A 68722-nucleotide genomic window follows, 5' to 3' on the forward strand; every position below is an offset into this window, starting at 1 on the left:
TAAAGTATACATTAGAAAGATAGCTCCAAAGAAAAATAAAATAACTACATATATAAAAAGTAGTATTGTGAGTTTAATTTATAAAGATTTTTCAATAAATAGGTTAACTAAATTTAAAGTTTATTTTTTCACACATTTTTAAATTGGATTTACACTACAGCATAAGTGTTTATCAGTTTAAATGTTGGATCACCAGTATATGGAGATGTCCACTTCAAGATATGTATTAGATTAGAGTGTCGCAATCGGACGGTCGCAACAGTACGACGAAAAATGTTTTTAAAAAATATCAGAGGAGTCGCCACTAAAGTTTATTTTAAGAAAAATTTTAGAATTTTTTTTAAAAATAATATAGTCTTTGAAACTAAAAGCGAGTTTGGGAGTCATTTACGTTTAGGCAAGGTATTAGTACCCTACAACGTCCGTTTAAAAAGCAGTTACCTAAAAATAATTGTGTAAATTCATTCTAATTTCAAAAAAATAATTGTGCAAATTCATTCTAATTTCAAAAAATATTTATTTAACCCTTAAACATTAATTATTTTATTTTAGAAGAAAAAATATTATTTATTGAGATTTTGTTTGAGTTATTTTGAAAATTATTTTGACTTGACGGATCCGATTCCCGCTCGTACGTATCTCCAGGTGCAATGAGGAACTCAAAGCCACGTAATTCTATCTAAAAATTATGAAATTAGTTGATTATAATTAAGTTTAGTAAGAGAAAATTTACTTTCAAATTAAAATTATTTTTGTAAAATTATAATGTTTAGGATACAAGATAATGCAGTTATACATGTATCCTACAGAAAGTGAAGGAAAATCACATAACTATACTGTAAATCGTAAAAAAATATTTTATTCGTAAATGAAGTATTTGAATTTTAATTTTGATTATGATTAATGTTGAAAGAGAATTTAAGATAGCATAAGTTATACATAAATCTCTTATAATTTATTGAACAATCGAAGACAATGTAAATTACATCGATACTATAGAAATTTGTCTAATAAAATGAAGAAATAATTGGTTATTTTAATTTTTAAAAATTAGAAATGCGACTTAAGAAAATTTAAAATATGATATTAATTCTATTTAATGAAAATGAATAAATGTATTTGAATTGATTAAAAAAAATTAAAACTTTGTTTGATAAATTTATGTTATATAGAACCTAAGGTAACGTTGGTACATATAGGTTCTAATAATTTATAACACGTAAAGGTAGAGTTGCTACACATTAGCATTATAAATTATTATGTTAATAAAATAATTTAAATTTAAATTGATTGATTGATTAATAAAATAGTAATTAAAAGATAATAAAATGTATAATATGAATAGAAAATTAAATTATACCAACATATAAGATTATACAATACAATTTAAAAAAACTAATGTAACAAAAATTATAAAAAAAAATATAGAACACAAACTAAGAAATTAAATAAAAAAAAGTGAGACTAAATATATTATGAAAATTTGTAGATCACATAAACCAAATTTGATCATTTATTATTATTATTGTTATTATTATTTAATTGATAAATAAAATTAAAACAGCTAAATTTTTAAAAAAAGATAAAAGGTGAACTACTTTTATTTTTATTGAATTAAATTAGAATACTCTAAAATGAAAAGAAAACTTAAAAATAAAAAAATTAATAAAAAGATCCACAAATCTGTCAACCGTGGATAAAGCAACTTAGATCAAATCACAATCCAAAAGAGTGTAGCAATTAGTGTACTATATCTAATAAAAGAATAAAAAAGAAAAGAAAAAGCATGAAGCAATACAGCGAAAGTCAAAAACTGGATTTAATTCCTATTCATCAAGCCTTGCGTATGACCGTGAGATAAGATTACCTTTCATTTCACAACATTAAAAAAAAAAAAAAAACAATGTACTATTACTTGATAAAAAAAATAAAGTAAAATGCCAAAAGAAATCGAGAGTCATTTTTTATCACTTGGTTATTTCGTATCTTTTAACATATAACTCCTTTGTTCATACATTTTGTATTACAGATACATTAATGAGAGCAAGGGATATGTGAAGTAAGACTTACCTTGGCGAGGTGCAGCAAATGTGGTGACTAAGGCTAATGGAAGCTCTTGTGGTGGTCAAATAGCACTGATTTTTCTTTTTTTTTTAATATTCTTCCTTTCTAAAAATATTTGTTTCTCATTTTTTTATTTCTTGAAAACTTTCCTTCTTATCTTCCGTCGCCCTTTTTGATCCCAGATCACCTTCTTTAAAAAAAATTGCTCTACTCTTTTGCAAAACTAGCTGTTGTCTCCCTCTCTTTATTTTCAAAAAAAAAAAAAAACCTTCCTTTCTCTGAATTTTACTCCTGTATTTATATGGGTTATTTAAGATTTATACAAAATGATAAAAATCTGAGTTTTTTTCTTTTTATGTTTAAATCAGTTTTTGATGTTTCTATTTTTGTGAGCCAAACTTATTTTTTTCAAAAATTTTTATTTTTCTATAAAATAATTTTTTTTATTTTATTTTTTAATTTTGGAGATAATCCCTGTGAGGTAAAAAATAATAATAATAATAAATAAATAAATTGGTATTCACATAGAGCTTTGTTTATGATTAAAAAAGATCAAGCTCTAGATATTAAAAAATCAATGCTTGTACAAGTTATCCATGTATAAGGTAGCTCCATCTATGATTCGTGGTTGAAGTACTTCTATCATCAACACTTTCTGATTCACAGAAATATATGATATCCAACTGGAATTGATCCTACAAAGGGTTAAAAACTTTAAATTATGATATATTTTTTTGTTACATTAAAATTTTTACAACTTGATAGTAAACACTGATAATCAGGAATTAAAAAAATTCTTGACAATTTGCTAATGAATGCATTTAATATTGTGGTAAGAGTAAAACTTTATCCATTTTTATGAGTCGTAGGCAAGAATGTCAAAACCATGTATGGGTACAAATAAAGTTGCTTTAACAGTGTGAACAAATTCGGCGTTTTGTACAAGGCCATAAGGCTAGGTTTTCAAATATAGATGAATGAACTAAAGAGAAAGATACACAAATCTTTTCCTCCAAATTGTTGTTGTGATACGAAAGATTCCACAAACCAAAATGTTAACCTCTTAATTTCTCACATGCTAGTGAACATCTGGAAAATTTGAAAGGTTTAACTTTCTTTAAATTAATCATATTGTTTTCTTCTAACATTGATCAATGATCATTTGTTGAACTAAATTTACAATTTTTTATATCTTTCAGTAGATAATTTCAAGCCTGCGTCAAAATCCTATTTTTTCACAGCGCAGTATATTGAAAATGAAAAGAATTTTCTTAATCCTTTTTCTCAGGTACTTCTAATGTCTATGTAAGCAGTTTGTAGTTTTGCACTTGCCCGTTTCCTTTATAATTTTGCATTTATAAGCATGAGTGCGGCGTTAAATCACTAAACTGAATTTGGAGTTCTCAAACTATCAATATGGGAAAATTTAAGTTTCCATTTATCATATTTACAGCAATCACAACAGAAATCTCACGAGGCCATAATTGTCTTTGTGGCCTAGCTTGAAAGAACAAAATTTGTAGATCTATTGGGATTGTTCTCTAGTTGGGACCCCAACAACTTAAGTACATAACAGTTCTTAAGGACTCTTCTGATTGCTTCCCCTTCAATCTGGTAGAACTAGAAACCATGGCAGAAGAGGAAAGCTTCTTTGCCTGTGACAAAGATCCAACATGGTTTTTGAGATGTTGTTGAGCTGATTTCAAAGCGTGATTCCACCTGCATACGCCCTGGTCCTTCAAGGCCTCCACAACTCCAACACTAGCTGCCACAATCCATGCTTTGCTTGTTGAACTCATCTTTGCTTATTTCTGAATAACAGAATGCAACCAAAGTTGATGATGGGTGAGAAGAAAACTGGGAGATTTAATTGAAGGGTTTGATGAAAGAAATTGAGAGAAGGGGTTACATATAAAAAGGGTCCAAACTTCTGAAATGAAAGCCGAATATTTGGAGAAAACAGTGGGAAGTGAAGGCAGTGGTTTTTGTATTGGTGGGACCACATGGTAGTGTCACTTGGCTGAAGTGTCCATCATTTGGATTTGGATTTGGATAGCCTCAAATTACAACTGCAAACTCTGGCTTCACTTGTAGACAATTCCAGCACATAGTTTGCATCCCAGGATATAAATTAAAATCAAGAATACACATTTTTTTTATTAAAATAAATTTGTTTAAGGGAAATAATTTTTAGATTTTATAAAATTTAATATCTTTCATTTATTTATTGAAAATTTTTAAACTATACACACACAACGAGACTTTTTTACCATAAAATGACAAAAAATAAAATAAAATTCCTCGTATAAATCTATCGCTAATTTTATTACACAAATATATCTATTTTTGTTACAATTCAGAATTCGGTCCCTAGCTCTAAATTACAACAAAAATAGATCCATTCGTGTAATAAAATTAACAATGGGTCTATATAAATTTTATTTATTTATTTTTAGTTATTTTACGGTAAAAAACTCCACACAACGAAGGTTATAAATTGTTTTTATAATTTATAAATTTTTAATAAATCGTTCCTTATTTTCTATTTCAAACTCATTTGGTAACGTGAGTGACATACGAGGAAATGAGTGAGAATAATAATGCCGATGGACTTGTGGTAATTTACAATCAATATTTTGACAATCTTTAAAAGTGCGTTCAGCGTGAATTAATTTTTTAAATCAGTTAAAAAAAAGTTCTTAAAGATACCATTTAATATTATTTGGTATTAGCCAATTAACGTATAACTTTAATTGCATTTATAAAATAAATAGCTTATTGAAGAGAAATTTTTATTAAAATAATATAAATTTAAAATTATTTATTAAAATAGTATTATTTTAAAATTAATTATGAAAATATATAAATTCAATATCATCAACATGCGAAAACTAGAAGAGAATTATTTCAATTGAAGAAATTTTTTATTATAGTAATATAAATTTAAAATTATTTATTAAAATAATATTATTTAAAAATTAATTATTAAAATATATGAATTCAATACTACTGAACAAGTGGACCATCTGAAAATAGTTGTTTTAATTTAAGAGAATTTTTTATTATAATAATATAAATTTAAAAATATTTATTAAAATAATATTATTTAAAAATTAATTATCAAAATATATAAATTTAATATCACCAAACATGTGGACTAACTAGGAAAGAGTTGTTTTAGTTTAATTCTTACTCTCAAATTTAAATTTCAATGAATGTAGTTATGTTATTAAAGTTTAAAATTAAAATTATGTTTTTTTTATATTGATTTAAATTAAAAAATTTATTTTTGTTTCATGTTGACAAAATTTTGAATTTAATTTTAATAAAACAAGAAAGAAATTAAAATTCAAAGTTTAATGATAATTTTTTGTCAAAGTGACAAAGAAATTAAAAATTAAAATATTTGTCCCATATTAACATGTGTTACGTGTCTTAACATTTTCTCACACTACTAAATGTTTTCATTATTAGTTTTTAAATAATTTTGTCTTGACAAACATTTTTAAAATTGTGTTATTGTGATTACAAAATCCATTTTAAAATAACATAATTTTTTAAAAATCTTATAGATAAAAAAAAATATTAGCGCATTTTAGTTTATTTTTATTTTCTAAACAAATAATTAATTTACAAATAAAAATGAAAAATTAGTTTTTTTATAATTTATCATGGTCATATTATATTAAAAATTTAATAAAATGAAAATTTTTATTCTTAATACTTCAATTATTAGAGAATGATATTAAGCATAAAGTTTTTCAGAAAGGAGGCTAAGCGTACAATGAATGCTTGCGAGTGCCCTGTGGGGTAGTGTGCAATTCTCACTGATAGAGTTTCAAGTAAATGTCAAAATTTTTTAGAAACCAGTGGCAATGAAAGCGAGTGGTTTTTTGTTGGTGGGGGAAGTGCATTGAATCCTCAGGAATCACGAATCACGATGGATCCTACGTTTGTGGGACCACATCCCTGTCTCTCACTTCACGAGTCCAACCGACCAACCCTGTTTCTGGTTCTTTTCTTACCTGGAAATTCACACCTTGCATTTTATCGTATCAATGAAACCGTTTCTTTTGTCCTTGCCCCATTAAATTATTCTAAATATTCATGAAAATTAATGCTAATCCCTGTGTTTATATCTATGTTTTATTTTTTAATACAAATAATTAAGTAATACCATTGCTTTTGGGATGGAGTAACGCCATTCACTGGAACTTGTGATTTGAAGGAACGTAGGTTCAGTAGAAAACTTGTATATATAAAATACTCCGCTTTCATCCCAATTCCACACACGATTTTCTTCATTGAGTAGTGTCACTGTTTGACATTGCAATTACCATATATTCTATAATCGTTTTTTTTTACCTTCTGCAATTTTCTTTTCAACCACACCAACTTATGTTCATGACAATCCTCGAGCTTTGAGGTCCTGCAAAGCTTATCTTACAGCTTAGTTCCACCTCCAAACACCCCTTATCCTTTGAGGCTTCTCATAGCTCCAACACTGGCATCCACAAATACTCTTGGGCTTATGAACTATTTCCATTCTTTTTTTTCTGCCTTTGCAGTGGGTTTGTGAGATTTTTAAAGAAAATAAACGCATTTTTCATATGTTAAGGAGCTAGTTAATTGTAGATTCCATCTCACCTAACTTCTTTTTACAACCTTTTTATCTTTTGAATTTTATTCTTGAATTACAATTGCTCAACGGTTCAATTTAATTGGTTGAGGGGTTGTGGAATCTGTGAAGAAGGTTTTCTTATAAGATTTTAAGCAATGACATTCTTACAATTTATGTTTACATCATTTTTTATAACTCTTTTTTTTCTCTATCATGTTGCTTATTTTATTCATCTTTCCTCTCTTCTTATTTTTTTTCTTTCTATTTCCTTACTAGTTTGTAAAAATAGGTTGTAAGAATATTATTTCTCTAAGAATTTACAATTTGTTACAAAACACGTCTGGTTGAATGTGAGCTGATATGAGACTTCTTTCTTCACAAAAATTCACAACTCCTCAATAAATTAAATTGCTTTGTTGAACAAGGTTAACTCAATAATAAAATCTAAAAGATAGAGGAAAAAGAAGTAATGTGAGATGAAATCTATAATTAACTAACTGTTTAACACATGAAAAGTGTGTTTACTTTTTGTAAAATCTCACAAACCCTGCAAAGAAGAAAAAAGCCATTGAAAAAGAAAAGAAAAACTGGTGATAGATCATGAGCCCCAGTAGTATATAAACAAAGCTTTTCAACAAAGCAAGTAATTAAATGGTATAAAATGTATAGAACATTGTCACAACATCTAAGGTGAGTGTTTTATTGGTAAAAGCTTTTCATTAGTGATATATGATAGGAAATGTATGTTTTTTTAATTTTTTTTTTATCATAGATGTCGTTCTTTTATTTATTTATTTCCCACTTGAGTCTTTGATTCCTCATTTTGGCCATTCTTGGGGTTTTAAGGTGAAGATTAGATCCAAAAGTTCACATTCAGAAAGGCTATTCAAACTTGTAGAACTGGAAGAATGACTTGGAATACGCTTTGGTAGCTACTCTTCAAAGTTAATGAAAACATCTTGCTTGTTTCAGTGAAACAACTAAGCAATGCCTTGCACGGCTACTGATCTGTGACTTTGTCTGAATTTGATTTTTTGGCGGTTATGCTTTAGCTTTCAATGGGATGAGTATAACTGAGCAGTGTCATTCTCATTCCACTAAAAATTTTATGGGCCAGAAATTATGATTTATTATGATCTAGTAACAGAGTTTGTTTAGTGCGAGGAAAGCAACAATCTTCTTTTCTTTTCTTTACCTTTGAATTTGAATGTAGCTTGGTCCTTGCTAAATTGATAAACACTTGTTATTGCAATCAAATTTTGTATGATTTGTAACGTTTCATGATTTCATAAATAATCGTGAAACCGTTTATTATTGAAAGTTATAATAAAAATAAGAATGAGATTCATTTTTAAAATTAAGAAATCTTTTTTATAATTTTTTTTTTTGTTAATGTCAGCCTTTGATTAAGAATAAACAGTTAATAATGATAAAATTTTATTAAAAAAATAATAAATATTTATTATATTTTTATAACTTTAATATAATAATTATATATTTTTTTATAAAATATATAAGCTCCTGCAGTACCGAGTTGTTTGGATTTTGTTATGACATATTGCACTTAGGGAACGCATTAAGGAACTAAAATAAAATTCATTACATTAACAGTAAAATATTTAATGTTTTAGAAGTTTAAAAAATTATTGACTATATTTTTAGTTATTTAAGAATGAATAATAAATAACTTTTACCCGAATCTTGAATACATACGTTAAGATCATATATTTTTATGCTTATTTTTTAAAATAAAGAAATGGATAAATTACACCTTTTTTCTGAACAAAAGATCAAAGCACCATTTTTAAAAAAAATATGGGTATAATCAAAGAAATGGCACTCGAAATTAATAATTAATGGAGGGTTATCATACAGTGTTGCCAGCAAAAAATCGAAATCAAAATTTTAATCTATAACTTGAAATCTTGTGTTTAGTAATCGTACTAATGTGTGTGTTACCTTGGCACTTAATGACCCCATTAGAAATCAACTCCTTACTTACTAAGTAGAAGAATAACTTGATAATTTGAAAATGTTGTAAAATTAAACTTTTCAATTAACCTTGAAAATCAGGACAATTGATAAATGTTATTATCTATTAACATAATAATCAACATTTTTTTTATTATCAAATAAAATTTAATATATACGGGATCGGATTATTCAACAAAAATCTTGTCAATTGTTTTTTTTTTTTTGTTAACATCACAATTTTTAAATAAAATTTAAATAATTAAATAACAATTATTAAAAATATATTTATAACACAAAAGTTATCATAAACATTTTAGATTTTGTTTTTTGAATTTCAACTACTTAAAATTAATTCTGAGAATTGATATTAACAAACCATAAAAAATACCCGTAATTTTTTTTTAAAAAAAAACAAAATATTTAATTTCTGTGAATTGGGAAATGAAAATAAAATAAACAAGAGCATATTCCACGTGTCATTATACCATTGGGTCCTTGGAAAAACGCAGAAAAAATTCTACATCGCAGTGGATAAGCTTGTTTTCGTTGAAACTCACAAAAGCCTCACTTTCTGGGAGTCACAAAGCAATGCAACTGCAACTCTCCCTCTGAATATTCTATGCCGGAAAGCTTCTGATTCCGGCCACCACACTCTCTCTTTCTCTCTTCCAATGGCCGCTGTTACTTCTTCGTTCTCTTTCTCTACGCTCACTCAATCTTCGCAGAGGAACCTCACTCCCTCTTCCACTCGCTTTCCTGATTCCAATTCACGCGCCTTTCGCTTCAACCTCGGTTTCTCCTGCCACTATGTTGGAGTTCGAGCTTCGAATTCCGCTTCCAAATTTGTTGTTCGCTGCTCCTCTTCCGTGTCAGGTTTGTTTGGTTCCCCATAAACTGTGGGGAAAAAAAAAAGGGAACGACTTTTTATCAGTTCTGAACTCTTTTAACTATTCTGAGAACTGGGTAGTTTTCATATTTTCTTAAAGGTTTGAATTGAAACAGAGCCCCCACTCCACCCGGAAAATGAATATTTTGATTTCAAGTAAAATGATTGTGAATTTTTCATCTCCGTTTTCGAATTTGGGTTTTGGAATTTTGAGTCAGAGGGAGATTTTGGTGTTGCAACTTGATCATTGAGAGAGAGTTTATTTTATGAGGATAATGTTGCAATTGGAACTGTTGCTGCTCAAGTTTGAACCTTATTTTACAGTTTCTTTTGTAATCAATGGATGTAATTGCTTTCGGGCTTATGTGTAATGTGGGCAACATATTATTTGATTAGAAATTGTTCTGTATTGATGTCACCTTGTCGTGTTCCTGAGGATCTTTTGAGTGAGTACCTAACTGGAACACTTTCTTAGTTTCTTGCATAGCTGAATGCAATTTTAATATAATCAGCATGTGATTTGGTTTTAAAAAGGAATCTGTACCTAGAATTACATATTGAGGGATTAATTCTGTTAATAAGTGTCTCCTTTTAGATATCTGAATACATGTGTTGTGAACTTGTGATCAAAGTGTGTCAACTGGTGTGATTAGTTCCAAATTAAGTTCCTTCGTCGTTCCAAGGTTCATAGTGCCAAAAGGGAAAAGGAAATAAAAGAAGAAATGGAATATTGTTAATTGTTATCAATAGTTGGTTATGGGTTGTCTACGTATTTGATCTGCAGACCCTCCAACTGTTTCTGAGACAAAGTCAAATTTTCTCAAGGCATATAAGCGACCAATTCCTAGTATCTACAACTCGGTACTGCAGGAGCTTATTGTCCAGCAACATTTGATGAGATACAAGAGGTCATACTGTTATGACCCTGTATTTGCTCTTGGCTTTGTCACTGTATATGAGCAACTCATGGAAGGGTATCCTAGTGATGAGGACCGAGATGCCATCTTCCAAGCATACATTAATGCATTGAATGAAGATCCTGACCAATACAGGTTAGAACAATGAATAATTTGACTTTTGCTTTATCCCCTTCCCCCACTTTTTTTGGTTCCTACTCCAAACCTTCAACTCTATGATTGAGATTACAGCCACTCGAGACTGCAACATCAACTTGCCAAGACTCTAATGCTGTGCTTGCGGGACATTCAGCAGATTCCAAACATGACTTTGGCACCCAAAATCAAGTTTTAGGCAGATGCTGCAAATTGTAGAGTCTGCCGGTCATGATTTTGGGATTTGGGAATCATGTTTGGTTTTCTCTAGTGTCCAGTTGATACCCATACCAGTTGCCTAAAGTATTATTTGAAGAGGATGGTGGTACAATCAAATGACTTCTTACTTGAATAATTAATTCTGATGGATTCTTTTGCTGTTTTCAATTTAATTGCAATTGGGAGGTACAGTAAGTAACCATCCAGATTCCAGGCATCATTAATGTCCTAGATGAATGATGATTGTTGTGAAATGAAAATAGAAGTTCTGAACTTTATCTGCATGTTGATGAATTGAAGAGAGAATTATTTTTCCTAAGACCAGTTGAATACTTAGTTTCATCTTAGGAAATCCAGCTGAATAAAAAAATCTTTTAACGAAAGTGCAATTAGCATTGTCTGTGGACTTTCTAGTTATATCAACGGATTTGAATAAATTGCAATTTTGTTGATGATCTTTTATATTTCACCCTACAGATTAGATGCAAAGAAATTGGAAGAGTGGGCTCGGGCTCAAAACTCAACTTCACTAGTTGAGTTTTCATCCAGAGAGGGAGAAGTTGAGGGGATATTAAAGGATATTGTAGAAAGAGCAGGAGGAAAGGGGGATTTCAGTTATAGTCGTTTCTTCGCAATAGGCCTCTTTCGTCTTCTTGAGTTGGCAAATGCAATGGAACCAATAATTTTGGAAAAGGTTACCCAATTCATTTTTGGCATCATGATATATTGATTTGAATTTATTCAAATACTTATTTTATTTATATATTTTGTTTTACAATTTGAAACTACCCAGTTAGTTTTCATTTATATCAGGTCTAGAAAACTACTCGTTCAAGATTTTAGATGTCCTCTATTGGGCCTGTTCAGGTTAGCAAAAGTGATAAAATGGCCTTGACGTCTTGATCTCTCTTCAACCAAGTTCAGCCCTCATTGATAGGGTTACTAGTCTCCTGTCATTTTCTTTAATCTATGTTCAAAGTTGATTTCACTATTTTGTGTCGAAATGATTCATTACTTTAACACTTGTGAAGAAGAAAACTCCATTCTTTTGTAATAAACATTTAGGACAATGACATTATAGAAACCAAAATCATAGATAAAACCAATGATATTGATCCTAGGAGAAGATATGACAATGGCATTGCAAAGGATGCACTTAAGGTCAATATCGTAAAAGTATTTATTTTCTGCTGCTTAATAACTTTCTTGTATAGGATTATTTATCAATCAATATCTGGTGTCAATCCAACAGCTGTGTGCAGTTTTGAATGTCAACAAAAGAAGTGTGGATCGGGATTTGGATGTGTACCGTAATATGCTTTCTAAGCTGGTTCAAGCTAAAGAGCTGCTAAAGGAATATGTTGACAGGTAAATAGCGGATCTTGCAATGCTGTTTAGTTGTTCTCCCTTCTCCTAAGTTTTCATCCATGATATAATCTACAGCGTATAATTTAATAAATTTGTGGATAAGATAAGAGAAGGGTATCAAATAACTTTTCCTATCTAATCTTATTTTCAGTGTTTAATTAAATTTTTAGTGTAAATTTTATTCTGTAGTAGGAGGAATGGGTTAGAAAATAGAACGACACAATGTTATCTAATTTGTTATCTTGGTTTATATCAAATGTTGGATAGGATAAGATTTTATTTTACTCTTATCATATCATGTTTTTATCCAACTTTCATATTGTATCATGTCCACCAAATGAGCTTTAAGTATGCAGCTGTAAATCTACTATTTTTTTAGTCCATTAAGTTCAAGATTCCCACAATATTATAAATGTTCTTTAAAAAAAAAAAAAACAGGATCACAAATTTCAGAGCAATGTACTTCTACATGAAATTTGAGGTGGTTTTACATAGCCTATTTACTAAGCTCTTCCGTTTTAAGCCAGATTCAACATTCTACTCAAAATATCCTTTCCAGAGAAGATTAAATTACAAACTTTCTAGTAATTTATTGACAACATTAGTATCAAACTGACTTTTGAACTTTGTAGTAAATATATTGTAGTCAGGTTATTTTAATACCGATATCGATCTGAGATCCCATTTACTCAATAATGCTTCCAGCAGCCTGCATTTGATACCCTTATCTTGTTGGCAGTCAAAGTCTTTGGATGCCTAAACCTGAATTGCTGTTCCAGTTGATGTTATAGTTACCTTACTTTTTTTCCTCAGCAAGATCTTTATTCTTTGACATAATTTTTGCTTTAGGGAGAAGAAGAAAAGAGAAGAAAGGGCTGAACCGCAAAAGGCTAATGAAGCCTTTACGAAATCTTTGGGACAACAGCAATTTTCTGGCATGTAGTTATGGGGCCATCTTCTGAAATGATCATCACCCTGTGAGGATTTGGTATTTTTTTACTTGCTTTTTTTGGTTGGTCCCGAGGCGTTGGGTAATCAGAGTGGGGCCCCTCTTATCATCATGGTTTTGCACACTGTATTTGATGTTTCTTCTGCCATGGTGATCCAGCTAAATCCTTGTTTCTGCTCTACCACAATTAATTTACACCTCCAACACAGTCTTCTGTAATCTTATTGTATTTTTTCCTCCACACAGTCGCAATTGTATTTTGTAGTTCTCAAATGCTTGCCTGAAGGCATATATTCTGGTTATTGAATTTCTTCATATCTCAGCATCTACCAATTTCAGTGATATATGTTTGGTATCCACCCGTCTCAAAATTTGAGTAGGTAGCGACCAAAAAAAGGCAGGCAATTTTCATCAATGAATTGAATAAACTCGGGTAATAGTATAGTTTCTCAACCAAAATTTGAGTATATAATGCATGTACTTTAGATTCGTTAACAAGACCTTATTTTCTCTTTTTAACTTCTTGGACTATGGTTACACTTGACCAGAAAATATGAACCCCATGGTATATTGAATAGTCGCCTAACATATTTTTACTGCAAATTTACAACGCAAAATGGTTTTATTTGAATATTGAACACCAATATTTGCATAATGTATCAGTAGTGTTTGCGACGCGCCTTGCTAACAATTTTGTTAAGTTGTTATGGTACTTCAAATCATAGCTGAATTGAAAGTTATCACATAGTTCCTTCCTATATACAATTACAGGTGCAATTGTAGCCTGTGCGAAGTACGAGGACCGGGGACTGACTGAATTTTCTTCTTCTGATCAACATTTGTTAGCACACCTTTTAAACGCAAATTTTATGTTAAAATCTGCTCTCATTAATCTGTTGTTTTTGTGAAAGTGTATGCATTATGCCGCTATACTCACACTTGGCTAACGTTTTACTCGCAATTCTTTCAAAATCTCACACAAACAAAACTAAATTTTCCTGTCTACCAAGAACTGAAGCAGAATGCTAAGGTCGTGAGAATTGCTTCAAATCTAAGTATGATAACCGGAAAATATGTTGAGAAAAAACCAATTATTGTATCTAAATACAGTTATCATGTTTGAGGCATAATACTGCTAGAAATGAGCAAATTAGCTGCAACCTTGATAGAAGCTACAGATATTTGGAAGGGGTTAACTAGTATGGGAAATGTCAACGGAGTAACACTAAAGAATGCCTTAATAATGAAGGACCTAACTAAGATGAGAAAGCTCAACATGGTCTGGGATTTTAAATGTATCTGCTGCACCAAACTTCCGAAATTCCTCTGCTATAGAGTCTTCTTCATCACTGTCGTCTTCCTCGTCCCCACGATGTGGTGATGATGGATCGTACACACTTTTAGACTTGCAATTATGAGTGGCAAGCATGTTAACCTGGCCAAGGTGAGAAATCTCTACCACAACAGTATCATCATCAACTGGAAGAGGTTGCTTCCAAGGTTCCCCATCAATCCTCATGAATGTATGATCTGCTGCACCTTTGTGAAATTCAAACCGGATTCTGTGTGCCTAATGAACAAGGAAAAGGGAAAACGAATAAAATTGTATATTTTCTCTACAGTAAAATAAATTCGTATGAGTCGTCAACTTTGGAAAATAATTAAAAAGTAATATTTTGATTTAGATAAAGGAATATGATGCAGTCTGAAGGTAAAAAACTACAAAAGCAAACATGTACCCAAAGTTTTATGATATCATGCATACCTGAGCAAGACGAGTCCCATGTCCTTTTGGAGCAAGCAAAACAAGCCCATGCCATGCATTTCTAAAACCAACAACCTCTATAAGGCCATCATCGACAAATGGCGGTGTCAGATCTCTCTGTATTCAATCAAGACACTTTAGTTTTCTAAGGGAGAAAAAATAAAAATAATTTGGATGGAAGAGTTAGATATTCATTATTTGTCTAGCATTTAACCTCAAAAGTCGAAACCAACCTGTAACAAGTATTTTGCAAAACGAATAAATATTCTAGAATTAGCATATGAAAATTACATCACGCTGCTTCTTGCTGTTTGGTGTTCCCCATGGATTCAGTCCACCAGAAAAGCTGGGCAAGTTAAGACATATAATTGACCGGATGCTGTACATAAAATGGAAACAGTCCTATTAGGTGTTGTTCAAGAAGTAAACAGAGGCAACACACAGCAGAGCAGAGCAGAGGACGAAAAAGTAAGTTGTTTTATATTTTATATGGCCCTTCATAAAACATCCATACATACAACAAGTTGCCAATGTAAGAGACAATAATCATTCTATCAAGGAGAGCAACAGCCATAAAGGCAATTTAGTTCTGAGAAATGATTATGAAAAATAATTTATTGTCACTTCAAATTTTGTTCTACACATTTGTGTGTTTCCCCAAAGGATATAGATAGTATATAAAATGATTTACCTGGGAGGTATGACTAGGTCTTGCCATTCGCCATGCCTTTTCATGAATTTTACTTTTGCAAGTTGTGCTATGTTCCTACGTTAGAAAATTAAATCATATTTACTTAAGTAGACAAATGAAAAGTTATACGTTTTATTTAGTAGGTACAAATGCATGCCTACGTAAACTAACATACGAAACACAACATTTAAATTGCTAGAACTGTTCTGAGTCTCCTGTACCAAGCACTGTTTCAATCCATCATATATTTGATTTTAGAATTTAAACAGAAATACAATCTGAAGGAACTGTCTAATTGTGAATTGGGATGATATTATGTTTCAATATTTAAGACTAGGGAACTGACCTGTCAGCAGGATGCAACAGAGAAGCAAAAAACCATCCTTGTGTGCATCCAAGCTTAGCATAAGTAGTCTAACATGTAGATCAAAATCAAGATCATAGTATCAGCTTTATAGGGAACGACATGTGGATGAGGATGTATCTCGCTTTTCCAAAATTTTCTAGACTTTTCGATTCAAGAGTGGGAAAATAAAACAAGTACTGTTATCAACCAACTGGGCATTGTTTAGGCATTATTATAATTACCGAAGAAACAACTGCATACCTGATTAATCAACTGGTTTTTAAATTTTTCAGGATTCTGCTTTCGTTCTGAATGAAATGCATAAGACACTTGAGCATCCATTCCTACAGTTGGTAATCACAGATAATTTAATAAGCATTGAAGTAGGGCGGACACAAAACAATTCCTCCAAATCTAGTGTAATATCCTAAATATTCTAAAGGAAAGATAAAAGTAATCAGGCTATACAAGAGAGACAGTAAATATGTTGATAGTCAATGAATTTTAATTAATAGGAAGAATTACAATCTTATATAATATCAATACATATGTCACATTTTTCAGCTTACGTTTAAAATTGCAAGTTTTTTCTGACAAGATTTATTGATACTGGAATTTACTTTGCCATCATTTGATATTGACTAACCTATAAGAGATCAGAGGATTGGAAACAGACAAATTTAAATAATGTAAGAAACTTCCAACTAAATGATATTCTTCCTTAAATGAAAATGGATTTAGGGTCCATGCTCCTTAACCTAAAGTTTAGGTACAGAAGAACTTCACCATAACTTCTCTTACTTACCCATGCTGAAGTAATTCCAAAATCCCCCACGAAATGTGTGGCAACCTTCCTGAGAAGCAGTTAGCAACAACCACATAAGAAAGTACGGTGAATAGGAAAGGAGACAAATTTTTTAAAAGCTAAAATTAAATTAAAGTCGTAAAAACATTAGAAAAGAACAACTGTCAAGCCAGATTGTAGAGTCCCCTTAAGTAAATTGGGCCTACTATCTATTTAATGGGACCCAAATGAAATCCACCCAATAACAGGAAGTATGTTAAATAATGTGTTTAAAAGTGTGTTGCGAGAATTTCTTATTAGATAAGGTCGCATATGAAACTGAAAAATATATTTTCTTTGAAGTTCCCAAATTTCACTTTGAAGCAGATTTAATAGAAGATTGCAAAATAGTGAATTAAACATCTTACCATATTAAGTTCATCTGCTTCAGACACACGATGGAAGGCATGCAAAGAATGTGGTAGCTCAAGTGGTGGAATTGGGTCACAGGAACCTTCTTTAGGAGCTCTCATTCTCATGAGAATGTGCCAGCTGAAGGTAAGAAAAATAAACAAAAGTTATCAGCAAACAGCATTTTGTAGAAGAAATATATGCTAAAACTATTCAAAGAAGATGAATAGAAGCAGCTCTTAAACATTCATATATTTGCTTGGGATTAAAGGCCATATGGATTAAGGATTGGAATTGGGAAGTATAAAAGGGGCAAATTCAAAAGATTCAATGAGAACAATAAGCAATGTACAAGAGCAGCCCAAGAGGCATGGTACATTAGGATAAATGACATTCAAGACAAAATGTAGGCCAGAATTCTAGGTAGACAAATACGAAAAAAGTCCTTATTATAAGATTAAAGAATAGGCCCAAAACCCATTACTTGTCAATTTTCATTTCCTTTGCTTTCATGACTTGATCTAAAAATGCCTCAACTGAGCCTTGATCTGTCCCCGGGTTTTTCTTCCCCTGTAAAACAGCAAAATTATTTATTTCGTCAATTTTCTTTTTTACTCTTCTGATAAATTCTTTATCATCACATTCGTAGGAGAAATTATGTCTTTCTTCCAGCATAAATCTTCACATAAAGTAAACAGAAAAGGATTCCTAATTTGATTTGAAACCTAGTACACAGTTAAAAAAATGTGGAAAAAGTTGAGGAATAAACCAGCATCATAACATGCTCCCTAAAGAGAATCCAAATAAACCAGTATAATATTTTAGATGCTGTTCAAAGTCAGTGTTTGACCATAAGTTCCTACCCAACCAAATGCAAAAGGTAGATTATTCCCTGTGCCCAAGGGAACGGTGGCTATTGGTGGAGAATGAGATAATCTGAGATCACAAACAACTCCAAGAAGCCATCCTGCTGTTCCATCACCCCCTGCAACCTAACTCAAAACAAAAACCATACCTTACCTGTATAAAACTTCTTATACAAAATATATATAAATTTATCAAAAATTAAATTTTTTTTATTATAATCACAACTTACAATTAACTTCAACCTCTCGACGATCTTTATAGCAAACTGATCACGACGTAGCTTGAGGCTTTCCAAATTGGCATAAACTGTTCTGAGCACCTTATCAGGAGCATGTTCCCCCAAATCAAAAACCTGAAAAATCACAACAAGTTTAGAACGCTAACGATGATGATGATGAATTTGAAGAGCATTCAACAATGAGATAAGAACCTGATTTTGATTAAGAAGAGTGCGATAGGTTTTCAAGATATCACCACCGAGCTGACCCCCACTCTTGGAGTTGACGAAAACCAGAACCGGACACAGCGGGACATGAGCGGCATTCTCAACCTTGGAACCAGGTACGAGAATGTAATCGGGAATCTTGAAGTTGTCGAGAAACTGAGAAGCCATTGGTGCATGCAGGTGCTGTATGACATGCAGAATCGAATGAGAAAGGAGAAGTGAAATGAAATTGAAATAGAATTGAGAATGAGAAGGGGAATGAAGAAAAGTTGACTTTGATCTGTGTGCTGCGCTGTGCAATAAAAGCAAGCGCGTGGGGGAATTACGAGGTAAGTATCCTCTTCCTTTGGGATCTGAGTGGGGTACCACTGCTGCTGCTGCTGTTGCTTTCGCTGTTGCTGTGGGCGAATGAATGTCCAATGTTAATGTTCTCTCTCCCACTGGAATGGCAGACACACAACCATTAGGTGCAGAGTTATTGATCTAAATTTGGAGTTTTACTCTCATTCATATACTCCATCTTTTTTATAATTTGTTAAAATTGATAATAATATTTATCTATTATAAATTTATAATAATAAAGAATAATCAAATTAGTAACTGATGGAATAAATAAATATACTTATTCATTTACATAGTTAACGAAGGAATGTTATGTTAACACGTCTTATAATAAATAGAAGTATATCAATATTATAGTAATTAATGTATTTGAGCTTTTATTATTTGAAAAAATTATTTTATAATTGAGATAAGAGAAAAAAATTTTGAGTGAAAATTTTAATTTTAATAAAAAAATAACATTCAAAGTATTTATAATACTACATCTAAGTTTTATTTTTTAAAAAATGCTAACAACGTATTTTTAATACATTTTATTATGTTTGAAAAAAAAAATACATATTGTGTAAATTGATTATTTTTTAGATTTTAATATGAAGTTTTAACATTTAGATAAAAATAAAATTTAAATAATGTGTTAACATTCTTCTTATAATAATTAAATTAATTTTTTAATAGATAAAAATTTACTCATAATAAAATTTTATATTTATGTAAAATTTTATTTAAATTTTACATGATTAATGAAATTTAATACATTGATATTATTGAATTTACTTTTATTTGAATTTTTTTATCGTATATAATTTTGTACAAGATAAAAAAATTGTAATAAATTTATGCATCTCTTCTTTACTATTTCAATAATAATAATAATAATAATAATAAAAACTTCTCTGCCCATTCTTTCAAAGTTTAAGATTTTGTTAAAAAAATTAAGAAAATAATTAATATTCTTAATTTTATAAGATTATAATAATTTTATTTGACATTTGAGATTTTGCATAAGCATTCCATCTTAATTAAACATTTTAAATCACGTGAGCTGAGAATTTTGACACATAAATGATCTTTCATGTCATTTACTTTCTAGGGTTGTTGACATAAATTTTTAACTATAAATAACATTTATTATATAAAAATACCAAATTTATTTAAGTAACACATAGTGTTAAATACCATTGTAAATTATTTTAAAGGTTAAAGGTAAATATGTAAACTACCAAAAAAAAAAAAAAAGGTAAACATGTAAAAGCTTATTAGAAACTTCTAATAAGCTAAAAGTTATTTGAAATAATTTTTAATAAGTTAGAATTTAAAAAATTATAAACTCCATCTCAAAAGTTTCAAACTTTTTTTTAGTAAGTTGTTTTACTAGTTTGTTGACAAAAAAAAAGAATTATACACTTCTGAATAAGTTATAAATACAGCTTTCATGACCAATTAATTTTTTTTTATGTTAAAAAATATTTTTCACTTAGACTTTCACCATTAACATAAATTAAGATTTTTTTTTTATTTAAATTTGATGAAATTTAATTTTGATAAAATTGATTTAAAATTATTTAACATTTTTGAGATGTATCTATAAATTAATCTAAATTACATATCTTTTTTTTACAAAATGTGTATTTTGCATCAGAAAGTGTAAAAATTAAATCTCTAACTATAACACAGAGAACCCTAAACCTATTGAAGCTAAACCAAAATCAAGTATATCTGAAAGATATTTGGTGAATAATTGTCTTACAAATATATCTCTAATAAGTCATGATCTATCAGTATTGGTAGGTAGATTTGTCGATAGCTTCACAAACTTAGATAAAATTTAATTTAAATATACTAATATATTATCATTCAGTTAAAAATTTATATATAAATAATAATTATTAATTTTTATAATAATTAATAGAAAAATTATATCTATAGTGTACCAAAATTACATTATTTAAGAAATACTAATTATATCTATGGGGATAATTTTTGGGGCAATGGAAATGAGCGCAAAACCATATGGTTAGTCATAGGCTTGCAAAATATTTTAGAGCATTGATATTTTTCCACTTCATAATCAAGTGTTAAATGGAGATAGAGGAGAAAATTAAAAAGGTAGGAAAAAAATAAGTAATATGATAAAAAAAAAAAAAAGTATAAATAAAACGTTGGACCAAAAAAATTGGCAATTTACTGCGCCCCTAAAAGTTTGGGCCTTTCAACCTTCTTATTCTCCACAAAAACAAGAAACCGTACTATCGCTTCTGACAAAAAAAGAAAACAGTACTATCCTTATGTGACTAAAAACAAAAGTTCCGTATATTAGAATCTCTATTCACTTAATATTTTTGCACTTATGAATATTATAATTAAATTTATAAAACAACACTCTATTTATTTTTTTATAAAAAATATATAAATAATTTATATAATAAATTGATAATATATTTAAAAATTATTTATATAAGAAATAATTAAATTAGTGATTTGTGCATGAAATAAATAAATATATTAACTTATATAAAAATAAAAAAAACTTTATTAACATAATTTTTATAATAAATAAAATTATAAAAATAATTTATCAATTAATATATTTAAAAGAAAAAATTGTAGTATTTATTTTTTTTATAAAAAAATATTCTATTAAAATCAACCAATCATCTTATATAAGTTAATTTTTCAAGATAAAAAATTAATTATTAGAAAGAGTGAATGCAGTTTTATTGATAATTAAATTAAGCATAATGTTCAATAAAATTAACATAGTAAGTAATGCCAGACTTGTCAAATAATATAATAACACATCATCGAGAAACAATGCAATATTTTTACATTTAACATCAAAATATATTTTTTGAACATTCGATTGCTTATCTTCAATCTTTAATTATGATACTAAGTGTAATTAGTTCAATGAACATATGATGATCAATTCTCCAATCTTAAAGATTTTGAGTTCCATATAAATTAAACGTGTACAATGCAGCATATACACCCGCAGCACAGCCAATCAGCCACGTGTCCCAAATCTTAACAACCGGCAAACAAGCCATGTTGCAGTTTACATGCCCAGAAAACAAATGGTTAAAATCGCTCTCCACGTTTGAGTATTTTGCAACTTTTTAAAATTTGTGTGTTTTAATTTTTCTATTTTTATGATTTTTGTTTTCTGATTTTCATTATTAACGTGATTAATAAAAAAAATCATATGTGCCAGTTTTAAATCGTATCATTAAAAGAGAGTAACATAAAAGAAAATAATAAAAATATAAGAATTAAAATAAAAAAGAAAAATTTAGAGACAAAAAAATGCTCACCATAGAACAATTATTTTCATATTTAACCCATAAATTATATTAATTAATAAAATGAAAACACAGATGAAGAATTTGAACTTGGTCTTCTAATTCTAATATTGTCATTCAACTACATATATATTAATTAAAAGCACACGTATCCAAGCAATGTGTGCTTGGAACAAAATAACAAAAGAAAACCAAGTTTGTTGGAGTTTTGGAAGCCAAACAACAATAATATAACACAATTTCACATAACGAACTTAATGTAGTCAGCATGAGAGATATGGTAGATCCCTATTTCAGGAAGCCAATTGCCATCAAGCTTTGCATTTTGTGCCAGGTAATCTAAATATAAATTTAGGCCAATTTAAAAACATATGTACAGATATGGTGACGCAACGTTTTTATCCAGCTTCTCACTGCACATCTAAGAATCCAAAAATACTATGCTATTTATCTAGATATATGGCAGTATATATTGCAGATAATTAATTAGCTTTTCATATAAATCTAGTTGCTTATATATATATATACATATATATATATATACATATATATATATATATATATATGTTTACGTATTTAATATATCCATATATGCTAGAACAAACTACGTACATAGTATAAAATGACTCATCTAGCTGGTTCTGTGTGCGTAGAAAAAGGACCAACCAAAGTTTTAACTTGGGTTCTACAACTGCATTTGTGTACGGGCAGATTAAAATAACTTGTGAAGGAGGGACTCAATATTTTTCTACATAAAAACCATCAACATATATAGCTAACAAATATTTTGTGCTTTGCTGATGTTTTCAAATTTAAATAACATTTAAAATTATAAGAAAAATATTTTTTATTAATTCAAACAAATAAGTAAAAATATAAAAGTTAGGTTTAGGGAAAAAAATAAAATAACTAAAAAGAATAAGTTTGAGAGTATAAGTAATTTTAGATGAAAATTGAATTTTAATTTAAAAATTGACCTAATTAATTTGAGAAAGTTGAAATTTAAAGACGAATAAAAAGATGACATAAAAATATAAGAAAATTAATAATTTAATTTTTTTTAAAACATATAAAAGTAAATGTTAAATAATGATAAATTCACGTGTCATAAGAAAAAAGAGAGTATATATAAAATTCCTCTGTGTTTAAGAGTAAAAACTTAATTAAATTTATAATATAAAAATAAATTACATTAATTAATTATACAATCATATACTTTAATGTAAAAGGTTTGCTTCCTATAGCTCCATAACCAGATAAATGGCGACTGTAATCCCAATTTTTATCACATTAACTATCTTTAGTTAATTTTATTTTTTTACGATATCAAATATGTAGTTGAAATATGTCTATAGTGGTAATAGTTATTGCAGTATAAAACCTTGATTATATCTTGTGAAGAATCAAGTACAAGAATTTTACCGTCAATTAGAGATGTTAATTAAAGTGGCATTATTTTTTTATCAGCAAAAAAGAAAAATATTATGTGGAATACGTGGATACCCCAATCTTACATCAAAGTGATACCATAAAGATAGGTACATACTTACGATAGGAATCGATCATATGAAGAAAGATAACATATAAACTTTCTACTAGATGCATTTCTCGTGGGGTTAAAAATCTAATCAAGAATTGAGAAATATATCTCTTCTCTCCCCACAAGTCTCAATGCTCTAAATTCTTCAAAAAATTTAATATATTATTTTTTATAGTAATTTTTTTATTAAAAAAATAATGGAAAATTTACCAAAACTAATTCAATAAGTTTTTTTTTTTTTAAAATCCGTAGTTTCTTGATGAAAAATGATACCGTTTCAAAATGACGTCACTGTGCAGCAATTTTTCTTTCTCCTGCAGTTTATAATTTATAGCTTACAAAACAGGATCGTTCGTGATCTCTGAATGATAATATAATAATATATATTTTCTTCGTCAAAAATCGAGAAGGAAAAAAGAACGAACTAAAATAGCATTTTGACTTATAAATCATACAGTGTTAGATGGAGGGTGGATGGATTTTGGCACCTGATTTTCAAAGTCATTTGAATACATGCATGCTATAGCTAGCATATGAAGCAACCTGCAGTCCTATTGCTTGCTGCGGAGGACAATGCAATGGCAGAGTAGGGAATCGCTGACTTCACTTGTGGAAAAGGTAATGACACCTGTCACAGATGCTATTTTATTCGTTTGAAAGGTTCCCTACCATGGAAATTTGGCTCCATATTGATAGACACATCATCCATTCGAATGATAAAGACTAAAAAACCTCAATTTTTAAAATTAACATAATTATAGAAACCAAACACTAGCTAAGTAGTATGTTATGTACCTTATAGAAAACTATATAAATATATTTTTTCTTTTTTAATTACTATTATTATCATAATGATGACGATGATATCACGTCTTTTTCCTTTCTAGATGATAATGATAAACTCGAAATATTTGATACCAAATAGCACTTGAAAATTGTGGAAGGAAATACAAGTAAGCGCTGCATTGGTGCAACAAGACAAGACCAAAAAGGAGTAAGTATGGTTTGTCAAAATGATGGCTTAGAGGAAAAAAAAAGAAAAAAAGACATTTGACAGACAACCTCAGGCACATATCAGAACCAAAGAAGGAATAAGAAAAATGAAAACCCAAAATGAGCAATATGTAATGAAAGTGAAACAGTATATCACATTTTCTCCAAATGTTGTTAAGGGGATTTAACAACCGTACCGTCCCATTATTCCCCATGATGTATACAAACAAGGTCAAACTCAAAAGTTCAAAAATGTTTTCTCAATCTGATCTCTTCACTTGTTTTACAATGAGAAAAGTCAACCCCTTTCATGTCCTTATCAGTTTTAAATTTTACTTATCTTCACCACTAAAAATTAATATAATACGCGTGTTGCTGAATCTCATTATTTTATCTTTTTTACTTTTTATATTTACAATGCACATTTTAAAAATATACTTTAGATATAAAAAAATTAATAACCTCGTCCTTTCCTAATGTCACGTGCCAGTGCAACAAACGTAGATGGTATATGCATGTAATTGTGTAGAGCTACTCACGTACAATACCATAAAATATACTCCTACCTATGCATGTTTCCTCGTTTCATTTCAAGTCTTTATTGAAACAAGCATGCATCAACCATGAGTCAGACAATCAAAATTACTCGATCGTTACATTCTTTGAAAAAAATGAGGCATTATTTTTGTTAATATATATCGACGGATAGTGTAGCTGTAAATTGTTTACGCCATGTACTGTATGTATGTATTGCAGACGTATATACGATCATGTGTACCATCGTTGAGAGGACATGTGGCACATGGCCGGCGCCAAATCCTTTTGACTTGGAACTTCTAACCTTGCTTTTCTCTGCTATAAAAACACTGGTCGTTTCAGCCATTACGACAAGCAACAGATCGATCGAATTGTTCACTTTCGTGGTTTCAGAACCCTCTTCTATCTTTCGTAATAAGACACATTAAGATACCCTTTTGGAAAATGGGAAGAGTTCCTTGCTGCGACAAGAATGGACTCAAGAAGGGTCCATGGACACCAGAAGAGGACCTTAAACTCATCAACTATATTCAGATTCATGGACCAGGCAATTGGCGAACCCTTCCTAAAGTTGCTGGTACCTCTTCTTTCCTTCACTTTACCCTTCCTTAACTCACATTTTCTAACCGAATGCATGGTTCTCTTTTTCTGCCTACAAAGTTATTGTTATAATAGTTTATTTAAAAAATACATATTGATTATGTTACTGTACTTATAGGTCTACAAAGATGTGGCAAGAGTTGTCGCCTTCGATGGACAAATTACCTAAGACCCGATATAAAGAGAGGGAGATTCTCCTTAGAAGAAGAAGATATTATTATTCAATTGCATAGTATCTTGGGAAACAAGTAATAAGTCTATGATGTTTTTCCTTCATTTATATATGATGATTTGTCTAATTAAAAATGCATAAGTATTAGATTGTCTTTATATATGTATATATGCTAATTAATTAATATGGTTTATGGTTTAATAGATGGTCAGCTATTGCAGCAAGGTTGCCAGGAAGAACTGACAATGAAATAAAGAACTATTGGAACACCCACATTAAGAAGAGGTTGCTTCGAATGGGAATTGACCCAGTTACTCACACTCCACGTCTAGACCTGTTTGACATGTCCTCTATCTTAAGGTCAGTGTTGGGGAACCCCTCCCTTTTGAATACGCAAGGTTTATTGGGTGGCCAAGTTTTGATGAACCCGGTGTTGTTAAAGCTGGTTGCCGCTGCCTCTCTTTTATCAATCAAGAACACTGAAGACCCAGATTTGGCTCCACAGAATCATGTACAAAGCCAAGTTGCCCCACCACTAGAGTTTACTCAAACAACCAATGTAGAAGGCTTCTTGGGTAACATGGCAAACTTGAGTTGTTCAAGTTCTTCACCGAATTCAACTCCTTCCTCTCTTGGAGAGAACCTTGTTTTGCAACAAAACAAAGTTGACTTGTTGGGGGACCCAGATTTGGTCCACTTAATGCACAATATTAAGCAAAACATGGGCTATGATGACTCGGTTCTGACTACACCTGTATCAAACCCAAACCAGTTGAATTCGTCATCCACGTATGTGAACAGTGGCATGGAGGAAGAGAGGGACAACTATTATAATGACTTGTTCAAGTTTGACATTCCTGAGGGTTTGGACATTAGTGAATTTTTTTGTTCTGTCCCTCTAACTAATTAATAACATGTTGGTCTATTTATAGTTATCTCAAATGTGGCTTGTGTTGCCTTTTTGGGATACTTGTAAATTCGAGTTTTGTAAATTAAATTAAATTTATTGTTGATACTATAGGACGTTCCTCCGTTGATATTGGTATTTTTGGTTGGAATGTAGAATTTTGTAAGTTTGAACACTGCTCATCAATAAATTTGATTTTTAAAAATTTTGAATGAATAATTTTATATTTTTCATATAAATCATGAAATTATGCAATTTATTATGAGTTTGAGAACTATTAAATTTTTATGTGTTTATTGTGTTAGATTATGATATAGTTTAGATAATTTAGCACTATAAAGTCTAACATAAATGATAAATGGTTAGATCTTTTAATTCAGGTTTGATTCTTAAATGTGTTGTGGAAAAAATTAATTAATAAATTAATTTATTTTAATAATCTGTATGTATTGAAAGAGAATTATGGTGTTTAGGACTGAAGTATTTTTATTAGGCCAATTTGGTTTTTCACTTCTGACACTTATAATTGTGCAATTAAGGTCTTAATTATAAAAAGACAGGATAAAATATAAAATAAAAATATAAGTTATTTTTGTGCTATGAAACACATTACATCATTTTAGTTTATATTAATTTTTCTTCAATTTTTATAATTTATTTTTTTCTTGTGTTTATTATACTAAAATTGCGTATAAATACATTAGTAAAATTTATAAAAAATAATTTCCTAATATCTACACATATATGTATGTATTTATATTGTCAATGTTCAATATATAAAAAATATTGTCTCTTTTTGTTGGGTGGGGTCCAAATCAAAACATATAGGCTTGATTAGGTTTTGTTTGTTTTGGTGGAAAAAGAACGAAAGATGATAGGCCCAACATCGTAAAGGAATAATCTCCATAATACAATTAAAAAAGTTGCATAATTTTGTGATATATGTTAAAAGAAAAACAATTTGTTTAGTCCAAAAAAAAAAAAAAGGTATTCATAAACCTATATTTTATGATTTTTTTTTTACCGACATCTCACAGTGCGAATTCATGTAAACATAAAGGAAGATAAATCATTGTTCCAAAATTGATTTGTAAATATCTTAGAATGCGTAATTGCGATGAACTAAAATCTAATCAAGCATAGTGTTATTAACTGTACGAGGTAAAATAAACTAAAATTCTAAGCGAAAATAAATAATAGATTAATAAACTACATTTAAAGTTCTCTCGAGTCATACTTATTTGTAGAGAGAGAATTTGGTCTGTCATTTTTAAAGCAATTTTAACGTTTTTTCATTTATCGGAAAATTATAGTTAAAATAAAATAAGAGAGATATATAATGAAAAGACACTTCAACATTTATACATTTAGGTCCCTCATGATGACCAACCCATACAAGCTTTGTTTCATGCATTGAAAAGGACATACGCACTAATGTGAACAAGAAAAAAAGCTACTTTAAATTTGAAGTTAAAAATGATACCTTACAAAATAAAGCTAAAACTGATTCAATAATTTTATAATCTTCTTAACTTCAGCCTTCCCCCAAAAGCTACGGTTGTAGATCTCGCACGATTTCATGATAGTCACTAGCCACCATGCATCACTACTGACTGAATCTTCCATAATCACCATGTCACTTGTTCGAGTTCAGTTGAATCCAACAATTCCACATCCAGAGCTACAACATATGAAGCCAACATCATCGTAAGTTGCAAATGATGTTGCCTATTACGGACTCATATTTCGGTTCAAATGGTCTTGTTTTGGAAGCAATATTGGAGAGGGGGAAGAAGAAACCAATGTGTTTTCGGAATAGAGGGATCGAGATAAGGTTCTTTAATTAGTTTTTTGTGGAATAACTGTTTTTAATGATCTTTTTAAGTGTTTCACTCAATATTTTAAAAAAATAAAAACGTTAAATATCACCAATTTTTTATTACTTTGAAATTTATTAATTAGTTTCGTAATGTGAGCTTAAAAACAAATAAGAAAAATTAATAAATAATAAATTTGTATTAAAATTATATATTTAATATTATTAATGCATTAAATTACCCTTAAAAATAATTTAAAATTATTTAGTAATTATGAGCATTTGTTCATGACTAAATAATAAAAGAGAATGTAATAATGGGAAAATATGAACTTGTCACCTATCTCTGCACTCCATCATAGCTGAGGTAATGCAATATTAGACAAGGAATAAGATTTAGGCTCATGCTTAGCAAAAGGATAACTTAAAAATCCATCTTCTAATAAAAATTCTCCGTAAGATAAAAGGTTAGCAAGAAAATTATGCATTTTATCGAGCAAAATGCAAATATATTATGTTGAGGAGGCTAAATATACTTTTACTTTTTTTAATTTCTTTTCAACTTTAATTTATATAATTTAAAAGTTTGGTTTTGAAGTCCTATACTTTTAAAATCACTCGTAATTAGTCCCTACAACATAAGTGTGTTTTAACTTTAATCCCTACACGGAGAACAAATTTCTAATAATTTTCAAATTATAAAATAATTAAATAAATATAGAAATAAATCACAATTAAAATTAAGAAAAATTATAAGGACTTAATTTCTTCTTAAAACTATGAGGAGATTATACAAATTTTCATCTTCATTCTTCTCTTTTTATTTATGTTGGGAATTAACTTTGCGCTCTTGTATTACTAAGTGATTTCCTTTTTATTTTCCCTTTTTCTCTTGCTCCTTGAACTCCTTAATTGATTTTTAAAAAACAAAACGTCACTTGTTACATAATTACTCCTATCCGAAATTGGAAAAGCGAAAAGAGAAATAGGCTGAGATACCTAAAAGTGCTTTGAGCCTATGAATTACATGAATTCATAAAGTTATTATAACTTTGTTTAAAGTTAAAGACGTTAAAGTGGGTACAGGTGGATTTGCACAAACTATTTTAAAAGTGTTCCCCCAAGACATGACTTTGATCCTCGTTGGTTGGTAGCTGATGATTTCAATAATTTAGGAATAGAAACAGCTCTTCTTCAAATCAATGATAATAAGATATCGATCAAAATATAAAAGTTTTGTTCAACTAGTTCAAGTTCAAAGGTATATTTTCTTCATGTGGTCGTGCACATGCAAATAAAGCTTTTCCTCGCACTAGTTGCTATACCCTCGAATTTGATTTTAGTTTAGGATCATAAACAAGACACAATTGGAGGAACGCTTTTGCACGTGCACAAGAGTATGACCAAGAGAAACCAAAAGAAAAATGATATTCATGCATGATTCATTATTCATTACGCTTACGCATCCTTGGCTTTACTGCGCAATTGGGCTCGATCAAAACCCAGCATTTCTATGAATTGGAAGGTGCATCTGGGCCCGGAAACCTCAATTCGTAATTTGCAACACCATGATTGCACCTTTTTACTTCTACTTTTGAGGCTCAATTACCAACAATGGAGCTAACCACCCTCCTTTTAGAACCTAATCCGATATATAATGCATTCTTTTTATTGTCTAATATGCTTATATGGGATATATATGTAAGTAGTATTCAACAAAAGCATCGTCCCTCTTTTTTCCACCGCATGATTTGAATTAAGGGACCCTACCCGAGACGCAAAGGGACCAGATTATTGGAGGAAGTAAAAGTGTTAGAAACTTTTCCCAAAGGTACTACTTTTTAAGGGAACAATTTTCTTTTGGTTGACGCTTTGTGTTTGTCCTTTAAACTAATAATGCTCCTTTCTCTCTCGCCCTTGTTGTCAATCCCAGTTGGGACTCAACTCTAGTTTCTACTCTCTCCTCTCTCCTCACTCCACTCTATGGTGGAACCTACTTGACACACTGTGTGTTACTTTGTCTTTTAGTGTAAACGGAATATTCACAGAAACGGATCCTAGCTGGTTCAGTTATGTGAATAAATACAATGTAATTAAAATTTGTTCCATGGTTAAAAATGGGCACAAAACAAGGCTGATTAGTATAATAGTAACATTAGAAGAAAATAAAAGTATATGAGGCCTGACATTCCCATGTGAAACGGTAGATTTATGTTTGTCCATATTAGCTCTGAGCAATTGCGTATGCTTAAATAATGTTATCTCCAACAATGCACAAAATAAAAATGGCGTTGGTTGAATGTCACGCATGATTCCACCACAAGGAAGAACAGATAAGGCAAAGCTAACTACTGAAGTGCACAATGAGTCAGGCATCATGCACGGTTTGCATGCTCACCTTGGCAAGGCAATTCAGCATAGCACACATGAAGGTTTGGATTATCTCCTATCTCCTATGTAAAATGGATTTGGAACATGACATATGTTGAGTGATTACGATGATGGTTAGTATTTCACTGGTACATAATTATTTATTTATAATTGATTGGTCATGGAAGGAGAAGAGAATGGGAAAACCAAGGTCCAAAAACAGTGCAAGCCCTCCGAAAGCTTTTTCTCCCATCCCTAGCAAAAAACAAAAATATAACGGAAGAAGAAAGGAGAAGGGGAAAAGAAAGATAATAAACTGATAAACGAAAAGGACAGCACAAGCTGCCAAATTCTTGGACAGCCTTTTCTTTTTCATATCAACCTGCTTCGTCCTACTCTTCCTGTGTCCCTAAAACGAATCTCGCTCCATTTCTCACCAGGATTCTGTTGCCCTTTCGTTTATCGGAGTTGCGTCCACATATAAAATTCAGAAACAGTGAAAAAACTGTTCAATTTTATTATTTAAATTATCAAATCAGAATGTTAAATTGATTATCTTAATGCATCAACCTAGAGTCATCTCTGACTGAAATCGCCTTTTTCTCATGTGGATTGTGAATTTAAATTTTAATATCTAAAACAAATATTTAACTATAATAAGTACCCATTACAAATGGTGTTTAACTTTTAAGGATAATAATTACTTTTTTTCATCAAAGGTATTTCTGATTAAATAGGAGATTAACTTGTTTTACGTTTCATAATAAAATTTTAAGAAAATGATAACTAATAGGATATTAGTAAGCAGTATTAATATACTTTAACCTGTTTTTAATACGCTTTACTAGTTCTATTTGTATTTTTTTTATTTTAATTCAATATCCTGACATTAGTTAGCATTTTAGAGTATAGATATATACAGAAAAATACTACATATTATTTTAATATTCTTATAATTAGTTTATTTTTAAAAGTAAAAATACTTATTTTGTAAATTAAATATTTTAAAAATTGTTTAACCTTTTTGGAAAACTGATTAAATATAAAAAAAAGTGTTATTGTGTTAAGAAGATATTTCATTAACATTTTTCATGGGTGTATGTGATTAAAAAATTAAGCATTAATTAACATAGTTACCTATCCACTGTGTGGAAACTTTGCCAAACTTTAGTGTAATAATAATTATAAATTGTCCTTACCGCATTATTTGTCTCTTGAAAGACCACGGATAAGTGACAGAAACCCCACTGGCAGAGAGGGAGAGAGTAAGCACAACAAAATACTAACCTTGTATCCTCACTCTTCATTTTAGCACTTTGCCATCTTTTCTATGCTTTTAACATGCAGTGATAATGTTTTCTTAAACCCTCCAATCAAATCATGGGTCTCACAATCCGAGAGAAAATAAAACCAGCAATTCCACAACCCTCTTCATCTCCTTTCGAATATCTCTTGAATCCCCCTACCTTTCTTTCTACCTATAATTCCCAAGAAACCTAAACCCCTTTCTCAAAAACAAAACTCTTCCTTTTCAACCCCACTTTTTCCACCTTTCCTCTAAATTTTAGTTCAAAACAAGACCCAGAAAAAAAAAAAAAATGCAATCATTCACGTCCCTTCTCGCGTGTCTTACTTTTCTTACGCTACAACTATTCCAATCCCAAGCTGGTTTACTAGCCCAACCAGTCAACGACCCGAACCAGCCACTCGAACCGGGTCAGTACCCATCCTCCAACACCGTGCCCGCATTCCCCGTTCAGACCCAAGCCCAAACCTGCCGCCTCGACCTCTCCAACGAACTCTTCGGCGGCGTCAAGGACGCCTGCGGCAAAGACCTTGACCGGAGCCGCTGCTGCCCCGTCCTCGCCGCGTGGCTCTTCGCCGCCCACGCCCGCACCGCACTCGAAGTTTCCACCGCTCCGGCGCCGACCAGCGCCGACCTTCCGATGATGCCGGACGACTCGCAGAAGTGTGTGAACTCGCTCCAAGACTCGCTCCTGAGTCGGAACATCCGAATCCCTCAACCAAACGCCACGTGTGACGCTATTCTCTGCTTCTGTGGCATCAGACTCCACCAAATAACGTCGTTAACTTGTTCCGCTGCGTTTAACGTCTCGCTCTCTCACCGAAACGCGACTCCAACCGCTGCCGTTCGCAACTTGGAGAACAATTGTCGCAACTCTTCTTACGCTGGTTGCACCAAATGCCTCGGTGCCCTACAAAAGGTTCTACCTCGATTGAAAACGAAAAGTCTTCGTTGCCGTTTTTCTCAAACCAACCATGCTTTTTGTTGACTTACGAAAACGACTTTCTACGAGCATTTACCAATTATTAGATACATTTTTCACTTTTAATATGATTTTACTTTGAATAGGTGAAGGGGTACAAGAACGAGACGAAGGGTAATGGAGGGAGTGATAGGGTTAAGAAGATGTTTAACAGGGACTGTCAACTAATGGGTTTGACGTGGTTGCTGGCGAAGAACAAAACGGCGTACATACCTACCGTTTCGGCGGTGTTGCGTGCCATAATGTACAGTGCTCATCCGCATGAATCCAAGTGTAGTCCTGATCAGGAGAACATGCCACTGGCCGTCGATTCGCTTCAGTTCGAGAGTGGGGATGCGTCATCGTGGCCGTCCAAGTTTTGGATTACGGTTTTGCCCCTAATCATTCTCTTGTTTTTCGGCTTTTGTTGAGTTTTCTTGGGTTGGGTCCTCTTCTTCTCTCTCTGCTGCGTCTTTGGCGTGTTTCTTGCTTGTCCCTGTCACGTGAAGCTGAGGTACTGGACAAAAGCAGCAATCGGGGGTGGTTTCTGACTTTTGAGTTTTTTTCTATTTTTTGCTCTCACTGTAAATTTTGAACCCCATTCACAAGCCTGAATGTACATTGCTACTTGCTAGTGCGGTAGTGCCACCAGCTTACATACAAAGAATGAATGAAGAGGCTATTTTTCTTCCCAATCCTTTATTTCCTTTCAAGAATACAAATACTCTTTAATTTCCTTAATTCCTTCTGCCAAAAATTGGATTATGACTGGTGATATTAACCATTGACATTTTATCTTACACTTGTTAATTTATGTTTAAAAATATGTATAATTGATATTTACAGTTTTTTTGAAATTGAGATTCCTGTTTACATTTTAAATAGATATATTTGTTCTCCAATTTCTTATTTACATTTTGGAGAGTTTACTTTATAAGTGTACTATGTTTTTAAAACTAAATGTTTATCAATCTTTTTTAACATTATGAATAGTTTTAACTGTTAAATGAATAATTTTAATTGTATTTTAAAAGTACTAAATGAAGAATGTATTAACTGATTATAATGTTTTTAAAATAATAAACCTTTTTTTATTAAATAAATACTTTATAAAATATTAGAAAGATTATTAAAAGAATTTATAGGAAGTCGCAGCAGAGCTTAACATTATTGTTTTGCATGAGAAAATTTATTGCCCGATTCTAGTTTGAATTAAAAGTTTTTGTTTGGTAAACAATTTATAATTTTCGTAATGTTATGTATTTATTTTAGTCTTAATCAGAAAAGAGAAAGATTTCCTTCTTTGGTAGACTTTTATTATTTTTAATGCTTGAATTAATCTTAAAATTTTTTAGCTTCACTTGTATGACTCTTGGGCATATGCTTATAAGTATGATTGGGGTATCATATCCTTGAAGGTTGACATTTGACAATATAATCTCTGTCACTGTTATTTAAAAAAAAACAAAACATAATGTGGAATAATGTTTCTAGTTTTAGATACGCTATAATGGTAAAATGATTGATGCAATTTGCTTTAGTCTTAATCTTCAAAACTTTAATGTTGATGCCTAATCATAGTATTAAATCAATATTATAATGGAAACAATTGTATCAACTTGGATGGGGGCAATATTGGACCACCAGAGGTCCTCGAGTCAAGGGTGAGTATGTTGGTCGACTTGGCAAAATAGAAAAAGGTGCAAGTTATCAATTCAGACAGAAAAAACAAAGAAGAAAACACTAGTTTACATATTTCAACCAAGGTACAGTGCTAAATTGGCATCCGAGTTTTCAAATTTACTAAACAAAAATTTAAATGTTACTTACCAAATTCACGGGTTCAAATGTTTAATTGTTGTCCGCAAGTTTAATGGCGAATGTTGTGGTTGAATGTCTGTCATTTTGGGCAGTCCAATGCCAACAAATGATGGCGGTGCTTTTTCGAATAAGTATATATCAATTTAGTTTTTTTAATTTTTCATTAAAATAGAGTTTAACGAATATTTAGGTCATTATAAAATTTATCTCCTTTACATTTCGTGTATGATGATTTTTAAACAAATAAAACAACATATCAATATGTCTTTTTATGTTATTTTTCAGTTTTGTTGATATTTTAAATTTTCATTTTTATTATTAATTATAAAATTAGTTAACAGTTATCCAATTTAACGTTGTTACGTGTATCTAAGCAACTGTTCTATGTCAATATGCTTATACGGGGTTTTGTCTGTGTAAATATCAATAAATTTTTAGTCCTTAAATATAATTTTATTTAGTTAATTTACTATTCTTTTTAAAATGATTAAATATTGAATTCATTGACAATTTAACTCATAATTACCGTTTGTATTTTACACTGCCACAACTTCTTTTTACCTCTTATATTCCTTCATCTTTTTCATCCCTCTTCTCATTTTACTTCTTCTTCTTTTTTATTTTTTTCTTTTTACTTGCAACTGCACTTTCCACATCTACTCACCCTTATACTTACCATAATTTGCCTCATCATCACCGTCTAAGTGTAATATTTTTTTAAAAGTGCTTGTTATGATAAATATATCTTTTCTAAATTTACAATAATGATATATTTAATATTTTAAAAATTAAATTTTTAAACTAAACTTTTAATTCCATTATCTATTGATATAAATTTAATTAATAATAATAATAATTGTTTTCTATAAATAGAATACCCTTCAAGGTACACTAAAAATTACATTCCTTCAATATATACTCAATTTGCATTTCTTTTCTGCTATTGCATCCTTTCCCAATTCTTACATTGCTTTTGATGAATAATATTATAATAACTAAAAATGAATTTTAAAATATATGCTGAAATAAAAAATCTGCTTTTACCAAAAATAAATAAATTCTTCTGCCAAAGAATTCATTGTTAATTAAATCCCAGTTATGCATAGACCAAATGAAAACCCAATTATGCAACAATCTTCTTTATTTGTCTCATGGTCTAATTACTATTTTATAAAAACGAGCAACACGAGTCCAAAAGAAAGGAACAAAACAATATAATTATAAATAATGCATATTAATTTTAATTATTTACTCATCATCTTTCTTAATTTTAATTGTCCTATCTCATTAATATATTTTAAAATTTAACAAATTTTATTTTAAAATAAAATATTTGTATTCTTTACAAAATACTAACTAGTTAACATTCAATTACAATAATCCAAAGAAATAAAAGTGTGCAAAAACAATATAATGAAATTTATTTAATAATATTTTTATATGAGGTAATCAATAATAATAATAATAATAATAATAATAATAATAATAATAATAATAATGGTTTTCATCCTTGAATAATAATCTACACATTATACTACTTTAGCTAGATTATCGCATGCATTCTTTTTTTTCAATCCTACTATTCCTTGAGCGTCTGTTTTATATATTTTTTAATTTTATTCATAAAAAAATAATTTATTTATTTATTAAAATTAATAAAAAAGTATCTATATATATTATAAATTTATAGTGTATTCTAAGAATACACATACTAATAAATAATCGTATTAATGACTCAATATTAAATGAATAAATATATTAACTTGTATAAATAATTGGTGATTGTTTTATTAATATAAATATTACAATACATAAGGATATAAAAAAATTAATATATATATATATATGTTTTAATATTTAAAATTAAAAATATATTGACAATAGTATTTATAAATAATGGTAGTTGTCTTTTTATTTTTAAAAACTCACTACATTGTATCATATTAAATGTGATATTAAATAATAAAATTTTTATATACTTTAATATTTTTTTAAAATCATTTAAGAAAGAAATTTTAAAAATAAAATAAAAATATCAATGCTGATATTATTAAAATTTTAAATATTTTATATCATTACTATAACTTGATCCTTTATAGTTAAAAACTAATATTAAGTGATGTTTTAATATTTTAGTACATTAATCATTTTATTCAAGTTCTACATAAATAAGTGATATATAATATTTTTATAAAAATAATGAATAAATATTTTTTAAGTTTTGTTATTTTATTTTTTAGCAAATAAAAAATAATTAATAAAAACTAGTTTAATAAAAATATTCTATTTATTAAGATATTTATCATTCTCGTTAATTTTTGTAAAAAAATTTAAAATAATGGAAATAATAGATAATATTATAATAAATATTTTGTGATATCATATAATAAGAAAAATTAACTATTATCATACTTCGATAAAATTTTGTTTTAAAATAAAAAATTTAGTTAGGCACACTAGAACTTATAAAATTTACGTAATAATCAATTAAAATTTTAAAAAATCTAGATAGATACAAATTATTTATCTACTAAATTAAATCTGATCATGATGTATTTGAAATTTAAATCAGCAATAATGATGATAATATATTTGAAATTTAAATTAATAATAGATAGATACCGGTTGGAATTTAGAAAAAAAAGTTGTTTAAAAAGATATGGAAAAAAAAAATCTATCTAAATAGATACTAATTATCTACTGAATCAAATCTGGTAATGATATATATGAAATTTAAATCAATAACGGATACCGGTTGAAAATTTTAGAAAAGGAAAAAGTTTTTAAAAATATGTGAAAAAAAGAAAACATGATTTTCAAAAGTCATGTCTCGTAGTCTAAAAGAAGAAAGGAATATCATATAGCATATTAACTTTGATAGATTTTAATCGTCCAACTTTTATCACGGTCTAAAAAATCTGTTTCTTGATCAAGTTACTGTTTATTTGTTTTCTTTTCTTTTCTTTATTTTTGTCTATTTAAGCACCATCAAATTCAACCCTTCTTCTCAGTTTAATCACCAGAACACATCACATCACTTCAATGGCTAACCTCTCCGTTCCCTACGCCATTCTTCCTAGAATTGAAAACACACATGTTGTTGAGATTGACTACGACGACGATGAGGACACAAACACCCTTCATCGTTACATCCTCGGCGTGCAAGAAAACAAGCTCTATGAGTGGAAGAACATGTTCATGGGTCATCTTGGTGCATGGTGTGTTGGCTCTTCTAAGGATTTTCTCATGCTCTTAGACTCAAACGGTTCTCCTTTTCTCGTGAATCCCTCTTCCACTAAGTCCATTCGCTTGCCAAATTTTCCTACTAAATTCATGTACGTTTCATATTCCTACTTTGTCCAATTCTTACGTAAAACCTTTGTGTCCAAAGGTGTGGTTATGCGTTCTCCCTCTCCTTCACAGTATACGCTTGCAATAATGTATAGTTATCCATGTAAGCTTGCCTTTTGCAAGAATGGAACGTGGGTTCAACTCCATGATGCTAAGCATACTTATTGTGACATTGTGTTCCACAACAACATTCTTTATGCTTTGGGTGAAAATTGCTCTCTTGAAGCGTGGGAATTTGGTGATCAAGAAAACCCTAGAAAGATCTTTGATGCTGAACTTAAAGTGGAGATAGATGCGGCAGAAAATGTGAAATTTCCAGAAAATTTGTTTTCTACCCGATATTACTTGGTGATATCAGAGGGAGAGTTTTTGTTGGTGGAAAGGTTTATTGGCAATAATGTCAATGCTGATGGTGTAGCAGTGTGTGAAGGAGACTTTGATGATGGTGAAATTCGTCCTTATAGAACATTGCATTTTGGTGTGTACAAACTTGACTTTAGAAAGCTAAGGTGGGGAAAGAAGAAGTCTTTGCACGATCAAGTGCTTTTTCTTGGAACTAATGAGTCTACATCAGTGCCTGCCAAAGCCATTTCAGGATGTGAAGCAAACTCAATTTATTTCACTGATGATAGGTTGGAAGAGATGGGTTTGGATTATTCATATGGTGGTCATGATTGGGGTGTTTTCATTCTTCATGATGGAAGTGTCAAGCTCTTAACTCCATTTACAGATAAGTTGGATCCACCACCTATTTGGGTTGTTCCGACCTCAGAAGGTTTAAGTAACTTGCCTCTATCCAGTTGATAGATATTATCACCTTCTTTTGAATCATTGTTCCATCTTGATTGTCAGATTGGTCGTTTATGTAATTACATGATATATGATTATAGTTTCTTTACCATATATTGATACGCAAATAAGATTGAGTCGTAAATTTTTAATGTTAAATAGGAATCTTTCTATTATATTTTGATATGGATTGACATTTTTTTGAATCAGTAGTTCTATTAAACATTAAATTTTAAGTTTCTCGACTTCTAAATGTATGGAAATGTAGGTTGACTTCTGACAATTGTAAACACGTTTTTCGAACATACGAATAACCGAGATGATGTCTTTTATGTTGTAAGATGAATTATTTTTTAACATACGATGAACAGTGGATATGGTGTCTTTTGTGTTTTAAGATGAATTATTGAAACTTGTATAAAAATAATAATAATAAAGACCAGTGAGTAAGAATATAAATAATTGTGCAGTCAAATATAAAGTAAAGTGTTTTAGCAAGTCAATCAACAAAACCTAGAGTGAGATAATCAACAGTGTTGCATGTTTGGGGAAGCAATTTTCAGTACCGATCATTCTCGTCCAAATTATATGAAAGTGAGGAGTTGGTTGTGGTTTAATTTAAAATTTATTAAATCCATTAATTAAAATTTCCTATTTTCTTTATTTAAAGTGTTTATAAAATAAGTTTATACAAGTTTATTTTGGATCTATTAAACTCAAAATTTTAATAGGTACTTATTTAAGTTCAATTATGATTTGATTGAAATCTGATAAAAAAAAAGTATAACTAAACTATAAAATTTTAAAAATAAAAAATTAAACTTAAGGTGTATTTTGAAATATTAATTTTAAACAAATAATATTAACATAACATTATATTATACAAAATATTGTTTTCTTAATCATTATTAAAAATTATTTTTTTAAAAAATTATAAAATACATTACTAAATACCTAAATCAAGATGAGAATTAGTGAAATAAAATAAATAATAAATAATATTTGCTAAAATACTCAAATTTAAAAAGATCTTTTATATTCTCTTGAAATTGATGATTGTCTTTGAATGGTGTCTCTTGTAATTGTCTTTTCGTGTAGCATACCATCTTTCTCACTTGAAATTATTTCTACCTTTCACGAATTAGTATTACTAACTAAATGGATCAATTTAATTGTTTTTTTTCTCCAAAAGTTACTTATATTTATAGACTTCAAAAATAGTTTTATTTCTTGATACAAACAAAAATAAATTCTTGTATGTTATCTTTTAAAATATTATTCTTAAATATATGTTAAAAATTTCAATATCAACTCTTCTTCTTGTCAAGAAGTATACAAAGAAAGGCTGAAACGGGCCTAAAGAAAAATGAGCTACATGCTTATGCGCCCTAGTATTTCTGTTGTTAGCTATAAAACCTTATTTTGTTCTTAAAATAGGATAAAATTAAGGTATAACTTTTTAAGTATTTTTCTGTTATTTTTAAATAAAAATAAAATTTCAATTTGATAACTTTTTATTAAAAAATTAATTTTATTTAAGAATAAGCTTAAAAAATATCTAAAAATTGTACTTAAATTTTGCTATTAGTCTTAGAAAAAATAATTTATAAGATAAAAAAGTTATTTAGTTGAGTTTGTTGAAATAATAAAATTTCACTCATTATTTCAATGAAATTCACAATCAACGAATTTAAATTTTAAATCTAATAATTATGAGTCAATATAATCTTTGATGTCAATAATTAAATTAACTAAAATGCAAAGTTAAGGAGAAAATTTAATGAGTAAATTTACTGTTCCTGATAAGTAAATTGACCAAAGTTGGACAGCACTATAAGAAGAATGAAAAACTAAAATTGACTAAAGCGTTTTCAAATATTTATAAGTCAGAAAAAGAACACAAGATATAGTATACAAAACAAAACCCATTGTTTTTTAATAATGCCTCAGCCATTGCTATAATTTCGCTAAGCTAAGATCTCACCACCCTTTACCTATTAACCACAACCAGTCAAGTGTTACTCCTGCAAAAATACCTCCAAGAAGAAACAACACTAATATGTTTCCTAAGGCATTTTGTTCTGGTCCCTGCAAACATAAAATAAATAAATATTATAAATACATAAAAACGCACACACACAAGATTAATCAATATAAGCTCGAATTCTAAAACCATTTAAAAAAATTTGTTGTTGAATAGACCCACCTTATAACCTTTGGGTGCAGAAGTGAGAACACAAACAGTAAGGTAACCATTGGATAACCCCAAAAAAGATGTCAACATTATCATCCAACCCTGTGTACCATATTTTGCTGTGAAATAAAATGCTGGCACAAATAAAAAGCGACAAATAGTTGCTGTTGTGATCAACTTTCGGGACTCCAACTTCAGGGTTTTCCAAAGTGGAATGTATCTTCCGATCAGATCACACACATTATACATAGCAATTAAAACAAGAGCATACCTGAAACAATATGAAATATCAACTGTTTTATTGACAAGTATAATGACACACAACATGAATCTGAGCTCTCACTAGCCTACAGTGTGGTGTCTGGTATTAAAGGAACAGCAGAATGACATGATCCAAAGAACAAATGAAGACCTATGTTGTTAATGAACATACCAAGCGCCCAAACTGTGTGATCCTGTATCTTCTGATAAGAATCCAGGGAAAATTGACAGTGTTAGCGAATATATTAGGAACAAATCAAGTGCATAATCAATGTTTTCCAATAACAATTGCATATTTCCTTTGCGCTCTTGTTGTTGTTCATCTTCCATGGCCTGGAAAAAACATATACTAATATTGTAAAATGAATCTTGCACAATTAGGAACATTTTGTGACACATTGGGAAGGGAAAAAATCAAAGAAAAGAAACAGTACTCCTCCAGATGGTTTCTGGATACCCGCCGCGGCGAGGTCGGCTGAAACGGTTTTGGATCCTTCAGATGCTGCTTTGGAACGGTAGTACTTCACAATTGGTAATTTAGGAAAGACAAACGCATAGAGAAGAACACAAATAAGCTCAAAGAACGTCGATATGGCAAAGAACAGAACTGCAGGTTCATTATATTGACAAATGATTAGTAACTAAATTTTATAACAGCCATGACTGTCGTAGAATTGAAAACCCATAGAGGAGAAAAATTATTTTTATATTTCTCACACATTTTGTCAAATAATACAATGATCTATTTATAAAATAAAAGACTTAAATTCTATTAATAGTCATAAACTATAATCAAAATCCATTATAACCATTTATAAAAAATATAACTGTTGACTTTTGACCTTTTATTCTAACAAAAGTTGCTGAATTAAAACTATTAAAACCGACATTTAAGTTTATTCAACAAAACTCTCCTGCAAACTTAAATGATTTTGCCATCCTTCATGCCGATCAATTTCTTGCAATTATCGAAAAATACTGTTGGTAGCGGTTTCGTGAAAATATCTGCGATTTGATCTTGACTTGCCACGTGCACTAATTCCACATTTCCTTTCTTCACATGATCTCGAATGAAATGAAAGAGAATGTCAATGTGTTTGCTTCTCTCATGATTCACTGGGTTCTTTGCCAACTCAATTGCTGATTTATTGTCAACTTGTATCACAGTCGCATCAATTTGTTGTTGTTCCAATTTGTCCAACAGATTTCTAAGCCATATTGCATGACATACACACCCAGATGCTGCCACATATTCAGCTTCACATGTTGAGAATGTCACGATTGGTTGCTTCTTTGAAAGCCAAGTAAAAGCTGTGTTACTCATAAAGAACACATACTCTGATGTACTTTTTCAATCTTCTAAGTCTTCGTACCAGTCACTGTCAGAGTACCCAATTAACTTGTAATCTTTCGCTTTTGAATAGAATAACCCTAGTGATATCGTTCCTTGGATATGCCTTAGAATCCACTTCAACGCCTTCCAATGTGAATAAACTGACTCCTCCATGAACCGACTTACAATGCCAACACTTAACGAAAGGTCTGGTCTGGTGCATGTGAGATAGCGAAGGCTTCCCACCAAACTTCAATATTTGCTTGCGTCGACTCGTTCTCCTCCATCGAATTTAGAAAGTTTTGCACCCGATTCCATTAGTGTTGATACAGGATTGCAATGTGTCATCTTGTATTTTTTTAAAATCTCCTTTGCATATGTTTCCTGTGACACAAAAATACCCGTCTCTTCTTGTCTTACCTCCAGACCAAGGAAAAACTTCATCAAGCCCAAATCTATCATCTCGAATTCCCGTGCCATTGTGCTCTTAAACTCTTGTATCATTTCACTATTGTTCCCTATAAAAATGAGGTCATCAACATACAGAGCAACAAATAACATATTACCTCCAATCTTCTTCACGTAAAGGGCATATTCATAGGGACATTGTTCAAACCCGTTCTCCTTAAAGTATGTATCAATGCGAGAATTTCATGCCTACAGTGCTTGCTTTAACTCGTAAAGTGCCTTCTTCAATTTCAGCACCTTCTTCTCTTCTCCACTTTTCATGTACCCGGGTGGTAGTTCGATGTAGATTTCTTCTTCGAGCACTCCATTCAAGAATGTCGACTTGACATCCATTTGAAATATCAGCCAATTGAATTGAGCTGCTTGTGAAATGAGCAATCGAATTGTCTCCATTCTTATAACGGGAGCAAATACCTCATCATAGTCAATTCCCTCCTTTTGCTTGTATCCCTTTGCAACAAGTCGCGCCTTGTACCGCTCTATCTCGCCTTGAGCATTCATCTTTCTCTTGAACACCCACTTCACACCAATGGACTGACTTCCTTTCGGTAACTCCGCTAACTCCCATGTGTTGTTGCGGCCAATTGCTCTAATCTCCTCGTCCATGGCTGTTTCTCATTTCTTGTCTCGCACCGCCTCTTCAAAGCTTATATTCTCATAATCTGCCAAAAGACATACAATGTGCACCTCATTTGTCCAATCATACAAATCTTGCAAACTTCACATTCTAGGTTGTTGCGGTTCATCTTCATCACTAGTAGTTTCAGGATTTGTTGGTATGATTGTTGGTATAGCGGTTGATGATTCTCCATCTTCGTTGATAACCTCTATTGAGTTGCTCCAATCCCACTCGCTTGCTTCATTAACTTGTACATCACAACTCACCACAACCTCCTTGCTTATTGGGTCTAGTAGCTTGTATCCTTCTGTTTTATTGTCATACCTAATAAAAATATACTTTTTGCTTTTGTCTTCGAGCTTCGTTCTTCGCTGATTCAGCACATGTGCATAGGCCACACTACCAAATACTTTAAGATGAGAAACCATTGATTTTTGTCCGCTCCATGCCTCTTGTGGTGTTTGATCATCTAGCTTCGCATGTGGACACTGATTTTGCACATAGATAGCGCATTGTACTGCTTTTACCCAAAATTCCTTCGGCATCTTCTTGCTCTTGAGTTTTGATCGAACCATATCAAGAATAGTTCGGTTCTTCCTCTCGGCCACACCGTTTTGTTGGGGTGAGTACAGTGCAGTTAGAAATCGCCTTATGCCTTGCGCCTCACAATACTTTATGAAAGCCATCGAAGTATACTCGCCACCTCTATCGGATCGTACTGATTTGATGTGTCTACTGATTGCTTTTCCCACCACCACTTTGAACTTTTTGAACACCTCAAATGCCTTGGATTTTTTTTTTCAGAAAATAAACCCAATTATTTTGTGAGAAATCATCAATAAAGGAAATAAAATATCTCTTACCGCTAAAAGATTCAAGGGTGATTGTTGGTCCACATATGTCTGTATGAATCAATTCGAGAGGTTCTTTAGCACGATATTTGCCTCCTTTTGAAATGAAGTTCTCGCATGCTTACTGAGCACACATTCTTCACAAAATTTGTTCTCGTAGTCCATGTCTATTAGCCTGTGCACCATGTTCTTCTTTGCCAACTTGTTTAGACCACCATGATGTAGGTGACCAAAACGGAGATACCACAGCAATGCTTTGTCTTCTACGTTGACTCGCAAACATTTTTCTCGAACGCTTGTCAAATTCAGCTTAAACATGCGATTTCTCTCCATTTCAACTCGAGCAACCAAATGTCCGTGTTTATCTTTCAAGTGTAATATCCGGTCTTTCATAAATACCGAATAACCTTTCTCCATAAGATGTCCCATACTCAAAATGTTGCTCTTGAGATCTGGTACGTAATATACATTTTGGATTAATCCAACTAGGCCATCCTTTTGTAAATAACATATCGTACCTTGGCCTTTGACTTCAACCTTCGACGCATCTCCAAATGACACATGTCCAGTTTCAACCTTTTGCATCTCTTTGAATAGGTGCTTGTGCCCGCACATATGATTGTTTGCGCCCGTGTCAAGGTACCACACCGTGTTGTTATTGGTGTTGACTTCGTTGTGTGTTATCAAGAGAAAATCTTCTTTTGCTTCCACATCTTCTGTGACTAAAATTGGTTGTCTCTTCCACCTTTTTCTCAACTCGACATTCTTTCGCAAAATGCCCCACCTTGCCACAATTGTAACACTTATCGGAGTTGCAATCCTTCGCATAGTGACTATATTTGCCACACTTGTAGCACTCGATGTTGGAAAAATTTGACCGACCACCTCTCCAATGACCACGTCCTCTTCCACGCCAATTGTGCTGATTTGAATGTTCTTTCTCCTCATAATATCCTTCTTGACCGCGACCTCTACCACCGCGACCATTTCCTCGATTTCCACGACCATGCCCTCTACCTCGAATGTTTTGAGAATAGAGTGCCTTTTCGTCTTTGATTGACGCCTTGGTTTGAAGTGCTTGCTCAAGTATCTCCTCCTTCTTCTTCTTACGTTGTTCGTGTGCCTCGAGAGAACCAGCGAGCTCGTCGACCGTGAGTATTGTTAGGTCTTTTGACTCTTCTATAGCACATACGACATTCTCAAAACTGTCGGTTAACGACCTCAAAATCTTTTCTACAACTCGTGTAATAGGTAAAACTTCTCCGTTTCGGTTGAGTTGGTTCACCACGGTTTGAACACGCGTGATGTAGTTAGAGACCCTTTCCGACTCTTTCATCTTCATGCTTTCCAACTCACCACAAAGAGTTTGAAGGCAGACTTGTTTAACCTAGTCAGCTCCTTTGTACACATTCGCCAAAATGTCCCACGCTTCTTTTGAAGTTGTTGCATTCGCAATCTTCTCAAAGCCTGACTCGTCAACAGCTCGAAACAACAAGTACAAAGCCGCCTTATCTTTTGATCGTGTCTCTTTCAATGCCTTGTGTTGAGCCGCTGAATATCCTGTGGTAGTTTCTGGTTCTTTGAAACCTTCTTCAACCACCTCTCAACTATCTTGTGACCCAAGAAGAGCTTTCATTTGAATGCTCCAATTCTCGTAATTCGCCTTCGTTAGTCGAGGCAGCGGCACATTATTGGTCACACTCGCCATAGGCTCTGATACCAAATTGTAGAATTGAAAACCAATAGAGGAGAAAAATTGTTTGTATATTTCTCACACATTTTGTCAAATAATACAATGATCTATTTATAAAATAAAAGACTTAAATTCTATTAATAGCCATAAACTACAATCAAAACTCATTATAACCATTTATCAAAAATATAACTGTTGACTCTTGACCTTTTATTCTAACAAAAACTGCTGAATTAAAACTATTAATACCGACATTTAAATTTATTCAATAACTATGTAGTTACACCAAACAAGAAATGGAACAATCATCATAAATTTTGTATGCATAGGAAGAAATTTATGTTTATGATCAATGTAACCATCTAAGTACAAACTCATAGGATCCACATGTTGAGTTAATATCATATTAAAAGAATTACTTCAACAATCTTAGTGCAAGTTTGGTTCAACTTTTGAAAAATTAGTGATTATTCATCTAAAAACATCTCATCTAAACATGCACTTAGTAAAAAAAAATATAGTAGATAGCAGAACTACAGTCCAATTTCGGTTATATTGTAGGAGACAGTCATCAACCTTCATAAACATAATCATGGATATCTTCGTGAATGAAGTGAAAATAAAGTTTAAAATCAATTTGTTAAGTGTGTGTTCGGAAACATGTTAAAAATCTAAGAATGTGGATAGAATGCAGAAGTTATAATTAGTAGTGTTAAAAGAAATTGTGAATCTGAACATGCACTAACTTGTTTTTTCTAGCAAGATTGACTGAACATAAGGCTACTTATACAAGTACAGAAGCTAAAAATGTTTTCAACTTTCCATGTTAAACATTGATGTAGTTAAACTCTGAATTATTAAATGTGTTATGCACTGGAATGTTTAACTTACTGGCTCCTTTGCGAAGACCATCCTTAGAATTCTCAAATGCTGCTTTTGTAATTAACCTCACAGCAGATGTTAGTGCACCTGATGCTGCTGCACCAGCAAGGAAAGACTGCAGCAACAAAACCATATAAGGAAAAAAAATACGCATGTGCTGAAGGAATCGTTCAAAACTTCATAGTAATTCCGTTGCTGATGGCAGACCTGAATGAATTCTGGAAGCATGTAGGACAGGTCTCCTACCATTCCACCCTGTGTATGAGCATCTGCTATTCCAAATGCACCACTAATTGCACATATACCAATAAAAGTTCCAAGTCCTCCTTTACCAGATGTTGCCAAATCCAACTATGACGAATTAATAGGAAAAATAAATATAAAATCAAAACCATATCCTAAAGGAATCAAATTTAACAAGCAAGTGAACAGGACTTACAACTAACACCAACAAAGTGCTTATGAAGAAAAGAGAATATCCAAATAGGTTTCTTATCCTTGTGTTTATTTTATCCTCTTTGTAAGACAGTATTGCAAGTGTTCCAACAGCAAATGGCTGATATACAAGAGTCAGCACCCTAGACGGGTGGTATTTCTGCACAAGGAAGAAAGGAAATTAGAAAAATTATTTTCAAAGCAATCCCATTACAATAACAACGCCTCGACAACCACAAAATGATATAAGCACATGGACTGGAGTAAAAATATGATCCTGGAATATGTATTGGAGTGTGCAAAGATCAGTAAAACAAACAAAATTTGTGAATTTGATGAAGACACTTCAGGGTTATCAATTCCTTAAATTTTGGCAGGTTGTGATGTTTATCTATATTGTGAAGCATTATTTGACATAAACATGAATGTTGAAGAAGTGGTCCAAATTGAAATTGTGCCACATTTCAAATTCACACACTGGCTTCCAAGTAATGCCATTAAAACAGAGGATAAAGCAACAAGATCAAAAGAAAAGTACATCAGAATATATATTAATTACCGGAAACAAGTAGACATAGTAATCTTCTATAGTCAGCATACTGTTCCAGGAGAAAAGACATCCATTGCCTAGAAGCCAGCAGACAACTATTGCAGCAAATTTTCCCTGTTAATGCCAAAGAATTGAAATGAAGAAACAATGCAAGTTTATGTTCCTAAGCTAAAGTAACAAACTAGAAATAAATAACCTCAAGACGTGCTGGATGCTCAATGTTGACCATCTCTGCCTTTGATGATTCTTTTCAATCAAACTCTACAAAAGGTAGCAAACAAAACCTTAGTCGAGTTGATAGAACATATCCATGGCTTCAATTTGTATGTCTACTACCACTTGACATCGCAAACAACACTACCTATGGATTCACAATCCACGTGTCAAGCGCCACTCGAGCAATAAATTCACAGCACACACATAAAGGAAAGAAAACAACAATAGAAGAAAGTAAGGAATAACAAAGTTTAGGCACAGCTTCTTGAGTACTGTAGATGTTATTTATTATTCAGAATTAGAGTTTATTTCAATAATATAAGATAACATTAAATGCAAATCTTTTATAATTGTAATCGATAAACATCACTAATAACAGCTAAACAACAACGTATAAGTTTTGTTCACGTATATTTGTCCTCGTGATATTTATTACCACAACACTAGTGAAAAAGTCCACCATATTCATAACAGTTTCACCAATATACAAATAAATTCCTGCACACCCCAGGTGACGAAAAACATGCAATAAATCATCCATCGACACAATAGATTCTGCAGACTCACCCTGGCATGTCATATTATGACCACACTAAAAATCTTAACTTTTGCCAAGTAATGACCTTTTAATGGAAAAAGCATCAAGAAGAATTCAAATATGAAACCAAAAAGATAAGAAGAAACTGAGTTAGAGCATCCTCTATAAGAGAGAGAAAGAGAGAGAGAGAGAGATTCTAGGAAAATCTTATAGGAGCAGGTGGGGGGAAATCAGAATCTGTATGGCTACGTAACTCAAAAAGCAATTTTCAATGCTGCTACTGTCACAGCATGCTTTCGTTTAACACAAACCTTAAAGTCAAATGTTTGAGTTGTGTCTTCTCTGTGTTTCTAATGAAAGGTGTCTCCGGCCACACAGATTACTCAATTCTTGTTCCACCTTTGACGTTTTGTGGACACAAAAATTGTTACCAACTGATCTATTGGTCTTCAAATTTGTTTTGCGCCGTGCGTTTTCAGTTAAACTGTCATACATTGAAAGCTTTAAATATTAAGATTTTTTACTTGATTTTATTTGAATTTGACTCTAATTAATCTATTTGATTTTTTTGCATTTTATCCGGGTTTTTAGAACAATCAGATTTCCTTGTTTTTATGTGTAACCGTCAAGATTTTGAATTGATTTGAATAAGCTTTAAAAAAAGGATTATATATATATATATATATATCACATAAAAAAAATGGAAGAATATATTTATACTTGAAAATTTTAAAAGTGAAATAGAAAATAATAAAATAATAAAAAGTTGGGTTTTGTCAAATTTAATAGGTTGAGAAAAGTTTAAAAATAATAATTTTTTAAAATAAAAAAAGTGTAAAGTAAAAATTTTAGTATTAGTTTAGATTAAAATACTTATAAGCATAATTAATATCAAATGAATGGTATGTATATCTTCTTCTCTTCATTTTAAAAAACTAAATTGAAGAATATTATGTTTAGATCTAAATCCAAATACTGAAACAAACTAATATTTTTTTTAATTTAAAATTGAGTAAAACTAATTTAAAGTAAATTAGTTTTAAATTATTAAATACAATTAAGATACATAAATATATTGATTTAAATCACATATGATTTACATTAAAAAAATATGAGAATTGTTTTTATATTATAAATAAATAAGACAAATTGAATAGTGATATGTTCTTGGATCACACTTTTATTTGGATTGAGTTATCTACCTGTACTCTCGATTCCTCGTATCACTGATTAATGAGAACTCAATTTTATTAAACGGTAAAGGTAAAAATATAATAATAATAATATTATTATAGAAATAATTTCATGTGAGTTCTTATAAAATGTCATCTGGATTAACATCAATTAAAATAATTCTATACTAATATATATTTTTTAAGAACCATTTCTTAAATTATATTATTTTAGTTAAATTGTGCCAATTTATTTTAAATTAGCCTTACGATTTTGAAATTATTTTCATTTCATTCTATAAAATCATCTACCTATCATAAATTTTTAAACTTATTTTAAATTGTCTTTTATTGAAAGTAAAGTACGGATAAACTTTCCTTCATTATAGATTCTACAGTTGTATCCTTGCAATTTTTCTGCATTAGGTAACCAAGAGATAAACTCACAAATTACAATTAATTAATCTGACTCACATTTTTTTTTCTTGATTTCATCTAGTTCTAGGTTACAAATATGAATTTTCTTGTTTTAAATAAAGTGTATTTTTAAAAAATACTTCTTATTTTATTAAGTTTATATATTTTTCCTATATTTGAGTATTTCATTTTTTATATTTTATTCTTTTCAAAATTTATTCCTTTATTTTCATATTTCATACTTCATATCAAATTAAAGATATCTTTCTTGTTTAAATAAATTAAATTTAATATTATTAAAATCGTAATCAATTTTAATTTTAAATTAGCTTCAATTTTTTATACATTACATTATTGTATGAAAGAGAATTTTACCGTTCATGGCAGTCGTATCCAGCTTGAACAAATTTATTGTAAAATTATTAATCATGTATTTAAAATTTTCTTATGTGTTACGATTTATTCCTATAACTTCATTTTTAATTACCTTCAAAATTTTCTTTTTATATTTTTTTTAAAAATTATATGTCAAATCTTAGTCATTTATGTTCTCCAATTAATCATTTTTATTTTTTCAGTCTTTTCTTTCTAAATTTATTTTATATTTTCTACTTGTCTCTATAAATTACTTATAAGCTTGATTATAGTTTTATTTCTTGTATTTTAATTTATATGTAATTTTATTTTCTTTAATTTTAATTGATCATATTTAATTTTTATTAAATTTTTAATACTTCAAATTAACTTCCTCCCAAAATTCCATCCAATATATTATCAAAAAATAAATTCCATCTAATAATTAACAAAAACAAAACAACATATGATATATCTTTGATTTATATAGTTTGCAAAAAAAAAATTCTACAAAATAATTAAATAAAAAAACTTATATTGTATTTTTTATTTTCTTGAATATTTATACATTTTTAGTAACTTATACCCATCAACAAGTGTTACACTTCTTTTAGATGAGATTTTATTGTGGGAGAATTAATTTATGAAACTTTGATTATGTATATTAAAGTTAAATAAAAAATATTTATTTCACAGACAAAAAAAAATACTTATATATCATACAAAACAATCACTAGTTTTATTGTTTCTTGAAGGCCAACAAACCTCACACATTTCTCATGTGACGACTAGTCAACCTTTCACTTCTCCAATCATTTAATAGTGGAGCTTGTTGAGTTTAACACTCTCATAATCCTTTTGGGGAGGACAAGGAAAATTCTTATTCCTTGCTCTTCAGGTTCCTATGATGATGATGAAGCACATTCAGTGGTGTCCCTAAGTACTCACATCCTATCCATTAAAGGTAAAATGCATCGCAATATCAATCTTCTTATAGTACCTTTTTTACTGTTTTTTTTAATTGAATGCTAAAGGATATTTAATAAAAATTATAGTAAATTTTTAAGTAAAATCGTAACATATCACAAAATGATAATATTAGATCTACATTCTTGATAACTGTTTTTGTTAACCAAAACAAGAATCACAATTCTACAAAAGTTATTAGATAAGTCTAACGTTCAATTCACAGGCAAGGAAGGTGATGTTTAACGTACCCTTTCCATATAAATATAAACTTTGGGTAGAAGTAGCTTTTGAGCTACGACATGTAGCACTCAGCACCACAGAAAAAGAATAGATGCACCGGCCATGATGTAAGAACTATATTCATAACGTGCACGATTGATCCTATCATTTCCAGGTAAAGTTAGTGATATAGTTTAATTTCTGAGAGAATGTTTCTTGATATATAGTGTGATCTACAACATCTTTCGTAGATGTTGCTTGACAGTTAACTTTTAGGCTACAAAGAGTACCAATTGTAAAGATTTTTAATGGTAAAAGAAAGTTTGATAAAGATAGCATGTAGCTAAATATCATCACCAAAGTTACCCAAAAAACACAAAGTTGCACTAAGCAATTGTTTCATGCAAATTAGAAAGAAACGTAGGAGGTGTAGGTTCGGATGTAAACCAGGTGAAGAAAAATAGTAGGTACCTGCATATGTTAAACATTTGTTTCATACTTGTGTAGATATTTATTAAGGAATAAAAAATATTATTATTCATAAATATTCATCAATATTTATTAGAAATAAACAATGAAACAATCTAACATAATTTAAAGTAATTTATATATATGATAAACACTTTAGTTATAAAAATAGTACAATATTTTATTATAATAACAATAATACAATATTAAATTAAATATATATAAAAAATAATAATAAAACAACACTATTAAGAACATGCTTGCTTAAATATACCTACTAACTTTTAATATTTTTCAGGTGCAGATAACTATATATATATAAGATATACCTGCTTCATTATAATTGGGGAAAATCCTTTAATTAAATTTACACTATTTTACATATCAATTTTCAAAAAATATACATTTTTCTTCTATTTTCTTTCATATTAATTCAAAGTCAAATAAATTTAAACAACAAAATTCTTTTTGTTTTAATATTCACTTTGATTCTTTTTTATTATTTTATTTGCATATAATCCTTTTTTATAAAAAATTTAGAATCTCAAAATTGAAATTATCTAACTCATACAATCTTAATTATTAATGCAAAAGTTTACTCGATTTTTGAATGAACCGAGACACACATGGGTTTTTTTTTACTTTTTTTTTTTTTCGGGTTAATGGGGTGGTTGGTAAAGCACCTTAATCACTACCACAACAATAGTCTGATTCGGTGTTAAGGCCTTATGCAGTTAAGTCTGATTTGGATAACTTGTCTTTTTTGTTTTTGGTGTTGCAGTGTGGGCTTACCCTTGTTTTAGGCCTTTTTAGTAGCTCTATTCATGAGTGCATCTCCAATATAACTACTCACTTAAATTTCTTGACACTTTGACCTCAAAAAAGAAAAATAAAAACTAATAAGTTTTTAGACTTTATTGGGTGAAATTTAATCAAACGTTACTTTTCTTTTACTTTTAATAGTTTCAACAAACATTCTCCTTAAAGGCATAATTCTAAACAATTTACTAAATGAATCTTGCAAATTATCTTTCATCTCCATATCTTATAAAATTCATTTTTATTTTAAATTTAAATTGTTAACTTTTTAATTTAAATTTTGAGAGTATCAAACATTCTAAATTTATTTTAAAATTTTTTTATAAAATAATATTTTGAAAATTTGTAATTCCTACGCTAAGAGGAGGTAAAGATCGCTCAAAAGAAAAAACAATCCTACAATAAGCTTACCCTTACCGTTGTTCTCTTTGTTTTTTCTAGAGTTTATTTTGTTTAGTGTGGCTTTTTATTCATATTAGATGAGTTATTTTCTTTTGTGAGAGTTTTTTTTTTTCTATTCCTCTTTCATCTTCTTATCTTTCTTGACTCACTGTTTTCTTCTACAATTAAATTATTGAAGCCACAATCTAATTGTTAAATGTTAGTCTCATAGCACGTCGTAACCCCGCTTCATGCGCCCTCTATCCTTTATTCATATATCCATTTTCTTGTGAGAACAAAGTTTTAAGCTGTTAATAATTATTTTCCATAGATTGGTTTAACCTTTCATTGGACAATATAGTATATATGCTTGTTCGAAAGGAAGAAAAAAGGAAAAGCAATCAATTTCCATCTTCTACCTCTGTTGATGTTTTCTCATAAAGGATTGCGTTTTTTTAATATTTGAATTTGTTTATTTGTTCTATATATTTAAAACCTAACTTAATTATTTATATTTGACCATGAATTCTTGTTTTGTGCACTGTTAAAATAGTTAATTTTCGTGATTTATAAATATCATTTGACATTTTTATATAAACATCGTATAATAATAATAGTAATAATAATAATAATAGCAAAATAATCTATTTTGACTCTAATTTTGTGATCTAATACTGATGAAAATTAAGGACGACTTCTTAAATTTAAATTATATGAATATTTCATTTATTATTAGTGATATAGAATAGAAACAAATAGCCATATAATAATGTAATTTTTTTAATGATAATGTAACTTTCGGGGTAAAAAACCCAAAAACCATTTCTCTCTACGAAACAATTATCTCCATTAAAATTAAACATTTTTTACCTTTGCAAAAATTCTCTCACAGAAGCATCAAAGCCATGCCCACATTCTATCCCTCTCGACACATCGCATTATTATTTATTACACAAAATGAATTTTATATAAAAATATATTAAATTTCTATTAGTTGAATATTTACATATTATATATTATCGGATTTATTTTTTCACTCCTCGTATCATATCAACAAGAGAGACACGCAGTGTTCTCTATGGTATAGCTTTCACGCTGGGTTAAAAGATATTACTTTATTTTTATTATATTTTCTACTTTTAAATACAGTAAAAAAAATACAAAAAAATAATTATTTTCTGTGTAGCTAGAAATTAAAAGAGTGACCAGCTTGTCTACGCCCCTCTATTAATTGCAAACATGAAGCATGCAATGATGCTGCTGTCTGCATGGGGGCTGTGGCGTGCTGCATGCACTCTTTAAATCATCATGCGCCTCTCATTTTTTGCTCCAATTTTTAGTTAAAAAGTATTTTTGATTTGAGGCGTGCAATAATACCTCTCCAAAACTTATGGATGTATGCATTTGGTATGTTTCATATTCAGACAAGAAAAAGTAAAAGCCAGGGCAGATGGCTATTCTCCTTAGGCTTTCTCTTGAATCAAGACATGCAAGAAAAGAGAATCTATGGTTTTAATTCATTAAAGAAGATAACACTTACAAAAAAAAAAAGTTTAGTTAATCTCAACTAATGACTAAAGATAAACTTTAAATAATAGTAAAATTTTATTATAAAAAAATATTCATTATATTTTTATAACTTTAATATAATAATTATATATATATTTTTTATAAAAAATTTTATTTGTAGATCCTCAACAATCAATATTAATATAATAATAATAATACATATATACATACATACAATATTAATTTTAAGTAATTTAAATAACGTATTCATAAAAAATAATAATCATTCATTTTCATTGGCTTCCCAAGAACAAAAAAATCTCCCAAGAGCGGACCTTTTCAGCATCTTAATGATACATGCCTCCAATAAAATAAACGTCGATGACATATTTTTTTGGCTAAATTCTTTATATGTGTATTTTTTTTAATTGGAGATTTGTAGTAGTAGTTCATTAATATGATTTATATGAATAGATGTTTATTTGTTTGTTTATTTAATATAAATTAGTAATTTATTATTTATATTTACGAGTATTTTTAAAATATATCATAAATTTATGATTCAAAGTGAAACATAGATCAATATTGCTTGCTCCCTCATCTTGTTTCTCGTCACTATAAATATATACATTGTGATCAGTAGTAAGGGAGAAAAACAAACGTGGAGCCTTACAGAACAATAGTCTGAATCATATAACACGCATACACATATGTGTAAATTTGAAAGTGGGATATGTTTGCGAGTTCTAAAGAGTAGTTGGCCAGAAATATTCGTTTTCTCTGGTAGGACAACTCTTGGAGACTTTTTTTGGGTCTTGGCAAGTCAATGTGAAAATGAATTATTATTAATTTTTGGGGCTTGGCAAGTCATTATATTCTAGCAAGCACATCTTTGTAGCATGTTTATTGTTTTTGTCTTGTTTTGGTCATCATTAAAAAATAACACATTAAAGACACATTTTTCTGATACCTTTCTTCTAATTTAAACTTGAATTAACATTTATTCATGAGTGCTTTCTTGCCCTGAAGTAGTTTCAGTAACTCAAATGTGTGGATCTCAGGTAAGTATTTCACCTATATGTTCTTATAAACTTTGTACCACTTACCCTTCCACATGTCATTTTTATTTTCGTTCTTTATTGATTTATTTTTTATTTGAGTAATGTTATCAGGTATAAAATCACCCTTTTGTGTATTGTTTATCATTATGCCCATTTCCCCTATTTCTCGTGTAGAATGTTACTTCCAATATAAATTTTAAATGCCTTAGTCAGACTCCAAAATGCACCCAGGCCAAATATATCATGTTACACAGGTAATGTAGGACAAAGAGAATGCTGTATATAATGGCATTTCCACAAGAATCAATTAACAAGTTCCGGTCTCGCAAGATTCTCGGTTATTAGAAGAAAAGCGAATGATATAATCAAATTCACAGTCATGACTTACCCAATTGAAAGGATAATGAATATGCTATGGTTATTCCTTGAATAATAGAACATCGACGTGGAAAGAAGATATTTTAAAAAGAAAATGAGTTTGAAGAAGAAAAAGATCTAGAGAGTTCAAATTTTGAAAACTAAACACTTTATCAATGAAAAGAGTATTTTAAAACAGATTAAGCAGGTTAACCCCTCAAGTCAGATATAATTTACCATTCCTATTAACTACTCATTAAACTAAAATCGCATCAAGACTAATCAGTTCTCAATACAAACATTCAAAGAATTAAAAAAAAAAAAAAAACTAAAGAATGGAAGAAAATAAACTAAACTAGTAAAAGTTCAGTATCAATATGTAAGATCCACCGTCAACCTTAGCCAAACGATTTAGCCACACACAACAAAAATAAAAATAGAAACTACTAAATTTTATTTTTCTTTAATTTAAATTTATTTATCTATTTTTTTTCTTGTTTTCTATATATATATATAGAATGTTGCAGCAGATTCGTGACCAAAAAGGTTAGATCCTAAAATTAGCCAGAGAGCATTTCTGTGTTTCACTTGTCTTCCATATAATCCAGCATTGTAATTATGACCGTGTCCCATGTATAAAATCGGCTAAAAGCTTTACCATGTGAGCTTGACCTTAACGTGTTTATGTTCAATCCACATATTGATTAGAGCGATTTTCAAGAACATGATCATCCGCAGCTAATCCTCACTTTATCTTAGAAGCATAATGCTGCATTAGTTACATTGAATTGGGACATGCAGACGCCAAGTACTGTCAATCCTATTCATTAAAGCATTTCTTTATCAGCTACTATTTTTCTGATACTCTATCCCACGCTCCCACCCAAAACATGCAGCATAGTTTATTAAAAATTTCAATGTTGCTGATTGGTGTTTTAAGATTATTGATCAAGAAATTAATATAGATTTTTCTTTAAAAACTCATGCTAATAAGTATATTTTTAGATCTTTAATGAAATATTTTTATTTTTATTTTTAATCAATATTTTATTGCACTCGTTAGCTTAAACAAAATATAATTAATAAAAAAAGGGAAATATCTATTACTAATTTTAAGTGTTTATGTTTTATTTAAATAATTTTTTTATTAAAATATCCATCCTATTAGTATAATCATAAAAAAAAATATTCAAATAAAAGTTACAATAAATCCTTGAAATTACAACAAACGTTTCTTGCACCCATCTTAATCAGAGGTATGGCATTAAGCATTAAAATCACGACCTGGAAAATCTCAAAAAACTTGAAAAGTTCACGTAAATACTCTCTGAACATAATTTTTTGGGCTATATTTAAAAAGGGCAAACACTGCACAACTCAATTCATCAATGTCAAACCAAAACTTTTCCCATTAAAATTGACTAGTGCTTTAACCAATCTGGTCCTGCCACAGCACCAGCATCTCATGAAACCAGAACACAGTGGACCAACAACCTCCCATTTTCCCAAAATCAATAGTATATACCAATACCAATTAGAGACAAAAAGGAAAGAGAGAGAGGCGTAGAAGGCAACAACCCTAATAAAGAGAGGAGCAACTGCTAGCAAGTAAGCAAGAAAAAGAACTGAAGCAACACCGTAGTATTCATTTGAAGAAAGCTGAAAACTCTCTCATCAGCTTTACCTTTTATCACTTTGCCCCTCTTCATCAATGTCTGTCCTTACCTTTTAAGAACCACTGAATAACTTCATTCCCCATTAACTCTTCCATGGAGTTTGACCTTGAAAACCCTTTGGAAAACTTCCATGACCTTCATTCTAAAGCTGTCTCTTATCTCTTCCTCATTGAATCTGACCACACTCCATCACAGAATCACTTTCACACTCTCAAAGCCAAAGATCTTGACATCTCTGTCAGAAGAGAAGTCATTTCTTTAATCTCACAGGTAAGTTCCAACCCCACCGCACTCCTAAAAAAGAAAATTCATTATTGTTTGAGAATAAGAAAAAGTTAAATTTTTTTCTTAAACACAATCTCACTGTGCATTGGTTGGTCTTGTGTAGTTGTCTTGTACTTTGGATCCACTCTATTCTTACCTTGCCATCAACTATCTGGATCGATTCCTAGCCAACCAAGGGATATTGGTAAAGAGACCACATGTTCCATTCATTTTTTGTTTTGTTTATTTTCATGGTTTGTTTTTAAAAAATATTTATATAGTAATCCACTTTGTTCTTCTTTGTGAATATTAAGCATTATAGAATAATATGAGTTGGAATTTACACCCTTTAAGATCTGACCCAAATTTGGTTTATGCAACAGCAACCAAAGCCATGGGCCCTTAGACTCCTTGCAATCTCTTGCATTTCTCTAGCTACCAAGATGATAAGAACAGAGTACTCTGCCACTGATTTCCAGGTAAAAGCGCTATTGTTCATTCTAAGCAATGTATTGTATTAAGAGAAAAGGTTTCATTGAAGCTGGTTTTATTTAAATTAGGCCCTTTTGAAGCAAAGTGAGGGTGGCATCATCTTTGAGCCACAAACAATACAAAGAATGGAAGCACTTGTTTTGGGAGCTCTACAATGGAGAATGCGATCGATCACCCCCTTCTCTTTCATAACGTTCTTCATTGCCTTGTTGGGTCTCAAAGAACCACCAATGGCGCTGGTTCTGAAAAACCGTGCCGCTAAAATCATATTCAAGTCACAAAGAGGCATGGGAATGAATGAGACATTATTAGTATTTGACTAATACCTCGTTGAATCCTGATTTCTGTTTTAATAATCATTGCGCTTTTTTCTTTTTTGCAGAGATAAAACTTTGGGAATTCAAGCCATCTATAATCGCTGCATCCGCACTTCTCTGTGCTTCTCATGAGTTGTTTCCTTTTCAATATCCCTGCATCTTCGGAGCAATATCCGATTGTTCATTTGTACATCAAGTACAAACTCCTTCCTTATTATTATTCTTGTTATAGATCTTCTCACCTTATTAATTAACATAATATATTTGTATTAGAGAAAGAGATTTAATTTTTATCTAACAAAAGATCATCTTAATTGATTTTAGGATTTATTAATTAAATTTAATAAAAAGTATATGCATAACTATGTCATGTCATGATAATATAAGAAGATTTTAAATTTTATTTTATTTTAAGAATATAATAAATATATTTTTAATAAAAAATATTTTTAAAATACTTAAAATCATATTTAAAAGTTTTGACAAAAGTATTTTTTAATTGTCAAAGTGGATAAACTTGTAGGTTTAGCAAAGTGTACTTGTTAAAGAATATAAAATAATATATATTTTTATTTTAATTCACCTTAGAATACATAAAAAAAAATATAAAAGTGGGTATACTCTGTGTTTCTTAAAATTATTATTAAGATGGAAATGAGTTTATAGATGGTACGAAATTTTTACTGCAGGAAAGCGTGCAGCAGTGCTATAAAGTGATTCAAGACATAGCCATAGAGGAAGAGTACGAGTCTGGGCTGAATGGGGTTTCAAGGTCAGACACACCGGTTAATGTGTTGGACCATCATTTTCTGAGTTCAGAAAGTGAAAAAACCAATGGAATCACCGTTCCTGATTCTCCTCTCAGACAAGAGAAGCACCTCAAAAGAAGGAAAATCACTGGCCCATATGGTAACAATCCAACGATTCACAGTTCTTGGATTTAACTATCCTGCAAAGAGAGTGAAACATTTAATTCTCTGGCCCATATGAAAGCGACCATGTATTAGCCAAATAGCCATATCTCTTGATCTATTCAATCCAAAAAATGGGACAACTTGAAAATTGAAGTCATAAAGTGATGGATATAGTTCAGGGACAGAATCACTGTAACGTGATCGTGGTACATCTGTTTGTTGAGATAAAGAGCAGGCCAAGGAAGATAAGTTGCGGGAATTTTGTTTTTCTTAAACACAAAACAAAAAGACAAAACATAACTTTGAATTGTAGTGCTGAATTTTGTGTCTGTTTTGTGGTTTAAGTGAGGTTGTGCCTCTTGGCTTCTAGCAAAGATTTAATAATTGTAACAGTGTAACAGTGAAGGAACAGCGTTCTCGGAAAATACAATGTGGTACCTTTTAATGTAAATACAATATTATGTGTATATAAATTTGTTATTGTTCCTTCTTTCTTAAGGGAAATTGGGTCAGCGCAATGCAATATGGGTGAAGTATCGTTGCATGAGCATGCATGTACTTTTCTTAACCGGAGATGGAAATGCATCTTTTCTTTCTCGGATTTGCTATAAACATGTTGGGGCAAAAATGGTTAATTATTAATTGGACATAAGAATAGTGTCTCCAGTCTTTATGCAAGGGTCTTTGTCCTTTCCCCCTCGTTTTGATATCTTATTTAGTTCTTTCATGTGTTCTTTCCTTTTGCTCCTAATTTTTAATTCAACAGTTCTGCTTATTTCTGAGGGTTTTGTAGTCAGATTTAGGTCTAGAGGTTTAAAGCCTCTTTGTTATTTTTATTGTTATTTGACCAAGAATCATAGTCTCGTCATTTAAAATTTGATTAACTGTAGTTTCAATGGCTGTTAGTAAGTTGTTTTTTTAATAAAGGATAATTTGTAATATTTTTCGAGATATAAAATAAATTTAAAATGTGAGAATAAATTTATACAAAAGAATTGGAGGATTCCGGTTTGGAGGAAAAATAAATAAATTTGTTTATCTCAGACAAAAATTTATTAGTCACTTTTGCAAATTTTTTTTTAAACTCTAGTCACTTAACAATTTTAATAAAGAATTAATTATTTCTAATTTTATCCTTAAGTGATTATTATGGAGAGAAATCAAAGTAAGAAAAAAAATAAAATAAGAGAGAAATTATAAAAATTATATAACGAAAAATTATATAGTACTTTTTATAAAAGTAAAGTTATTAAATATTTTTTATTTTATTTTATTATATTCTTGTGTCATAACAATTATTTTAAAACGGAAAGAGTATTTTAATGTTTTAATTTTGAGCAAAAGAAATTTAAAATAATTGCAACAGTGGACATAACCATTTATTGTCGAACTTAATCTAAGGTTAATGGTAATATACAGAACATGTATTGATTATGTATGTTATAAGTGTAGATATTTTATATTATAAATTAATTAAAATGTATTATATATATATATATATATATTATATTACTTATTATAGAATTACAAAATTATTAATGACGATAAATAATTGGGTGATATATAGTGTCATTTTTTTACACTATTGTGAATTTAAAACAAATTTATAAACTACTTATATAGTTTGTGTTAGTACATTCTATTTATTTTAGACAGTACATTATCAATGTTAGTGTAAGTAATTAACATATGAGTGATGTTAAAATATGATGTTATGTATAATAAAATAATCCATGTTCATATGTATGATGTATCTTGATGCTATTTAAAATTTTTAATTTTTCATAAAAAGCACGAAGTTGATGAAAAAGCTTATGTGCCACATGATTCTATTTTATTTTTTAATTTAAATTTGTTTAATTAATTACTTAAATTAATTGAAGACTTCCTCTAAATATTATATTTTGATCGACGTATAAAAAATTGAGTTATTTTTATCAATTAAAGTGAGACGTAAAAGTATAGAACGTAATCATTGTTTAAATTAAACTCTAATTTTAAAAGTTTTTTTATTTTTTATTATTAAAATTGATTGAGAGATTCTTCTGAATTCTAAGTTTTGATTGACATATCAAATTTTTGCGTCATTGTATTGACTAAAATAATATATCAAACTGGTCACTTTAAATAACTTGTTTTTTCAATAATAAAAGTTTTATATTTTAACAATGATTGATCAAATTACTTTGGAACTTTTATTCATTAATAACATGACCTCAATCCTAAAAATTGGTTGCATTTGTAGCTTGTGCATAGAGAATTAGATGGATAAAGATGACTTAATTTTAAAATGCAACTTTTTGGCTAAATTTAACAACAATGAAAATACCAATTAAAAAAATAGATAGATAATAGTATTGAAAAGAAAAATAGGTTTGATGGTGAATTTAAAATAAAAATGAAAGTTAGAGGATTAACGTACTATTTTTGTTATATAATAATCATAATATTATGTATAATGAACTTAATGAAGAATAAAATTAAGATTATTTTAAAATGATTATATATAAAATTTATTTATTGAATCTCAAGTTATTATTATTAATGTATAATTACTTAAAAAGTATAAACTAAAAAATAACAGAACCAGATTAACACAATTCAAAATAAAATATGAACTCTTTCTTTAAAATCTATTGAATCTAATTTTTAAAATTTGAATTTGTTAATATTAATTTCTGGTTGACTAGGTTGGTTTAGTGCCCGTATAAGTTTTCCTCTATGAACACTTCTATTTCACTTTAAAAATTTGTTAATAATACACACTTTTGAATATATTTTATATTTCAATTTTTTTTAATATAATACTTATTTTATAAAAGTTTCTTGAAAAACATAAAGTTTATATTATGATAATATAAAAAACTATCATTCAGTTTCAGTCAACGAAACTTTTTGAATTATTAAAAATATTATTAATTTGATTAAAGTTTATGAATGGTAGTATGGTAGGATGGTCCCCATAGCTGAAATTTCTTTATCGAAGATATTTTGTGAGGACATATATTTAGATGTCTGTTCTTGTACCTTAGGAGATGATCGCAACTTCACATGAGGATTTGGGACCATTCAATCGGTTCATTTTTTCCCCTCTGTTTCTGATTTTGTATTTTGAAATAAAGTTTTGTTCTTTCTTCTTTGTTCTTTGTTGTCTTAGGAACCACTTTCAGCTCTTTAGTATATAACTTGTTTATTATTTATTGTGAAATGCATAAACATAAAAACTCAATGAACAACTCAAAGGAATATCATACGATTCAAAAGTTAAACATAGTTTGATATAGGTATAATCTATATGCATAATTTAGCAAATTTTCAATACTTACAATACCCGTTCTATATCAACGTTCTATGGTGATCTAATGTACTTATACAAAAAAGTTATTAATATCTATTTCAATACAAATTTTTTTAACATGGTCTTTATGGTTACATAGAAATAAAATTATATTTTTTAATAGTATTTTAGATGAGAGAAAAGTTCTAGATTCTATTATTCTGAGGTATTGAAAATGACTATCACTTGTTAGTAAGAGAGAAACTATTCTATTAGTTGATTGATATTTGCACCTACGAAATTGCATCCGTCTTAACTTTGTATAAGTATATTTTTATTTTTTATTTCTTTAAGTAAGTAATTTTTTTCTGTGTATATGAGTTTTGAGTTCCCCTTGAACTCTTTTTAATAATATTTATTTTGCCTATAAAAAAATACAATTTTTTTAATTTTACATATATTTTTATTTATTTATATTGATATAAATTTTAAAATTTATTTTCTTAAAATAAAAAATAAAATATTAATTCAATAATGATGAATTTATTAATGAAATATTTAATTTGATATAAGGGTATAATATAAAAATGTAATATGATGATATATAAATGGTTCAATTTTAATAATAATAATCAAATTAAATCAAACCGTAATAAAAGAAAATGATTTCTCTCCATTTTCTTAAAGGAAATGAAAAAATTATGCCAACTAAAAATTTGAAAGTACTAATAATTTTAAAACAAATTTATATTATAATAATGTTAATGTTTGAATGAGAAAATAAATAAAAGAATAAAGAAGATTCGAACTCATGATAAAAATAATGACTTTTTTTTTCCTTTGGACCAGCTTTGTAATTTAAAAATAGTTTAGTTCAATTTTAAATATCCTTATATGAATAATTTTATATTTGGCAATTCCTACTATATTTTTTATATCACTTAATTTATTCTATACTGCTTTCTTTCCCCCTTTGTTTTTCTTCTTCATTGTAAAATGTTGTAGTATTTTATAGTATAAATAAATAACATTATCCAATGTACGTAGGATTAACTATTCGCTTAATAGTGTTTTTTGTTGGAAAAGAAAAAACCATAATCAATTCACACAGTACTTCCACTTGTGTGAGCAAATATACATTTTTACTTTCTCTCTGACTTTTGTTTCTTGTTTTGTCAATTATAAACCAATATCCCAGACTTAGGATTATTTCTATTCGATAGAAGATTTAACAGAGAACCACAACTTGAGTGCCGTTTTCAATGCCAGATGATCAAAATTGAAATAAAAGATGCTTTCTCCTACTGTTGAAGTAAAAGTTTCCTGCGTATTAATTTTACGGTTTGGTAACATTAGTTCTTAGATTAATTTATAAATATGTAAAAGTGATAAAATTTATTAAAAATATAAAATTGACACTTTTGGATATTTAAAATAAATCTAATAACTTTTGTAACACTTTTCTTAATTTTATTAAATACCACCAAAACAAAAAATTGATACCAAGCATGTAATTTACATTCGAATCCGCTGTCAAATTCCTAATGTGAAAGGGCAATAATGCTACATACTTTCTCAAATGACTGCTATAAAATAATAATCAAGATTTTGCTATATCATTAGTTTTGTTATATGACCCATGAGACTAATTTTGGTCGACTTTGATTGTTATTTGGTTCAACACGGAGCAATCTCAGTGGGTTCACATTATGCATGGGTAACCTAGTTTTCCCAATTTTTATTATTTTATATATAAATGTGAAAAAAATTTACACATGTAAACACTTTGTAAAAGAAAGTAATGTGACCATATGCATTAATTTTTCTTCTCTTTAATTACGGTTAATTATTAAATTAATACTCCAAAAGTTTAATGCAAAATAACTGGGATTTTATGGAGACATGAAGACAGTGAAAGACGTAGCAACAATATCCATTCATACGTAACAGATTCACCCATTTGGCATAAAGCTTGAAGCTGATTAAAGCCAAAACCAACTTGCGGGCCTTGTTCATAATTTCTGCACATAATGCATACTCCTTCCATAGTACATCGTAACTAATCCATAATTAAAGAAATTATGCTGTACATTGGAAGGATCAGACTTAAAAGTACACCCCATTTTGCAACAAGCCCAACCTAGTTTATAGACAGCCTGGACCAATAAATTGTTGTGTCATAGACCAACCAACACTGTAGTATCAGGCTCAATCAATGACTCAATTGAGGAAGACCACCTTCATCAACAGTAAATGTTAGGTCCAAATGGGACCATCAAATGTGAACTTTGTGGCCATCAAGAGTAACAAAAGAAGCCAAATCCCATCACCAGCTGAAAACCAGATGCATATTTAATACCGCTCAGTGGCAGTGCAAAGAACCTTGCAGTTGCAGCAAGAGTTTTGGGATGCAGAATTCAATCAAGTATATTATTGGTTTTACACAAGTTGTGTATAGCATAATTAATGTACCATTACCCATACTTAATTTACAACATTACATAATTGGATAGTATGGTGTATGTTGTATGCATGCAGATGCAGGAGCAATTAAAGTCGTGGAACCCATACTCACATAAATTCCGAGGCAGAGAAATACAATATATGAAAGAGAATTTGCACTTGGTATCGTTATTGTATATGAAGTGGTCACAATGATAAGCTTCCAAAATTTCATAAATGTGACAGTGTGATTCCTCGTCTCCATTGGTGGTTGAGTTTAGTAAAATCTAAATCTAAGAGCTTCACAGTTGCAACTGCGCGCTTCATGCGTTACCTAAATGCGTGGCTTTCAATAAGGCATTCTGCATTTAAATTCAAGAATTCCATTAAAGCCAAGGAATCTCTACACTCTGTTTCTCTGCTCTCTATAACGATCAAAATTATTTTATTGCTAAAGATTTTAAACATATTAATCGAGAGATAAGGCTTCAAAGTTCCAAATACATAATATCACTGGATTGTATGTATTTATAACATTAAATTTTATAACTTAATAAAAATTATTATTTATTAATTACATAAAAATGTGTTAAACGTTAACATGCACTTGATAAAACCAACACCACCATGGTTTCTATCAAAATGACTGTGCATTACATGGGGGGTGATGCAGACTATCTTGATATTAATGATTATTTCTCCTGTACATTGTAGCTTACCAAACAACACAAAAATTATCCAGAGGGATTGCAAACTTCATTTCCAAGCTATATCATAAGAGACAAAATTGAATTGAAATAACAGCATTGAAATTAAAGCATATGCCAGTAAACCAAGCTGAGTTGCAGCATACAAAATATATAACTTGACGAATCCATGTTAGACGCTGCCGAAAAATGTTTTGTCAAGGGAGACGAAATCCTTTTCGATGTGAAAAAATAGAAAGTATAACGGTCCAACTGTCACAATTTCACACTAATTTCTTTTTTTTATAAAAAAAATATCAGATCATATTCATGTGCATATAAGTTGAAACATTCATAATCGTTGCCCAAGTAGCAATACTCCCTGCAATTTTCTTAGTAATTTAGACTATGAATTAAGAAATAAGTGTCCCCCCTATGTAGCTCCACCCATTACATTTAATAATCCCAGATGCACATAACTCACACATCAAGTGAGCACATACCCTTCCCACCCAAGAAAATAGAAGGGGTGGATATTTTCTGTTTTTATTTTTAATTATAAAATCTCATCTTATATTATCTTTAAATAGGATGCTAATTTTATATTGAAAAATAAAATGGTGAATTGCATTTTGCTTTCAATGAGGTAATGGGAATGCAAAGGGGCATCCTTTGGAAAAGGAGATGGTAGATGGAGGTGTGTTAAACCGTCCTTTGCCTTTTACCCAAAATTCCAAGGGGAAGAGATCTGAATTTGATTGAATTGAATATAAAATGGTTTAAAGTTTGCATTATTGGGTTACACGAAACCACTTTTGAAAGATGTTGTTTATCACAAGTTTCTACATTCACATTGGATCATTAAAATAAAGTGACTCTGACAATGGCCGTTGGTTGAATGGAAGTTTTCTGGAATCTGCGGAACCCCCCTCACCTGAGAAAGAAGTCAAGAACTACCTCTTAATTTCAACGTTATAATAACTTCTTTCATAACATTTTCTATAAGTATTTATACGCAACAAAAATATAAAGTGAAATAAATCAATTTTTCATTTCTACTTTTCTGTTATTATAAAAAGTCTTTCATTTTTTTTACTTTTAATTATGTAAATTAATTTTAACTCAAGGAATAAATTTATTTTATTTTTTTCTTATAAATATTTAAAATATTATTCAAACTAAGCCAATATAAAAAATATACTTTAAACTCAATAAAATATTTAAACAATATATATTAAAATAATTATTACAAGATTGTTAGAATATTAACTAATACACATGATCTATATGATTAAATTTTTAAATTTAAAAGTTGATTTTCAAAAAATTGTTAAATAGAGATAAGTGAGATTGGTAGAAAAAATAAATAAAAGATTAAAAAATTATTTTTAATAGATTTTTTAGTGACTGATGTTAAATTTAAATATTTATATGATTTAATAATTTTTATAGAGTATAAAATAAATTAATTTAATTGTTGATTCGAATAATTTTATAAAAATTAATGATGTAAAATTTTATATAAAAATAAAAAGTAATAAATATTTCATTATATTATTTTATTTTCACATATAATATATTTTAAAATATATGATAATTCATAAATATCTATAATTATTTAAATTATATAAAAAATATG

At 29.8% G+C, this 68722-nt stretch overlaps 8 protein-coding genes across 9 annotated transcripts; 5 read left to right on the forward strand and 3 right to left on the reverse strand.

The window, feature by feature from the left end:
* Positions 1-3605: 3605 nt before the first annotated feature.
* LOC113858847 lies at positions 3606-3863 on the reverse strand. The gene has a single exon (XM_027491621.1). It carries the CDS (start codon positions 3861-3863, stop codon positions 3606-3608), a length of 258 nt encoding a protein of 85 aa, XP_027347422.1.
* Positions 3864-9213: 5350 nt separating this feature from the next.
* Positions 9214-13487, forward strand: LOC113857569 (protein THYLAKOID FORMATION1, chloroplastic-like). Of its 2 annotated transcripts, none has more exons than XM_027489603.1 (5): positions 9214-9532; positions 10330-10597; positions 11294-11510; positions 12069-12184; positions 13034-13487. In XM_027489603.1, the coding sequence occupies exons 1-5, from the start codon at positions 9331-9333 to the stop codon at positions 13125-13127; spliced, it is 897 nt and encodes a 298-aa protein (XP_027345404.1). In that variant the 5' UTR covers positions 9214-9330; the 3' UTR covers positions 13128-13487. The 2 variants fall into 2 exon arrangements, 1 of the variants encoding a protein (XP_027345404.1); XR_003503267.1 differs by having other exon boundaries at positions 9218-9532; positions 11294-11683; positions 13034-13454.
* Positions 13488-14207: 720 nt separating this feature from the next.
* On the reverse strand, positions 14208-18721 carry LOC113858036 (diacylglycerol kinase 5-like). Its single transcript, XM_027490443.1, has 12 exons — positions 18428-18721; positions 18227-18349; positions 17994-18122; positions 17615-17700; positions 17148-17271; positions 16741-16789; positions 16197-16279; positions 15936-16003; positions 15590-15664; positions 15190-15277; positions 14899-15015; positions 14208-14703 (listed from the first exon to the last, which is right to left on the reverse strand). The coding sequence occupies exons 1-12, from the start codon at positions 18608-18610 to the stop codon at positions 14386-14388; spliced, it is 1443 nt and encodes a 480-aa protein (XP_027346244.1). The 5' UTR covers positions 18611-18721; the 3' UTR covers positions 14208-14385.
* A 6879-nt stretch (positions 18722-25600) lies between these two features.
* Positions 25601-26838, forward strand: LOC113859694 (transcription factor MYB41-like). The gene is made up of 3 exons (XM_027492402.1): positions 25601-25733; positions 25875-26004; positions 26133-26838. Exons 1-3 carry the CDS (start codon positions 25601-25603, stop codon positions 26836-26838), a joined length of 969 nt encoding a protein of 322 aa, XP_027348203.1.
* A 5638-nt stretch (positions 26839-32476) lies between these two features.
* LOC113859695 (uncharacterized GPI-anchored protein At4g28100-like) lies at positions 32477-33719 on the forward strand. The gene is made up of 2 exons (XM_027492403.1): positions 32477-33246; positions 33396-33719. Exons 1-2 carry the CDS (start codon positions 32620-32622, stop codon positions 33717-33719), a joined length of 951 nt encoding a protein of 316 aa, XP_027348204.1. The 5' UTR covers positions 32477-32619.
* Positions 33720-38151: 4432 nt separating this feature from the next.
* On the forward strand, positions 38152-39264 carry LOC113859696. The gene has a single exon (XM_027492404.1). It carries the CDS (start codon positions 38152-38154, stop codon positions 39262-39264), a length of 1113 nt encoding a protein of 370 aa, XP_027348205.1.
* A 1965-nt stretch (positions 39265-41229) lies between these two features.
* On the reverse strand, positions 41230-48764 carry LOC113859054 (equilibrative nucleotide transporter 3-like). Its single transcript, XM_027491870.1, has 9 exons — positions 48732-48764; positions 48545-48649; positions 47990-48145; positions 47758-47901; positions 47560-47665; positions 42139-42311; positions 41877-42037; positions 41456-41714; positions 41230-41337 (listed from the first exon to the last, which is right to left on the reverse strand). The coding sequence occupies exons 1-9, from the start codon at positions 48762-48764 to the stop codon at positions 41230-41232; spliced, it is 1245 nt and encodes a 414-aa protein (XP_027347671.1).
* A 10020-nt stretch (positions 48765-58784) lies between these two features.
* Positions 58785-60708, forward strand: LOC113859697 (putative cyclin-D6-1). Its single transcript, XM_027492405.1, has 6 exons — positions 58785-58961; positions 59080-59160; positions 59339-59434; positions 59516-59732; positions 59830-59960; positions 60454-60708. Exons 1-6 carry the CDS (start codon positions 58785-58787, stop codon positions 60706-60708), a joined length of 957 nt encoding a protein of 318 aa, XP_027348206.1.
* Positions 60709-68722: the final 8014 nt, after the last annotated feature.

The sequence above is a fragment of the Abrus precatorius genome, unplaced genomic scaffold (genome assembly GCF_003935025.1).
Source record: "Abrus precatorius isolate BTA unplaced genomic scaffold, Abrus_2018 Scaffold2, whole genome shotgun sequence".
Taxonomy (NCBI): domain Eukaryota; kingdom Viridiplantae; phylum Streptophyta; class Magnoliopsida; order Fabales; family Fabaceae; genus Abrus; species Abrus precatorius.

Bases quoted from the DNA above. Each gene is read 5' to 3' on its own strand.
- LOC113858847 (XM_027491621.1), bottom strand. From the start codon at position 3,863: ATGAGTTCAACAAGCAAAGCATGGATTGTGGCAGCTAGTGTTGGAGTT.
- LOC113857569 (XM_027489603.1), top strand. From the start codon at position 9,331: ATGGCCGCTGTTACTTCTTCGTTCTCTTTCTCTACGCTCACTCAATCT. The intron at 10,598-11,293 runs GTTAGAACAATG...TTCACCCTACAG, and splicing joins GAAGATCCTGACCAATACAG to ATTAGATGCAAAGAAATTGG. The intron at 12,185-13,033 runs GTAAATAGCGGA...TTTTTGCTTTAG, and splicing joins CTAAAGGAATATGTTGACAG to GGAGAAGAAGAAAAGAGAAG.
- LOC113858036 (XM_027490443.1), bottom strand. From the start codon at position 18,610: ATGGCTTCTCAGTTTCTCGACAACTTCAAGATTCCCGATTACATTCTC. The intron at 15,278-15,589 runs GTAAATCATTTT...TTTTATGTACAG, and splicing joins GACCTAGTCATACCTCCCAG to CATCCGGTCAATTATATGTC. The intron at 14,704-14,898 runs GTATGCATGATA...CTTGTTCATTAG, and splicing joins ATGGGACTCGTCTTGCTCAG to GCACACAGAATCCGGTTTGA.
- LOC113859694 (XM_027492402.1), top strand. From the start codon at position 25,601: ATGGGAAGAGTTCCTTGCTGCGACAAGAATGGACTCAAGAAGGGTCCA. The intron at 25,734-25,874 runs GTACCTCTTCTT...CTGTACTTATAG, and splicing joins AACCCTTCCTAAAGTTGCTG to GTCTACAAAGATGTGGCAAG. The intron at 26,005-26,132 runs GTAATAAGTCTA...ATGGTTTAATAG, and splicing joins CATAGTATCTTGGGAAACAA to ATGGTCAGCTATTGCAGCAA.
- LOC113859695 (XM_027492403.1), top strand. From the start codon at position 32,620: ATGCAATCATTCACGTCCCTTCTCGCGTGTCTTACTTTTCTTACGCTA. The intron at 33,247-33,395 runs GTTCTACCTCGA...TACTTTGAATAG, and splicing joins GCCTCGGTGCCCTACAAAAG to GTGAAGGGGTACAAGAACGA.
- LOC113859696 (XM_027492404.1), top strand. From the start codon at position 38,152: ATGGCTAACCTCTCCGTTCCCTACGCCATTCTTCCTAGAATTGAAAAC.
- LOC113859054 (XM_027491870.1), bottom strand. From the start codon at position 48,764: ATGGTCAACATTGAGCATCCAGCACGTCTTGAG. The intron at 42,312-47,559 runs GTAAGTTAAACA...ATGAACCTGCAG, and splicing joins TGGTCTTCGCAAAGGAGCCA to TTCTGTTCTTTGCCATATCG. The intron at 41,715-41,876 runs GTATGTTCATTA...ATATTGTTTCAG, and splicing joins TCACACAGTTTGGGCGCTTG to GTATGCTCTTGTTTTAATTG.
- LOC113859697 (XM_027492405.1), top strand. From the start codon at position 58,785: ATGGAGTTTGACCTTGAAAACCCTTTGGAAAACTTCCATGACCTTCAT. The intron at 59,435-59,515 runs GTAAAAGCGCTA...TATTTAAATTAG, and splicing joins ACTCTGCCACTGATTTCCAG to GCCCTTTTGAAGCAAAGTGA. The intron at 59,961-60,453 runs GTACAAACTCCT...TTTTTACTGCAG, and splicing joins ATTGTTCATTTGTACATCAA to GAAAGCGTGCAGCAGTGCTA.